Below are 72,089 nucleotides of genomic sequence, written 5' to 3'. Positions count from 1 at the left end.
GCATGCACACTCTCTCTGCTGCTGCTGCTGTTGGTTTGCAGCTGTGTGCTCTCCACTCCATGGCAGTGCAATACAGTGAGGAGGCATGGGAGGCAATAAGAGGCATACGTCTCATTGGCTAAGGCTGCGAGAGGAGGAGAAGGTGTGTGTGTGTGTGTGTGTGTGTGTGTGCGTGACAGGCTGTGTCACACCACCAGATAGTTAGATACCACCGCCGGGGATTTGACATTTAGTGTTTTTTGACAAACTTCTGACGACCGTCTCCCGCAGATCATTATCAAAGCATTTCTGTCTGTATAATCAAGATGAATGCTTCCGAACACAACGACGATCATTTTGTGGAGGAGCAACTCTCGAGGATCCAACAAGGGAGGGGTGCTGGGAGGGTGGCGGCGGCAGCGGTGGTGGTGGTGGCAGTGGCGGGCCCCTCCTGTATCACTTGGGCGTGCTTAACACATACATTTCCATTTTCCCAAAGACAGATTTGTTGGCAGCGGCGATATAAAGCGACACCCCGGTGCTGACAATGTTTCTGTCAACTTATTGAATCTTCGACAGAAAAAAGGGGGCAATCTCGGAGGCAGAGTGCAATCTAAAACATTGATAAATAAATACGGGGGATATGAATATGTTTGTTTGTTTGTTTGTTTGTTTGTGCTGGGTGTCGATTTAATCCCCGCTCGCCTAAGAAATCTCCCCAAAGACTGATTGGTGTCGCGCACCGCAATTAACTCCGCGAGCACCGTCTATAAATCAACTTCCTGAACTCGGCGTGGAGGAGATGATGTTTTTGAAATTAGCACCATCCGCTGCTTGTACTGCACTGGAGAGGAGAGGGAGAAAAAGGAGGAGGAGGGGGAGGAAGGGAGGGAGGGCAGATTTTCAAAATAACGGCCCGGCTAATATGTGATATTCAGAGAGCACGCAAAAACAAGTTTCAGGAAATCACGTTCATTCTTCAGCGCGCCGTGGGGGGAAGGCGTGCGCACAGGCACTCCCCCCACCCCACTCATTTTCCTGACGTTTGGAGTGGCGAGCGCACTTTTTTATTTTAACCGATCGCTTGTTTGGTTGCAATTGAAGCATCGGCGCCTCCCTCATATTCCCCTCCTGCGCTTTCATGCCATTATGAGCCATGAGTCGATGTCGCCGCGCTCAGAAAGGGGGACCATTTAGGTCAATTATCCTTCCATTCAGAAATCACCCCTCGACTACTTAGATTAAGAAAAACACTTATTTGCCCACACGGTCCGAGAGGGGTAATATTTCTCCGACTGAGGCCAGCGTATCAAGACGATGCTTTATCGCTTTACTTATTCATGTTTCATTTGCAATTCCTTGTGTGAGCGTGTGCATTTGCAAACATATACAGGATACGTGTGTGTTTGTGAGCGTGTCCCCTCGCAAGTGCGCCTGATAACGCTAATCCTGTTTACTTCTCTTTTCCCTGTCTCCTCAGTATTTCAAATACACCTAACGCCTTTCTCCACTTCAAGGCGTTTCCACGGAGGAGAGCACGGCCCCTGCCCCGGCGATCCAACACACACACACATGCCAGAACAAAGGGAGTCCCTCCATATTTGATTCCCTCTCTGAATATGTAAAAGCAGAAGCAGAAGTCAACGCTGGGAAATTACCAGAACTATCTGGGCCATTGACAGGCCTCCCCTGTGGTCAAATGGGCTGAGGCTGTGTTTGGTTGGTAAGCCCCCACTGCTCTGGTTTCTGTAGCTCTCCGTAGATAACCAGCAGGGAGGAGGAGGAGATGCACTCGGGCAAGCTATGGCAATCGGGTGTGGGGAATTCGGACGAGTGTGCACTCTGTCCTTAAAGGCTTCCTTTTAGAAAGTCTCCTCAGTTAAAGAGGCAGTGTGAGAGATCTTTTTATTGCCTCTGAGGGGCATCGTGAGCACCTGTTAAAGGTGCATGGAGAAGCTGGAACAAATGCTGTATACGTATTTATGTATTTCTTAGTTTTTTGTATATTTGTTACATTTACATCTTTTATAAAAAAATAATGATAAGACTTTTTGATAAATGGGGTAACCCGAGTAAATACAAAACACAGCTTTTAAAAAAATGATTTCATATATTAAGGGAAAAAAAGCTATCCAGATCTACCCGGGCCTGTGTGAAAAGGTAACTGTTAAATACTGTTAATCATGCATTTGTTGGGCTTAATCGCAGTTTTTCTTTGGTAAATAGAGGGTAGTTCAACACCCAGGCCTGTCAGACCTGCTGAATCAAGAAATCAGGCCACATCCACATGTACATGGGTATTGTTTGTGAAACTTGGGATTTTCCCACATTCATTTCGAAAACTGTCCATGTGAAAATTATCTCAAGAGCTATCAGCAGCATGTCAAATTAACAGGTGGCAATATAACTGCAACCGTGAAGAAACCCACAAACAGTAATACAACACTCAGTCTGATGTCAAAAAAGGAGATAAAGATGCAAACCTTCAATGTTGCGAGACAAAATCTCTCTTTCCCTTGTCCAGGTGTAAATACAGAAACTGAGTTTTCGATAACATTCACCCTAAAATACCCGAGTACGTCTGGATGTAGATTTGAGTAGAAGCTGTCTGACAAAGTGATGTAGCCTAAAAGATCTAAAAAATCAACACATCAATTCACAGATCTAAAGAACCAACTGAGAAACAAAGAAATTTACATCTATCAGTCTGTGTGGCCGACCTACAAAAAATGACTCCAAGAGCGCATTGAAGATTCATCCAAGTGGGCAAAAAACCCAGAACAACATCTAAAGAACTTCAGGCCTCGCTTGTCTCAGTTAAGGTTAGACCTTTGCTGCTTCAGGACCTTGATCTGGATTTATACTTTTTTATTCATAAATCTGTGTTGAAGGTATGAAACCTGACGAGGACTTCGTTGCAGCATGCACAGGTTTAAATGCTGGAGATGGCATTAGCCATACTGTAAGCATAATTGATGCAAAAATCAGTAACATTTCACAACTTCAAGTGACTACAGTTAAAATATATGCTGGTGATGTAAAGTGGGCAGGGCGTGAGTTAAACATTTTTTTAATGAGAGAGATTTGATAGAAAAGCAGGGAAAAACATACAGGAAATGATCTGAGGTCAACTTGAACTCAGGCCTTTGACCTAGCCTAGGTGACCAGAGCCTGGAAAAAACCGCTGGCAACCAATTATTAACTATAAAATGAAGCACAAAGAGCAAAGAAATAGGTGAAAATGAACAAAATTAACTTTAAAAAAATTCAATCTGATCCAAAATCTGTGACTGAACCTATTAGCTCACGCTTTTATTGACCTTTTTGTGAACACAGCTATTGCTCCATGGTGGTAAAAAGCATGCAAGCTGAATGCACTTCCATGCAGTTCTTATACGGTCTGTTTATAGTGTTAAATCAAATGTGGCAACTTAGCCACTGTATTTTAGTCAGTGCTTGGGCCATTTAACACTTAGACCATATCTTGCATTGCTGGTTATGATATAAAAGTAATAAAAGGTTAAACTCAAAGGAACTATGAATAGTTAACAAGTTTAACCAGGTAACATGGTTAAAGTATGGTATTAATACAGACTTATATAGCACTATAATTCTTCCAGTCACAGATAGGAAGGAATGACTATGTCTCAGAAACCAGCAACACTGGCCATTCAGGTAAGTCCTACTTTATTGTTTATTTTAGTTCTGATAGGGATGTAGTTTACAAAATAAACATTAACTTGTATTACTTAAGACTTGAAACTAGTGATTAAGACCATTACCTAATCAGGAAAGCATTTTCAGAGGCTGTAGATCAAGTGAGAAATAGGGTCATTTTACCATAGATTTCTATAGACCAAGACAACTGCAGGAGTTGCCCCCTGCTGGTCATGAGGTAGAATGCAGGTCTAAGGCTGTCAGGCCTGGTTTATCTCACCATATTGCAGAGTTGGGACCTTGATTGTAAGGTCAAATCACTTGAATGAGACCTTTTTATGGTAGAAAGCAATCAAAGCTGCCATGTGTAGGAACTGCAGCATTAATGGCAAACTTTTTTTTGGTTAATAAGATAACTTTTAACAACTAATACAAAACACTAATACAATTTTCTATTCATTTAGATTTTTAGAACTATTTTTTTTTTCAAAATCTGAAATGATTTGTCTAGTTAGAACAGACCAAGTGGGAAATGCCTTTAAATGATGGTGTATTTTATGAATAAAACAAATGTAATTGAGGTAACTTAAAAGTTAAATGAAGCTATTTTGTTAAATGTATGTCAGAGGGTCTCAATAATTCATCCCTTTTAGGTGATGATATTTTGAACCATTTGTGATTCCCCTGACCCACTGGCACTCATGCGGTCCTTCTTGGCCCGCCACCGGCGTCAGGGGAGATCCTGATTCACAGAAGCCATGGCTGCTCCTCAAACCCGCCGGCAGATGCTCCCTCTCTCCTGCCTCGCCAGCCGGCATCGTGCCTCCTCTGACATGCCTGTGTGTCTGTCTGCCCATCGCAGTCTGTCCATTCGTCCGTCCATCTGTCCGTCAAGCAGGAGAAGCCCAAAGCCTCAGTTATAAAAATGGACACTGGTTTTTAAAGGGGCAGTGAGGTATTTGTTCTCTTAAACAACATACAGGCTCTTAATATAGGACTAATATCTAAAATTAACGAGGAAAACGGTCCATGGAAAGCAATATGTTTCCATGAATCATTTATTGGGTGACGTGTTTTAGTGCCCACGTTGGCTGATGAATGATTGATGGCAACATGTTGCTGTTCTGAGCCTTTTTACAGTTTCTGGATATTTTAAGACCTGAATGTACGGGTCAATTAGAAACCCCGATTAATTTAAAGCTCACATTTTTTACATAAAGGGGTTAAAAGACATTTAAGAAACATTTAATGAGTTTCATGTACAGAAAAATGCAAAGGGTAGAGGTTTTCGTGCCTTCCAGCTGAGTGTTTTGGGTTTCTGGTCTATAACTTGACTGTTTTAGTTCAGAATCAGCATTTCATTAGTATTGGTTCCAGTGGCACTGAATTACTTAACAGACGGATTGCATGTAATTGCCAACTTGTTCAATCACAAGCTAATATTGCTATTTTATAGTCTTGCATGTACCATAGTTCCTTTGAAGATAGCAACTGACTACCAGTAGTTGCAGCCTCGGTCCTCGTCTTCGAAACAACCATTTCAGAAGCAATGAGATCACAAGTTTACACCACACAAGGAAGCACACTTCTGATGGAGGACAGCCAGAATAAGGTGAGTTGTTGCGGATTTCCAGAACTTTTCTACCAGTAAGCACTGCTGTTTTTGCTGCTGTTAGCCACTATTAGCTAGTGTTAGCCTCTGTCAGCTACTGTTAGCTTCTGTTAGCCTCCATTAGTGAAACTTTCTTTAAAGTGGATCTAAGATTGTTGGACACTTTGCGAATAAACTTTCATGCAATGTGAGAATGTAATCAAACTGTTTATCAGAGGGAAAGTGTGATTTTTAGGACACACCTACCAAACATTAGCTGCCGTAAAATTAGCTTATAACCAGCTGTTGTTGTTTAGCTGACTCATTGTCAGCTGTCTTGGAGGGTGATCTTTAAATTAAAACTTATAATTAACACTGTGCAGCAGTTTTTTTAAAAGCTATTTTTAGGTGTGTAGAATGTTTATATGTATATTATATATATATGACTTTGTAGTTTTTTCAGAATTATCAGGACTTTGTAACATTCTAATAGAATTCAATAGGGGTATAGCGGGTTAAATGTGCTCTATAAGTAAATTGGTCCACTTCTCTGCCAATCCCAATCCCCCGTTTCATAGTTTTTAAGAAGGTGATCTCGATCTGCGGCAAGTTTTAACAGGTTCTTCCTTTGCCCGTGCAGTACATCTCCACCAAGTTTTCTGAAATTCAGCTTGGCAAGTTTTTTGTTTTGCTGACAGATGGACGGACGAACCTTAAATTCTCTCTTTAAAAAAAAAAATGCTTTTATGTCTATATGTCAATTTATCTGAGCTATCTGTCAGTTTTTAAAATAAGGAAGACTGAATTCTTCACTAACAACATTTTGCTCAATCGTTTAAAGATTTAAAACAAAGCACTTTAACACAAGGGAGTGATACTGACCCATGACTGTTTCTGCTTTCAGCAACGTTTTTAAATACCGTCACAGATTTGACAAACTTTCTAGTCAACACACACTTGTTAATGAATAAATCATACCGTTAATGACTGCAAGTTTTGTTTTTCTTGTGTGTGTTTTTTCTTCCTGTGGCTGATGAACCTTGGAATGGGGCACTGGCCATCTGTGGTCTTATGTGTGTGTATGTGAGTGTGTAAGCGTATATGTGTGTGTGAGCTGTAGTCCAGCGTCCACTGGGGAGACTCGGCTGCTGCCCCACTTTCCTCGCTCTCATGTCGGACTGGGACCATCTGACGGGGCTAAAGACCAGTGTCACATGTCTATATTTGGCCGGCGTCACCGCCACTGCCAGAGCTCAGCGCTGCAGTTGTTTTCCAAAATGCACGGGGCAATCGATGATAATGAGGAAGGACATTTTAATTAGGGCTGTCGCAACCTGGGGACGGCATGCGGGCTCACACGGCGGGGGGCGAGTGGGAGGATGGGAGGGGGGCCTGGTCACCATCACACCTCCTGGGAGTTTGACTGGTGAAAGTCTCGCTGCATATTTAGGGGGGGAAATTAAATCTGCACAGAAGGCTCTAATACGGCGGATCACACACTGAACTTTTCTTAATAATTCCGTCTTTAAAATAGGAGCAGTGCAAAGTAAACGAATGTTAAGTCATCACAATGCTCATCGGGTGTTTGGGGAGCACTTGCTCCAGTCCAAATTAGTTGAACGTGCTGAGTGGAGGCTCTTCAGTTCAAAAGCTACACACTGACCTGACTGGAGCGATTTCAGTCAGCCGTTAGCGAGACGAGCCAACCAGGACAAAGTCCAGCTGTGATGCATTTCAGGCAGTTACCCTAGTTCCCGATTTCTGACATGTAAATACCACTCATGTCAATATCCAAACCATAAACATGACAGGATTTTTATGAAAACCGGCCCTATGATAATGTCTAAAATGGCATTCCAAGCAATACAGGTGCCTCAAGTCACACAGAGACTGCTGTTCAACATCAGTCTCATGGAACATTCAGGACTGTTCCCCAAATCATCTTTTGGGCTCCAGAGATTTAGTGGTAATCAACAGCTAGTGTCTGAAAGGATGAGAGAAAATCACATGGTGCTGCAACTACATGAAAGCAAATTACTGATAGTGCCTCATTGGTGGGAGTATATATTTTTTTCTATTTGAAATGTCTGTAACATGCATTATGTGGGCCACGAGCTGAACCGCGTCAGTCAGATTTAAACCTGTCATGAAGTTATGAAGGCATAAAAGTGCTGGAAAAAAAGTGGTTAAAACACCACATTTAAACGCATCTCTCTGTACTTGAAGGGACAGTAACTTGGAAAATAGTCATAGTATCAAGGTACAATTTTGCATGGTTTCATGAAAGTAATTATACATACAAAGGGTCAAGTGGGAGCCACAGATTATTTTATTTCCTGGAATGACCCCTGTGGTATCAAAAGGTGGAAAAACAGGCCTTTGCACACGAGTGTAGAGGAGATGGCTAACATCTCTGAATGACAAGCATGCACATTGCTGACACGCAGCATGTTCCAGACTTCAGAGTTTTCTGCCATGCCTGCAGGTTATTAGAAGTCATTTGCATATTGTGAAGTCAAGTGATTAAAAAACTATGAAAAGTGGGCAAAACTCATAAAATAACATGAGATCTGCCCTAAAATGCCAGAGAGGAAAGGACAAGAGTTTAGAAAATGGAACTCATAAGGTCCTTTTTTTCCCCCAACGTCTATACAAACCATGAATATCTATGAATTTCAAAAGCAGAGTTGTTTAAAATTAAACATTCATTATCTCATAAAAAACATCTAATGACATCGAGAGAAGCATAAACTCTGACTTTAAGATGACCAGGATCAACTGCAAGTAACAAAAACAAGCACTTCCCTTTGTCCTGAAAATGTTTATGTATACCGGAGACATGCATGAAAAATAAATCTTTCATGAATGTGAAATGCGCCTATATGTGTGTGCTAGATGAAAACAAAGCAATAAACCCACCGCCATTGTATTTAATATTCATCCTACGTCCCCGAGCAAGAACTGTGCAAGGTGTGAGAAGAAAGGCCCGCCACAGAATCACACCACAAGTGCAAAAGTTGGGAATAACTGCATAAATTATCATCTGCGCCGGTAATATAAGCGTGTGTGCACAAACAAAAGCAGAAACAAATCCACGACGGACCGATCTGAGCTCTTCTTCACTTTATGAAAAATGAAAAACGGGCTGAAAACCTGAAAAAAGCCAATGGCGAGTGGCGCGCGCGCAGCTCGCTAATCAACTAAAAGGCAACATCAGAAAGAATAGGTAATTTGAGACACAAAAAGAATAAGTAATTTGGGAGGCACATACCCAAGTGGCCAAATTATTTATGCCTAATGGAACTGGGGTGTGTGCGCTCATTTGCAATTAACCGATGTGCTTTATTACCTGTCACTGCTTGCTAATGCGGCTGAAAGCCCCGCTCTGCGACGTCTTTAATTACAGTGGGAGAGGTGTGGAGGCACTTCCTGCTGGAAGGAGAGGGGTTTCCTACCTTTCATCCGGTGTCTGTCTTCCTGATAAGTTCGGATCTGAACCAACTCTCGGCTGATTTTAAAGGTGAAAAGGGAAAACAGTTTATCTTGGCTCACACGAAGCTGCGTATTAGAACTAATTCTTACATAAATTACAAGTGAAACTCCACAGTTGAGCTCAGAGTGTCTGGATTTCTAGAGAACACATGGTAAATGTGTTTAATTTATATTAAAATGAATGCAATTTGGGGTGACTGTTCACCTCCATCATAACAGGAGGTGTTTATTTGGATCCCAGTAATCAAAAACGTTGCATTTTTAAAGTGTTAGTTCTAATTTATGACCTGTAGATCTGCATTTTGGACGATCTAGTTAAAAGTCCTTCCTCATGTCCTGTTTCGCTCCGAAATGTGTCACTATACTCGTGTTGATAAAGACAAAGATGGTCTAACTTTCTTTATGACTTTGAACACATCAAAGTGGGTCAGAACAGGATGTCTGGGTTTTTTGTCGCCAGGACTTTTGCGTTCCGGTCTCTCTGGTATTATATGTTGGTGCCAAACTGGGAACCCAGATCGTCTGATGACTTGGCCTCTGGGGGCGACAGCCAATATTTCAAGGCTTCCGGCATCACCAGCTGATATCCAGTTCAGTTAAATTTGACTTGCACAGCTCAAAATCACAACACTAGTCATGTCAAGGTGCTCTATATTATAAAGTAAAAGGCCTGAAACATTAATGATAGAAACCAGGCAATCCAGTGATCCAGTATGCGTGTATCTTGGTGACAGTAGGGAGGAAAAACTGCCTTTTAACAGGAAGAGACCTGCAGCCATCTTCCATGGCAGGTTGTGGCGAAACAACTGAGAGAAGAAGTGCACATTTGGTCACTTAAAATCTGAGATTTTAAATTCTGTCTGCTCCAAAATTCATGGGCACTTTGTCAGGTAAACCAGTTCAGCTGCTTCTTAACGCAAATATCTAATCAGCCAATCACATGGCAGCTACATGCATTTAGGCATGTATACATGACTGAAGCTCAAGCAAAACACCAGAATGGAGGTTTAAGCGACTCTGAAAGTGGCGTGGTTCCTGACTAGAACAGAAACGGCGGATCTACTGATTTTCCCACATAATCATCTCTAGGGTTTACAGAGAATGGTCTAAAAAATTTGAAAATATTCACTGAGCGGCAGTTCTCTGAGAGAAAATGCCAAGCTGCTCAGAGATTTGAGGAGAATTGCTAAATTTCTTCAAGCTGAAAAGAAGGCAACAGTAGCTCAAATAACTGTTACAACCACGGTATGCAGAAGAGCATCTCTGACCCTTTCAGGAGATCAGCAGCAGAAGACCACACAAAGTGCAGCTCCTGTCATCTAAGAATAAGAAACTATGCACCAAAGCTAAAGCATAGCACACAGTGTAGGCTCTGCTTATTATTCCCAAGAGTTTTAGATATTTCTTGTGTAAAACTCAAAATATAAAGAGCTGAAACACCACTGTGAACTTGTGTTTGGTGTAATATCCCAAATATGCAGCAGAAGTCAGGATAATCTCATTTGCAAGGCCTCAAATCAACTGAATTTATTGTGAATTTTTTAATTTTTTAATTTGGCCAGTAGCCAAGTCAAGCTCATTTGGCGAGTGGCAGCTTTTAAAGTACATTCAGAAGTACTGAATGCCATCCTTAAAGTAATGAACACCTCAAACCGATCATGTTTTTTTTTTTTTTTGGCATTTTAGCAATTCAAATAGCAATTTATCCTCCGCTGCCTTGAATGTTAACAGAAAGCTCTCTCTGCACATCTGCAGAAGTCGCTCTTCAAATATATGTAATGAGCCTGAGTGCTGGGGCGGCGTTGGCACAGTGTAGCAGTGCTGGGGTTGTGATTGGCTTTTTGCAGCCTGCATACCCAGAGGAGGCTCCCTTAAGAGCAGATCTCCTGTTAAGTATGAGATTCCTGAGAGGAGAAGTGTTGGAAGGACTCTGGTTTCTTTAAATATACCGGGCCATCTGGGGAATATAATGGCTTCCATATATAATTAAGAAGAATACAACGTTAGAGGCCTTATGTGTCTTTGTGCTGCACCTTAATGGCTGCGTTAGCGGTGGCGGCTTGGTGTACGACGCACGGGGAAAGAGGAGGCTTTCTTTAGAAGTGCTCAACATGGGCAACATTCACATTTTAGATTGTTTTCTCACAGGATGAGAACATGGAGTGCAACCGCAGAGGGAAGATCCAGTTCATAGACAGACAAGGTTAAAAGGCCTAGTGGTGAATACAGCAAAGGTCAAAGGTCATAGAGAACACAAGAAGGTTTAAGACAGAAGTAAAGAGAAAGGCAACAAATTAATAAGGTCAAGATTTTTTTTTGATGTGTGTATGTTTTTAAATTTTGCTAAAGTACGCCTGGTATGCTTTTCATTATTGTCTATCCAACTGTGGAACCTCTTTCTGACCGTGGCGATAAAACCTTGTTTGTGAAGAGGAGCTAATCAAAAGAAAGGTAACCTAAAGAGACAAGAGTGGCCAAAACAACACAAAAAGAGGACCCAAAGGCAGGAGCATGGAGATGAGCATCTATATGGAGAGGTCATCAGCAGGGATGAGACGAAAGGAAAAAGTCAGGAGACCCTCCAAAAAGTCCCAGATGAGGATTAGAGTAAGGAAAATACTGAAATAGGCCTGGTATGACTGATGAGTGGCAGGTAGAAAAAATCCAGCAAACTTTTCAATGATTAGCAGCCAACCATCAGCTGTCAGTATTTTCTCAATGTGTAGTCATGTTTGAAAAACAGATTCTAAATCAAAGACAGAAGCACTTGAGGGTCACCTTGACGTTCTTGTTTTCTAGCAAGAAAGAAAAGGCTACTTCACAAGGTTTACTAAACCTCTCAAACCACTGCAGGCTGTAAGGGTCATGATAGGCAAAACAGTGGTTGGAGGTTGCAGTACAACCAAAATTAGAATGACTGTGTGTAACTTCCAATCTTGTTGCATTTGAAATGGTTGCAACCACTTGGAGTCAGATGCCATCTTCAACCCAACTTTGGCACATCAAGACAGTGATAAAACAAGACAAAATCAGACTGTGTTTTAACCATCAAGTTAGAAATTATGTGCAATCTGTTTGTGCAAATCAATGCAAATTTGTTTCTATCTACCTAATTCACATAAAAAACATTCACATGAACTACTTAGATAATTCTGTCAGAAGCGCATACATTTGAAACCAAAATTCCTCTATCAATAGTAATTTAGTTGCTGCAGGACAGAAACCTGTAAAATGACACACCCCAAGTGCTCAGCACCTCACTTTTATATACAACCAGTTGGCAAATAGTTGAGTCAAATCCCTTATTGCAAAGAGACGTGTCACTGGCAAGTTGTTCTAACTAGTGCAGACTGACTCAGATTGACTGCATCACGTAGGTAATTTGTTTGCCTTTATGAGTTAAAGGGCAAATACTTGCAAACTTTCACCAATCTGTCTGAGAGTGGCTGCAGTCAGTCTTAGTTGCACTGCAATTATTTGGAGAAAGGTTCTCTGTTACCAGGCAACCTGTACAATCCCATTTGACCATATAAGTTGACCAAACACTGAATGTAAATAACTTAAAGTTGTTGTTTGTATTAATAATTATTATTATACAAGTCTGTGCTCGTGGATTGGACGTCCTCTGACTGTTAGTTCTCAACCACTTTGTAACTAAATAAGGTGTCATTCAAATTTCTGGACACCTTTTTCTGTTTTGTTTTAAAAAAAGACAGATGTATTTAATCCCTTCATTACAGTAATACAGTCGGTATTTGTCAAATGGTTTGACTAGAACTCTGTTCTGTGTGTAAATCACGGCATCATTTCTCTGTCTATGGCTCCATTTTTGCCGTCTGACTGGTTTTACTTTTTTGCATCTGGAACTGAAATAACAGCAGACTTTTTAAAAAGGTGCATTTCAGATCTGAAACACTGAAAGCAGAAAAGACAACATAATGACTGACAGATTCAATTGAATCACTTCTGATTAACTCTGATTTGATGTGGTCCAATTAGGCTCAGACTGCCTGTCTGGAAACACTCCAGCATTCAAGCCAAAGCCAGTAAATACACCAGCAAAACACATAAATACCACTTGACCCAAACGCACTGCCATTAAATTAAAATATTCTCCAAACTCTTCAAGATCACATATCTGTGGCTTGTAAAATCAGGGGCTCAACACTCCTCCCTGGCCCTGCACCTCGTCAAACTTTAGGAGAGCTCCAGGGGTCCATCGGCAGGAAACGAGCGCTAATTGTGCTAATGAGTTTGTTTGGATAAGCGCTTACTCCTCCCACCATTACCCCTCAGCGACACAAGCGGCCATCTGACTTCCAGAGACGCCGGGATGGACACGCTCGGGATGGGCCGGCTTTGACGGTGACAGGGCCCGGTCGAGTTTTGGTGTGCGGCGTGCCCGGCGCATCCATCACCAGCAATAAAGCTCTCTGACACAAGGGCCTGCTCTCATCCATCATCGCTCATTTAAGATACAAGTTTGGCTCCGGAGTGACAGCAGTGAGGGATTATTGCCATTAGAGGCAGATCTTTTGTTTTGATGGCCCCTCTTAATGGGGTTGCATTAGGGGGAAGTCCTAGGGGCCAGTTTTTGGGTGATTAAGCAAGCAACACATTTACAAGTCTCTAATTGAGAGAACAATGCCAGGAACCTAGAGAGTGCAGAGCTGTAATGAACTGAGGCTCCCTGAACTAGCTTCATGATTAGCTAACGTTGCGGCTCGTGAATACGCAACAAAACACTCTGGCTGCGGAGGAAGAGGGACTCCTCGAGATACAGATGTGCTTGTGTTGATTTACAGAGGATTATGGAAAGCAGACAGCAGCAGGCTGAAGTGGAGGGCTGAAGGAAAAACTGCTGTAGATTCCAGTTAAGTGGATTTATTCAAGCAGCTGAAACAGGATGTGTCATTTTCAGTCTAATTTGGCAGAATGTGCTTAATAATGTCACTCTGTATGTTAAAGAATTAACACATCAGATGCTACAGGATGCATGTTTAATTCTCTGATGTAAATAGTTTAGAGTGATGGTTTGCGAATCACATTTTTGTCAGCGTATAAATTTTTAAGCAAATCAATGTTAAAAATGAAATCTTAGAAGAATGTAGAGCATCTTTGTGAAAAAAAAAGTTTAGGGAGGGAAACAGACTGTATATAAATGATGGTCACAGTGCAATGATGATTACCTCAAACTTGTGATTGAGGCCATAAGCTAATCAGGAAAGCATTTACAGAGGTCGTAATTAGACAAGAAATAGACACATTATTCTGTAGATAACTGTGTTTCTAAATGTCTTCAGTTTGCAACTAGACAAGTCACCCCCTAATAAACGAAATGCATCTTTAAGACTCTTCCAGTCTTGGTATTATTAGATGTAAGAGCACAATGATAAAAATACTAGACAACTGGATAGATTTTTCCATGGCAAAATAAAAAAGAATTATAAGTGGCGTTCCACAAGGCTCATTTCTTGGGCCTCTTGCTTTTTAAGCTCGAGTAGTTTGAAAACAACAAACTGAGCAGGTGCAATGAGATGTTTAAAAAACCCCTCTAACTAAGCAAATATGAACTAGAAAGTTTATTTGGAGCCAAAGGATAATCAATGGTCTAATACTGAACACCTTTTTCTTAAGTCAGTGTCAGCATTGCAACTTTTAGACTGAAGCTAAAACAGGATGTTGAATTCAGTAACACTTTAAACCAGAACCTGAGATCACAAACTCATCAGTAACGTTTTAGGCATCTGTACAACAGAAAGTCTGTTTTGGAATACCCCTGCTGGCTGTTAGAAAGAACCAGAGTAAAAACTAGGATTGTGATTAGGAAAAACCAGTGGTTGCCTCGTGACTGGACTGAATTTTTTCACATTTGGAGATCAACTGCAAGTAGTTGTGGCCAACAGGAGTTCCATCTGGGAAAGACAAAGACTTTAGAGTCTCTTACTATCTGCACACTGAGAGAGCTGATTAGTCAGTATGGTGTGGTGATACATGTGTGGATATCTCATCTCAGAGCAGGTTGGATATGCAGCATAAAAAGTTGACCACCTTCATGACCTTACCTATTTAAGCCTCTACAGGCCACTGATCACTGGAGATGTTTACTTTACTCTACAAAGCATCTGCTGTTGTGAGAAGATTTGCGTATCGTTATCCCATCATGGTATTATATGATCTTAAGTTTAAATTTAGTTACATAAATGATGAAAGAGACAGTGATTCACAAGTACCTTCACTATCAGTTTAAGTTGAGTAAGTGTTATTGCAAAAATCAAAGGCTTCTTTTTCAAATAGCTCACACAAAAATGTAATAAAGTCACATTGAAGTGCTTCCAAGAAAGAAAAAAAGATCCTGAAAATGTGGTTTTTATTTGTGTCATTTGCTAGTGATGAATGAAACATGCTCTGTTCCTCCTGCGTGTCCTTGTCTTTGTTCACACTGAAGAGAAATCAGGTTAAGTGGATCATGTTCCTGCTCTGTGATGCCATATTTCTGTATCTCAGGTTGTTGTGTGCCGTCTCGTGTCCTAATTAGAGAAAAAAAAAGAAAGAGTGAGAGACAGCCAAATGAAGCAGTAGTCACCTGAGATGAAGGACACATCCTCTGTGCCAGGAGACGCTTCACATTTGATTTTTTATTTATATTTCTGCACCGCGCGATACTCGGGGAGAAAAAGAAGTGGGTCAGTGAACAGATTTGCAGAATCCAACTTTGAAACATCCGTGTTGTCTGCACGTCTCTAGTTAAACATAGTTTTGTATCCGATTCCCCAGTGCCAATTACTCATTAAAAATGTTTAACAACATTTTAATTGAAGAATTAATTACCTTCAGCTGGGCAAAATCCTCCTAAATTTCATCTGGGGAGTCATCAAATGTGCAGAGGAGCAGCCGTCGATGAAGTGTCAGCGAGTGGGTGGTGGTGGTTGGCGCAGGAAAATTACATCAGCAGCAAAATGTAGTCCACCGAGTGAGTCAACGGCGAGACGCACGTGATAATTCATGAGTAAACACGTCGGTGAGTAAACCGCTACGATGTTCCTCACAACGTGTGAATTCAACCCGCAGAACTGTGGCTCGCAAAGTCCCTGCCAAAACAAACACCATTCATAGCAGCCGCCACCATCGCATTATTCACAGCGTTTGACATGAAACACAAGGACAGGAGGGAAAAAGTCAAGATTTACTTTCTCCTCTTGAATAAATGCCGTAATCATCCTTTAATCTGTGCAAACAATCCCCAACATAAGACAGGAGTCCTTACAGCAGCACATTTAATACCTCCTTTTTCTGTCATGTTACCAGCTTAAAGGACAGACCTTTAAAGAGTTAGCTCACCTAACTCATTCATCTCACTATTTTCCTATTGGAATGTGTCTGCTTGTTTATCTTGTAAATAAAAATCTCTCCTTCTTCTAATGTAGCTGAACTGACACTTTAAGATCATCAAGATTAAAGGAGCAAAGGTCATTTTTTAAAGTACAATTTGCTAGTACTGCGTTGGACACCCTTTTGCCTTCAGAACTGCCTTAATTCTTCTTTGCACAGATTCAACAAGTTGCTAGAAACCTTTAGAGATTTTGATGTGACAGCATCACGCCAGCACAAGGCCAGTTGCAGACACACTGGTGGTCCTGTGCTGGCCCATGTGTGGACTACCTCTGGCAAACCATGTCTGGGCCACCAAAGGGCCGTCATTCTTTGCGGTATGTGGGCCATGTGTACGTTGTGTGCAGCCACGGGGCAGTTGTAGACACACTGCTGGCCCTGTGCTGGCCCAGAACAGTTTCAGCTCTGGCCCCAGATGTCAGCTTAATTTGTACCTTAATCAAGCCAAGTAATAACAACATGTGCCGGAACATGCAAAACAGTGCAAAATTAACATGACAAAACTTCAGACAGTGAATGGACTGATTCTCATATAACTATCCCAGATTACTGAAAGTGCTCTATACAACATGCCACATTCACACACTTTCTCTAAACTGAGTGCTTCCTAACTACATTAATACACATTCACACTCCTGACATGCAGACTGGAGGGATCGAACCACTAACCTTCCGATCAGTAGGTGACCTGCTCTACCTCCTGAGCTACAGCCACCCGGCGGAAAACATTAGTAAACCCTCACTAGATTTTGGATAAAGTATACACTCACAAACCTGTCAAACCTGCATTTGAAACACTGGCTACCATAGCAGTATAGTATTGCAACATGGCATTTGGGTCTTCTAACTAAAATAGGAAAATAGGAACATAAATAGTGTTCCTATGTTCCTAATAGAACATAAATATGCCAGACCTGCTTGCTATGTGGGAATAGAGAGGTAATCAAGCTTCTCCATGGCTTTAGTGCTTTCGGGAGTTTACTCAGTGCTGTTGTCCTTGTTCTCTTGTTTTCCAGTGATTTCTGTACAGCTGAAGAGCACACTCCCTGCTAGACCCACATACCTGTTTTTGTCGAGCTGGTCCATTTTATCTGGATGATACTCACCGCTCAGACTCACATGTCTGTTCGCCTTCCAACGGTGCCAACTTCACACAGAAACCTGACCAGTTTCCTCCCCCATCATCTCCATCTCAACTCCTTCTTAGTAACACTTCTCACCAGTACAATTAAGCATCTCAAAACTTGGCCCAGACTAATCCTCTCCTCTCTCCCAGAGTTGCCCGCTTGAGAGGCCTGACCAATTTCCCCAAGCCTCCGCTGTTCCAAGTTTCTCTTGTCACTCTTAAGTCCGTGCAAAAAAACCTTTGCAGAGTCTAAACCGTGAAGTCTTTGGTTCTGCTTTAGACTCTGCAAACCGGTGTCATGACACATAAACAGTTTCTTAGTGTAAAATATTGCAGGGCCTGGCCATTTAGATATAAAGTTTACATTTAAATACTGTCAGCTGTCTGTTTTAGTCTTTCTACACTGAAGTGATTTCCACAAACAGTTAAAGTTAATGTGTAAATGTGCTGTAGGTGTATAAAAACATGATTAATCATGCTGTGCATGGGGCTAGACCACAGGTGTCAAACATAAGGCCCTGGGTCCAGAATCAGCACAGACAAACAATTAAATAACAGAAAGTTCCAATTTTTTCACCATGTAATGTATAAATATATGATTTTTACAGTATTCAAGAAAAAGGCTTTTTGTCAGTTAATAAAAAATACATTTTATAATTACAATAACAGAAGTTTCTCTGTAATTTTTCATTTTTTTCTTACAATTAAGCCCAAAGCAGCACGCAGAAAAAACTGACATGTATTACTGAAATTGCACTTTTTTCTCCTCCTTATATTATATTTTTTCACGGATCAAGTATGTAGTTAAACCTCTTTACACGAACAGAAAGAGGAGTTTCGCTGGTCTGGCCCTCTCTTTTCCACAGTCTGCCTTTTATTCCCCCCAAACAACCAATCCTGGGACCATCTCTGTGGCTGGTTCTTCCTGTTAAAAGGGGTTTTTCCCTCACCACTGTTTTCTCTCTACCTTACATTATAGAACACCTTGAGTTGACTATTGTTGCGATTTTGTGCTATATTAATAAAACTAAACTGAATTGAGTCATCTCTTTGACATTTTTGTAATCAGTTGTCAAATGTAAAGAAATTTAACACAATCCTCGGGCAACTGTCAATTTTTCCTCGTTGCAAGGAAGCTGCTGTCTTATTTTCACTCAAATGTGATTAAAACAAATTGTAAAATGTGTTTTTCTTCCTTTTTTTCTGGAAATATTTTGTTATAATTTTGCAAAATATTCAAGTTTGTCCTCACACATTTGAGTTTTCTCTTCTTCAATTTATCATTTTAATCTTGACAATTTCTCTTATTCTCTGGATGTTACAGCCTCTCCCACCTGTTTTATTTTTGTATTTTCCTCAGTGAATGGCACTAATGACCCACTAGTTTCTGCTGCTTCTGTAAGGTACGCACACCTACTGAATGTGGAGGAGGATTCCTGCTCATTATCTGACTTTATGACTTAATAGTAGATGTTTACTCGACAGTTTGTGGATCTCTGTGTGGGAGAAGTTTGGGATTAATCAAGAAAGCTCCAAAGCTGACATAACACGGGACACTGCAGGGGTCTGACAGCTCATATTAAAAGTCTAGTTTTTAAAGTAAAACAGTCCATTGTTCACTCACACAGAGTTCATACTTTAAATGTTTAGATTGACATCAATTTCCCACTAATCAGCATCCTTTGTGCTCCTCGGTGCTCGAACAAAACCGGCAAGGCCAAACCTTCTGACTTACACCTCTCTCCCCCCCGACCTCCTCCCTTTGTCTGTCTCCTCTTTTCTCTCCTTGCCTCCTATTTAGCCCATGCATTTGATTAGTTAATCGCCCCCCTTTCTCCCCACCACCACCTCCCAGTCCTCAGGTGGAGGCAGAGCGCTCGGGCTTCTCATCCAGCCAAGCTGTTCTTTTGGAAGGGAAAGGAGGCAGCTGTGTTTACAGCCCGGGTCCTGGCGTACATTTAGCAGAATCTATTATTCATATCGCTCAGTATCAGAGCGAGATCTCCAGCCACCTGTCTCGCTGACAAGCTCGCCCCCTTTTGTGGCGCTTTCCGTTCGGAGCAAATTACACTCGTCTTGATGAATTGAGTTTTTATGAGCGTTGCTGTAGCGCCTGGGCATCCTCACACCGAGCCAGGGACCATCAGGGGCCCGGGGAGATTTTTCTAGTCAATGGGCAAATGTTTGGAAGAATGTCGATTCGGGGAGGCGGCGCGGGGGGAGGAGGGGAGGAAAATGGGTGGTTTTTACCTAGAGCTCATGTCTTCTGTCAGGCTGAATTTTTGCCCACGTCTTGCCAGCGTTCGGCGATGGTCTTCCCGTCCTGCAGCCTTGTTGTTGTTTACCTCTCTCAGCCCAGCGCTGGCCCTGATCTGAGATTTGAAAGGCGAGCAGCAAGAACAAAGACTTCCTTCAGAATTGGTTTTCTGGGAGATGCAGCTACCTGATGAGTCTGCCGGCAAACTATCTCCCTCCTCTGACTCTGTGTGAACATTTTTAATTAACGGGGAGGTGCGTTAACTCGATGATAAGCACCCCCGATAAGTTATAACATGATTCATAATTTATAAAGATTTTTGCTTTCATCTTCACTAGTTTGCATAAAACTAATTACTCCGTAAATGGTATTCATTACAAAATATAGGGTTTTTTTTTTCTCCTCTCTTTCCACACAGACACGTAAATCGCAGCGCCCAGCTACCAAGTGTTGCTCTGGGACTGGTTTGCATGCAGAGAAGAAAGGTAATGATGAGTTGTTGGAGGCGGTGTCAGTGCCAGACCTGGCTGTCTCTGTTTGTACTCGACGAGCACGTTACTCAGCTCAGATTTATTATTCTAACTGCTACAAGCTGCTGAGTGTGGGTTTACATTTCAACTCATCAGAATCAGATACAGCTACCTGACAAATGCGAGAAAAGGTCAACAGCGCAAAAACAAGAATTTGTGAATCTGGTACGAGAAACCATAATGACAGCTGCTACGACTGCATGCACAAACACACAAAACAAGGTACTTTAAACGCACAACAATCATCAGGATAGCATTTCTGTGAATCTCTGTGAGTGGTGCGTTTCCAAGTGAAAACCCGCCAAAATGCTGCCTGGAAATGCAAACCATCCAAAAGATGTCAGTGTAAATGGGATTTATCAAAGTGAGAGCGTGAAGTATTGCAATGTGGGTAATCCTCATCTCTTTGACAATACAAAACATACACTCTTGACACAATAACATAGGCTGTATATAAAAGATGGACATAACTACAGTAGTGTGATATCACTATAGAGTCTGCTGTCAGACTCTACAACAAAGACTCTGCACTTTTGTGCAGACAGACACACACACACATCTAATACACAAAGATAACCTTCACCTCGTCTCCCTGATGTGCAATATTATCAAGTGGAGTTTTTCTGGTACAACGTAGTATTTTAATCTATTTTGTATAGTACTTTATTCTATTGTACATAGTATTTTATTTTATTCTCTTTTGTATAGTATGTTGTTCTATTTTATCTTACTCTACTCTATTGTTTTTTTCTTAATTTTTGCTGCTCTTAACTTACTGTACTGTCCACTTTCTGCTGTGACCAAAACATTTCCCACGTGCGGGACTAATAAAGGTTTATCTTATATCTCTTATCACTCACGTAACAAAGTCAGATCTATTTAGCATTTTGGCTGCCCCCATGTTTTTTTTTTCAGAAGCAACTATATTTGGAAGAACTGGTGGAATGCTAAGTCTAGTTAGCATCCATTAGCTTCCACGAGCAGGCTACGCACTTAACTTTAATCATTAACAAAATTTATCACAGTACAACTGTGATAAATTTAGCTGGAAAGGCCAAAAACATTTACAATAGCGGTTTACAAACTTATTTATTTCTACTGTAAATGTGGACATTTTAAAATGGGAGTTGCATCACTTTTGGAAGCAGCCTCAAGTGACTGTTAGAGGAACTGCAGTTTCCAGAGTACCAAAGAAAAAGCACTCAGAAAAACTGGAACTCAGGCTTCTTGGACTTTCTATTAGCACAATTACCTCTACTCCAATTAATATTAATCAGTTATTAATAATAACATATTAAATGTCAAATGCTTACATTAAAATGTCCAAAAGGCACCAGCGCTACATGAAAAGCTAGAGAAGGCTTTATTTAGCTAATGTGAAGCATAGCAGAGAGGTAGCGGGTCCATTAAAGAAACTGCAACTTCAGGTATTTCTGCATTATTTCAACAATAACTTTTTTAAATTTACTGTATCCTGTTTTTTGGGGGGGGTTTCTGCTTGTTTCTGTGGGGTGGGTGTGGGGGCCATTTAGGGCCCTGAATTTAGGTGGTATGGCCCTGGAATTCAGTCATATTTAAATTGAATTAATGTTTTGTGAAAGCCATTTTAATATCTTTCAAAATGACTAAACGCCTCTGCATAAATAAAAAGCACTTACCTACAGCTGCTATTCATCCCCATGCAGGTACTAGTGACGGACTCGCTGAGTTTGTGCAGGTTAAAAGTACCTCTTCCCTGATAAAAAACCACAGAAAGGCTAGTTTAGTTTCGAAGACTTGTGCTGCAAAAAACAGAAAAGGGAAATGTATAAATAAACATGGCGAAACACACTGCTGCCTCGCGAGTCTGTTTTCAATTCCCATTCGATTAAAGTGTCCCTGCAGGAGCCGGTGAGGTTGGGTATGGGGTGAGGTGCAGAGACATAAATCAAAGCGGTCCAAGGAATAGTAATCCTCGCTGAACATTTTGGACTGATTGATATAAATAACATTGTCCTCGCCATCTGTCCAAAGAGGGACCTTTCCAGTTAGTGTTGAGCGGCAACGGCAGAATAATTAATGAATGGTGTCCTTTGTGCCGGTAATAAAGAGGAGACAAATTATGTTATAATCCAACTGCTGCTCGTTTGTCACAGCCAAATAAAATGTCAAATAAAAGTGAGGGGCCACAGTGTTTGTTTAATGGAGTGCAGGCTACCTGCTCCAGAGTCTGACAGCAGGGTGGGACGGCTGTAAAAAAAAAAAGAAAAAAAGAAAAAGCAAAGCCTGGATTTGAGGCTGCAGGAATCCACTCAGCCTGAATGTGTGCCGATTATGTGCTGCACATTTAACAAATGTTCACAAACACAAACAAAGAGTTTTCTTCCAGAATGATTCTGGATGACCTGGAAATTATCCTTCATTTCTAATCAAATACAGAATGTCCAATCTGTGTCTTGGATAGCTGTGCTGCTGGTTTCTGACATATAAAATTCTCTGCAGTTTCACGATGGATCCCTTTGAGTCTATAGCCTTCTGGGTTTTAGAGCAAGCCACTGAATTTTCCTCGTGCAATGGAGCCCAGGTGCTGTGGATTGACCTCTATGTGGGCCTCTGGGGCCTGGTAAATGCCAAAAACTGCAGCTCCTCCAGTGTCTGTCAGAGGCTGGCTCCAAAACTCCACATCCAAAAATGTCCCACATTACAGTAGAGTCTCTTTAGTTAATCTTCTCTTCTTACAGCACTACATGGAGTGGACTTTGTTCTTGGTGTGGCTTTGATTGATTTTGATTGTCACTTAACTGGACCTTTTGACCATGTTTGTGGTGTTGGTGCATTCTGGACAATTTAAATAGTAGTAATAGTAATATCTGTCAAATAATGGTAGCACTCACCTGGCTCATCCAGATTCTGGCTCCAATTGTGGCTTCGAAAAAGTTTTGTACTTTAAAGTGCGAAAAAGTCCAGCATTTTAATAGTGTGTGCTAATTGTTGTGTAGGAGTGTGTTGTCCTGGTAGAGTTAGCCATGGCAATAGAGATTGACAGACCTCGTGACTTTCGCGCATTGCATGCCGGGTACTCGTGGCAAAACAATCAAAGCAATGCATCAAACGCAAGCATTTGCAGCACCGCAAAACGTTCATTCTCCGGTTCCAATACCTTCTTGCTTTTTCTTTGCCCCCCAATAAAGGTATGTACAAAACGAAGGAGAACAATGCCGGTCCGTACAAAGACAGACTTGATGAAAAGTCAAAGAAAAGATACGAGGAAAAAATCAAAGGAGTGAAAGGGTTAGACCCTTACGAGCACACAGAGTGGACAAGACGTTAGCGTGCTGCCCAACTTTCACCACGCTCATATTTATAATTATATGGTTCTTGGAGTGAGTGCATACACTCAGGAAGTTTTTAGTAACTTCAGGTCACTGCAACAAGCCCAGGTACAGTTTACCGACAGATGGGTACCTTGAAACGCACCGTGTAGAACGAAAGACCATCGTATGTATCGTAAGTTTACCAGTCTCACAAATCGTCTTCATAAATACACATTCATTAACCGTTTATTAATAGGACCTTTGAGCTCAACGGTAATTAATTAGTAGTGGAAATAATTTCTGGTACGCATTACAGAAATGTAGCAGTGACAATAATATTGTATGCTGTAATCGTACTGGGCAATTAGTGATACAAAACAACTGTTTTATCCTGTGAATAAAAGTATATGTTTTTGTCAATGTACCATGGTAATAACAGAAGTGAAACGCAATATTGTGTCAGGACAATTCACTATTAATGCACAATAAACAAAGGAGCATAGCGCGACAATTTCTGTTCAGCACCAGACTTGCTTGTAACCTATATCACCAATTATGTTAAGAAAAATGACGTATTAACTACTACAAAACACTTACCTTTGTGGAAATGCTTGGAGCAGACTAACATGTGAGCTGGAGTGTTCTGGGACGTTATATTTGGTCTTTGAATGGCTGCAATCCAGGCCATCCGTCGGCTCTTTGTTACTTCGGAATCATGGCTTGAACAATTTCTCTTCAATGACGTAATCCGATAACAACCGATCTCTTTACCCGTCGGCTTCCCGTGGCTGTCATGCGACCGGCTATTGCAGTTAATAATACAACAGCTTCTTGCCATTTTTTGTGTTTCTTTTTATCGCTGTGTGACTGATTTCAATTGAAAGCCTGCGTGCGCTAGTACCTCTTGCCACGAATTCCCAGAATCCTTTGCGGTTTTACCCCTGAATGACGTCACATTTTCAATCTCTATAAGGTCAAAGGGGAGGACCCTGATGAAGAGCAATCCAACCAAGACCTCAGCAGGCGCACAGCGTGGAGGGAGAGGTTACTTTAGCAGATAAAGGCTTGGAACCCATGCCACATGGATGCCAACCCTGATCTGACGAGGGCCATGTGGTGGGTAACACTAGCTGAAAACTCAGTGCAGCACCTTCAAGTCCACATGTGGTCACTTTTGGATCCAGTAAACCAACTTAGACGTACCCAGTATGCTAACTTTGAAGCTTTGGAGCAGGTGTTCAACCAATCAGTGACTCGACTCATAGTCTGTCCATCTTTTATTTACAGTCTATGCTGCAGATTAGTATTGCCTCAGTTGTCAAGGTAGGTCTTAGTTTGTAAACACTAACACATCAGACTGTCATTGGTGTTGCTTTTTCCTCTATTACGCTTTTTTCTGTACATTTTTTATTTATTTTTGAAAGTCGTGTGGCATCTTTAATTATTTGTCTTTCTGTAAAAAAAAAGAAAACAAAACAAAAAAACAATATAAACACCCAATGAAGGTGTCTGTGGAGGTTCTAGTGGAGTTTTTAGGCTAATTATGTTTAAAAATTCAAATAATTCTGACCTCAAATTGTGTAAATCACCGTGTGTTTGTGTTTACATGCTTGTCAGAGTCCTCTAAGGCTTTCAATCATACCAGTCGTGAAAATGGTGCCTAAAATGATGTGAGTAAAGTAAACATCTGTCAGATTATATTGGTATTCCTATCAGTTCATGTTTTTTAGACTTGTTTCTAACTCTCGGGCCTACTTGTAACTCTTTTTTACTTATAAACAAGGACTTAAGAAAGTAGAATCATTTTCTGTTGTTTTGTTGGAATAATTAACCTTGATATGTGTGCAAATGATCAAGTGATTGATCAGTATCGGTTGACAGCAACCTGCAGGTCACAGATATATATCTATATATACATATATATATACTCTCAGTGTCCCCTCTTGTGCTTTTTTTGCCAGTGTAAGGGTCAAAGGCCAAGCTGTGCCTTTAACTTTACATAACAAAATACTTTAATTCGATGCTTCACAACTAAATCTCCAAACCAGGAGTTGGATTTCTTTGACTTGTTGTGCACGTCATCTGTATGCGTCACATGCAACATCTGTTCAGGTATTCATAACCTGAGATCAAGGTTGGATTGCTGTCATTGATCGGCAGCAACACCTAAATTGAATTTGTATCCCTCGTCTCACCCCTCTGCAAACCCTGCACCATCATAACTAGAGCCCCAAACTTGAATCTTAAGCCCCTGAGCGGGAGGCGACGTCCAGGAAGAAGAAGGCGCATCAATATTCAGTCCCAAAAAAAATCTAACTTTCTTGTCACAAGAAACGGCTAAACTGTGTGAACTTAGAGCAAACTGCAGGCGTAGAAGAAACTCCCTGAGACCCAAAGTCATTCATTACAATTACTGACTTTAATGGACAAGCAAGAACTGACTTAGAGATCAAAATCTCCACAGATGAGCAGGACTGTATGATGTAATGATGACGACTCCTAATTAATGATGCAGAGAGGTTTGCAAGACTTATCATCAAACTGGTTTCATACTCATAGTACTGTTCAGGCAGGGATACTCTAGCCAAAATATCTGGGTGGTTGGCTCTGTCCTGTTTAGAGGTCAAAGAGCAGAAAGAAACCAGCACAGAACAAAGCAGACATCAAGAGCAAAAAGCATGACAAAGATTGAGTTTAATGCATGAAAAGCAGGAACTGGGTTGGAAGTGGGTTGCAAAGCAGCTTGCAGTCTTGCATCTTGCATCATGGAAATTTGTGCGACTGACCTCTAATCTACTGATCGGCGTGACTTGACACAAAATTAATACTTTCCAGTGAAAACGTCCTAATCTGGGTTTTTGAGGGGTTGACAGGGAAACGTATTGTGTTGCTTATACTACAGACTGAGTTTGAGTCTTCCACACAACAGAAACATTATAAACACCTTTTAAACTACTTCTTTAAGTTTAGCAAAGGCATCATGGTTTAGGTTAAAACAAAGTGACTGCCACTTTTTCGACTCAGTTTCCAACTCAGTTTTCTCGGTTACCATGGTGACACGTGCCAGCTTCAGAATCTGGACAACAGACGGGATAAAGATGCAAAATATACTTCCTATAGAAATATTTCAGTCAGTCGTAAAAAAACATCTCGGTTTGTGTTCACAAACATGAACATGAAATTTATGCTGACCCTGGGCTAAATGTAGGCAAGAACGAGAAGTCTAAACATGTATCTTCTTCTTTGAGCTGTTCCCTTTAGAGTCCGGCATAGCGGATCATCATGCATCCATCTCACCCTATCCCTAGCATCCTCCAACCCTCGATATGTCCCCTTCACTACATCCATGAACCTTCTCAGAGGTTTTCCTCTTTTCCTCCTGCCTGGCATCCCCATCTTAATCACCCTTTGTCCAGTATACATACATATAACCATCTCAGTCTTGCTTTGTCTACAAACTGCTGAACCTGAGCTGTCCCTCTGAGGCACTCATTTCTAACCCTGTCCACTCAGAGAAGTCAGTCAGAATGAGCTATATCACCTCTAGATTGTAGCTACCTAGTTAGCCTACTTCTAAACTTGTAAATCCTCGTTTCCATGAATATTTTCATTGAAACACCTGAGAGAACAGCCACACTGTTCATTTTACTGGAGCTGAAATTATTTGGATTTTTAACCTCTTTGCTTTTCTGATATTCTGAATTTGGATGACATCACCTACAATCAGATTAACTTGGCCATCACTGGTGGTTTGGCACCGAGTTCAGCGGATCTGTTGACTCTGTGGCCTTTTCAGTGCTCGATTTCTGTTGTCCGTAGCTAAGATTTCAAACATTCAGAATGTCAGCACGACAACAGGAAATGACAGCTCCTCAAGCCATCACTTGAAATTCTAGAGGATGGCCAGCATCTCTCGACCTCCTGTAGATTAGTTTTGTTCTTTTAATTCTCTCTAAAACACGCTGCCTGCTCCTGAATTCAGACAACGGCACGCCTAGTCTTTGAGCTCAAACGACGCAAGCTTTCAGGAGTACAACTTCACCCTTTGTGGCGATGTTCACATCACAAGACAAGAACAAAGTGCAAAGTGAACTTGAACTCTCTGAAACTCTGGAAGCATCCTGGGAGCGAAGGACAAGGGGAAGGCTGCCAAGCAGCGCCGGCTCAGTAAAAGGGCGAGGAGGCAACCTCAGACGAGAGTTGATCGCTCTGCAACATTGCCTCCAGGTCCATCAATCACCCTGCAAATTAAAGGCGAGGTGAGGCTCAGGCTTCACCGGCCCGATTTGACATCAGTCTCACATCACGCTGCGATGAGGACATCACCCATATTGAGAGGATGGGCTAGGTACGCTCATTCCGCCCACGTCGGCGTCTCGAAGGGGCCCGCATTATCTGCGCCAACAAAAGGAGGAGCCGCTTTGTGCAATCAGCACCATTCTGTACATATTAAACAGCGCAACATTCTCAACCCAGGTTCATTTTAATTAGAGGGGAATTTGATCACCGCCGTCTCCCACAGGCGCTTTTGATGTTAATAAAACAAGCTGTACCTTCGCTCTCCTTCCAAAGCAGGGAAGCAAAATGAGTGAAGGCCGGGAGGGGGAGAGGAAGAGGAAGACGAGGGAAGGGAAGGCAGAGAAGGAAAAAAAGAAAGTTCCTCCTTCAAGTCAAAACTACAGGGAGGCGTCTGAGGAGAGGCTGTGATCCTCCGCCGTGTTGGGAAATGGCGTGTAAGAGCGAGCAAGAGGCGCTCAGAGGGATTATCAGTGTCGACAAAACGCATCGCCACCTTAACACGTGCAGGAGCGTCTCGTAATGAAAGGCTGAGGTGTTCTTTTTATTGCTCTGACACTTTGGTGCTTTCATTCAATAGATGATAATAACAAAAGAATAAGGAGACGAGATGAACCTCGCCGCAGTGGAAGATGCTTGTGTGGGTGAAGGTGAACACCAGACCCGAACAAAAGCTTTATTCCAGCGTGCCTGAATTATATTATGTTCTCCCTACAAACCATAAATACTTTCAAATAAAGGAGCTGCCTCTATACGCTTTAAATGGTCGCTATCAGTTGATATGAGGCCTCTTCCAGTTACTATCAGCTAGTTCATCACGTGATTCTACCCAAGCTGATCTATCCTTCTTACAGGAAGCCACACATGGTGTTTTTCCAGGATAAAAAGGGCAACAAAAGTCCACATTAGGGGGCTGCAGTTGTGGCAGAGGTGTAATGCAATCAACACTAGTGTTTTTTTGGACTTTCCTACCTTTTCACATGCTGTGGGGTTACATTTAAGCATCAAGCTTGTCAGAAAAACCTCACCAGACAAACCACAGAGATGCGTGAACTAGGATATAATGATGTTTACCAATGGAGATTTGTATGCACTTATTCAAAGAACATCAGATATCTACAGTATCTCTGCTACTCACATAGAGAGTATACTACGTCCTCTTTAGGAACAAAATAACAATAAGGCCCAAAACGAGTGACTGAGCCGATAAACTAATCGGGAAGGTGTTCAAAGAGGTGAGTTTAAATACCTGGGGTCAACCGTCCAATGTATTGAGAGTGCAGAAGACAGTGCGGCAGGTTGCAGTGGGTAGAGACGAGTGTGATGGATGTGAAGTTGATGATGTTAAGATTTTGGTTTGGAGTGACCAGGCTGGACATGATCAGACATGAGTGCATCAGAGAACATAGGGCATAGGTAAGGCCCTGAAAGGGTGGTTACAAGAAATAATTACAAAAGCTTTTTAATTTGATTTTGTAAGGAGACCCTGAGGTAGTCCCTGGGAGCACCTCAGTGTCCCCACAGAAGAGCTGGAAGAGGTGGCGACTGAGAAGGAGGCCTGGACGTCTCTCCTGGGACCACTGGCCTCTTCAACCCGGATCTGGGTATGAAAATGGAAGCAATCAGGTCACCAGATTTAAATTACGTGTTGTTCTTTGTTAACCTGACACTAGGCTTTCATCAGGGACATGTCATTAGAGGGGAAGTAGTTAAAATTGCATTGCGGTTAGTCTGGGTCAAGTGTGAGAGTGTGCGAATTGATAGGCTAATAGGTAGAGGAAGGCTCCTAATGGCAAGATGTATGGCATGGATAATAGCTGATACGTGGACATTAAATGGAGCTGATAACATCCAGATTTGAATAGTGTGCTGTACTCAGACTGATACTGAGTTACAGTTCATGAAATAACACGTAAAAACGCAAAATCTTAAAGTGTTTTTAAAGAAACTGAGAGAAAGAGGACACTTCTTTAGTGTTTTTAATGTACTGAGTTGAAAAATATTCATTTAAAGTCACCAAAACTGACTAAAGAGGTGTCCCTCCTCTCTGATTTCTGGTTATTTCATATTAAATATCCCGTCGCAGCAGCGGTTTGGACTGTAATTCGGGGGGTTTTCATTAATACGACCGAGGGTCATAATTTGGGACGGGGCTCTTCACCTCTTTAGCACACACCATAAAGGCCCATAGTGTTCTAGCATTTGTTTTTATTTTCCCCAATAAATGAAGCGAATGGTCATCTGTCCCCGAAGTAAACGCTCCATCGTCTCCCGCCCCTCCGGGCGGGTCGTTAAATGGCCAAACAAGCGATGGAATGAGTAAATAATTCAACAAATAGATGAATAAATAAAAGGGGTCGGACTGTGTGGTGGTTAAGCAGCAGGAGGGGGAGGGGGTGGCGTTCAGCTGGGGTGGGGGTGGGGAGGGGGGCACCTATGGCAGAGGGAGGGCAGCTTTCTCTCGCTGAACATGTACCGTCTGTACAATCCCGAACCTTGGCACCGGTACAGGCATCTGCTGCCGGCCTCCCTCTGCCAGTCCACCGTATATACACAAACATCTGCTTCCCTGCACACACACAGAGGAAAAAAAGGAGGGTGAGGAGGGGTGGGGGGGTGGGGGGGGGGCACACACGCAGCACTTGACAGGTCTGCATTTTCGCCATCCCGCCTGGCCCCGCTCGCCCGGTTCTTTACACAAAAACCTTAATGCATCCTGTCAAGCCATTAGGCGGTGATACGATCAGCTCACAGGCCCCCATTAAGCCATCAGTGTCCACCTGTGATAAAGACAACCATTTGTTTTCTTAAAGCCCTACTTAATGTCCGTTTAACTCAATTTGTCAGGAAATGTACAACAATTTCCTCCTGCCTCCTCAACCACCCCCCCCCAAAAAACCAACCCCGTGCTCCTGAAATCTGGTTGGGGTTCAAAACTCTAAAGAGGAGGGAGGAGGAAGAAGAGAGGTTTGTATTTTTATTTTTTTTAGGATGCATATTCAAATGAGGAGGTGGGGGGGGGTTAAATTGCTTCTCGTATTGATGTATCGTGTTGCGCGAGCGCCGAGAGGTGGCCTGTTTTTCCCTCTAAAAGCCGATTTTTGGACAGCAGGGGCAGGAGCTGGAGGTTGTTTTGCCTCCATTAGCCTCGGTCCGCGGCCCCTGCTCCCTCTCTCCCGATGTGACAGCACTCTAAAATCCGGCCCCGCCGTCATTACCGGTGCACACGCCACGAAAACCATAATAACACCTTTTAAAGCGGCATTGTCCCCACACATGTCGACTGATCACCCCCTCCTCCGCCTCCTCCTTCTCCTCCTGCTTGTCCACATCCCCGGTGAGGACACCTAACAGCCACTGAAACATCTGTTTATGTTTTGTCTACAGATACATCATTTGGATTTTGGAGGGGTGGCGGCGGCGAGACGGGGATGTGGGGGGTGAAGCATAATGATCCTTTGCTGTGTTGTAATCCCAGGCGCGTGAATAGCAAATCAGCTATTAACTCCAAAAGGGAGATTTGAAAACTATCTGCTAAAACACAACAAAAAGCGACACACAGCATCTCCCTCGCATTAAGAGCTGGCAGCAGTGCACTTTCTTTTTTTTCCCCTCCTGTCTACGATTGTCCCGGCTGCCCCGTCTTCCCAATGGCGGTGGGACGGTGGCGCGGCCAAGCAGACAGGAAGTGGAGGGGCCCCTGGTAGCGGCGGCGGTGGCAGGACTGCCGACATCTGTCGTGGTTGGAGAACTCAGTGCACAGGAAATGGGGTGTCACGGCGCGTGCTTGTTGGCCATTATCCTGGCATCCTAATGAAGTGTGGGCAGTTCGCAAAAGGGGGTCTCTGGATGGCATGTCGAATGCACGGATGGGCAGAAGCAGCGCATACACTCGCCCCCTTCGAATCCTCCCCCTCTTTCTCTGTTCCCGGCGCCTGTATCCCATCTGCCCCGAGCCGCCGAACTGCACCCGATGGGACGCAGGCTGCGTCGGTGGCGCATGCGCCGTTAGGCCGAGCGCAAGGCCATTAGGCGTCTCGGCACGGCCTGCGAGTGATTGGAAACACACAGCGAACAAGTGTCCTCTCGGCATGGATGCTGCCTCACGCTAGGAGAGCTGCGCCGCGGCGGTGCGGTGCCATCAATATACCTGGCCCTAATGGTCTTCGCACCACAGATCAAGTGGTGTTAGTCAGATTCCTGAAGGGCCTTAGGTGCCCGTTTATTGACACAACAAACAGAAAAGACTCCCCTGACTGAGCGCGCTTCCACAACATTTCAGCGCGAGACGCCCCTGAGCGCACATAACCATGCATCAAAATGGCAATTTATAGAAATCTGCGCAAAGATGATGGTGTTTAATATTTGAAAAGGTCAAAACAGTCTATGTATCTATCTGGAGGAAGAGGAGCGCCGCAGGAAAAAATTACCTGTTATCAGTGAGAAGACGCTGCTCACAAGATGAAACTGAGGTCGTGTAGAGGTCACTTTTTTAACTCGTGTTTGTTCTGAAAGAGGAAATTAGAGATATTAAAAAAACTCAACCTTTTTTAAGGATACAGGATACAGTGAGGTACAACTTCTCTATGAAAAAAATATGAAGATAAAAGTTTGTATGGGTCCACTCAGATTCATTTATTTTACTAAAACCATAGCCTGTATATCAAAGATGGACAGCATTAGGGTCTAGACAGTAGTAACTTTTACAGCTCTTTTCCAATCTTCTTGAGCACTCAGATACAACAGGTCTTATATATCTAAGTGCGTTCTATCTAACATTCACACTGCAGTGCACACATAATAATACTCGGGCATGCAGACTGGACCAGCCAAGGATCAAACCACCATCCATCTGATCTTGAACTGCTCTCTCTCTTGAGCCACAGCCAGGAAAGAATGAAGGAAAGAGTGAAGGTGGTGCTGTGGTGCCTTAAACCTTCATTCTAGCAGAAAGCCAGAAGCAAAAGAGAAAGGCAGCTGGATACAAGTCAACTTCTACCACCTTTAATACCCCAGCAAAGGCTTTCTTAACAGGTTTATGGTCTCAGTTGCTAGTTTCACAAATTATTTAATAACTCTGTCACAGTAAACCGCAACCTCTTTGCAACTAGAAAAAAAATTGATGGTTGCCAAGTGATTGCATTAATTATCTATTTATTTTTATTGCATTCAGCAACAAATTGCAAGACTGCAAGTAGTTGGGGCAACCAGTTGAATGCCCAGAGCCTGAATGTGCAACACCCTCAATCTACTGGCAAATAGTTTCGATCACAAGGCGATTGCACAGTTGGGACGCAACCTGTCTCCAGACAATCACAGTCCAACTCCGACTACCCATAACCACTCTCAGACTGACCGGTGAAGGTTTGCAAATAATTGCTATCTAGTTTTTAACCGCAGACAGACTGCCAGCATGTTGCAATCAATCGATGATGAACTCAACCGTGAAGCACCTCTGCAACAGGAGGCTCGACTCAACTGGATACCAACTGGTTCTATTCTGGTTAGATAAAACCAAGGTTATCAAGAATCTATGTCATTTCGGAATTAAATTGCCATCACGCAGCAATTGTGTTGCTATTGATGCAGGAAATTGTGTTGTAGTTATTAGTTAGTAGTTATTGTAAAATTTTGCTTAATGTGAATGTCTGGAAACAGGTTTCCAATTTCACTGATTTGTTACAAGTAATTCCATATTATCACTTACATGTTTGTGGTGTTTAACGTATAGCTTATATACTTTTCCAAGATGATCTTCAATGTGATAGGCCACATGTAGGAACTGCAAATAAATACTGCGAATTATACAGAGTAAAAGTCTTTACAGTCTTTACAGTATTATTAGGCACAAAGAGAAGCGTTGCCATGCTACTAAGCACCCAAATCTCTTTTAGCCTGCTTTTAAGCAACCTTAAACAATCATTTATTTTATCTAAGTATATATGTTTGGCTATCCATCACCACATCAATATAAATATTTGAGCCTGTGTTTTCACGTGCTACTTAACAGCTTCTCTCCACACAAATGATCCCTCTTCAGGTAAAGAGTCTCTACTTACTTGCCTGCCCATAACTGTAATGGGCTAATGTGCCGAGTAAATGTAGTACTACAGCCCTGAGTGCTTCATCAATACGTGCGACTGATGCAGGACAGAAGGGGGATTATCACGAGCGCCAGATGCTAAGCCAGTGAAACTGCACACAATCAATTTAAAGTCCTTTGTGCATACTGTAGCATCACACTGCAGATATGTTTATCTGGGAAAAATATCACTGAGATCACTGATAGCTTCAGACCTAATGATGATTTGTGATTACTAACCAAACACTGGTGAAGGCAAAGTGACAGAACAGAAACAATCAGTGAAAAAAATTTATGTTTTTAAAAGCAGGTCTCTCCAATTAGCCCAAAAAGCCAAAGTGACTAAATAGTACATTAGTTTAGCCTCAAATGACCTCTTCCGTTTGCTCTTGACACCATAAGTTGCACAGACCTGTTCTGTACAGATGAGCTGACATGCCGAATAAGCAAATATACTCCCAGTTAGAGGACAGCCTACAGACCTGGGTGACAATATGTCGTTTTTGTCCTTCCAGCTGCAATAATTTGCTAATCTGAGTCACTATGAGTGAAAAACTGCTCTCAAAGAGAAAGAAGAAAGAAGGAAAAAAGGTCAACATTTATGACAAAAAACGTGAATTTATGAGGAAAAGAATAGAACATTTATGTGAAAAAACCTGCAAATTTCTATGAAAATAGTTGGTAAATTTTCAAAAAACTGAAATATATGAGAGAAAATAAAACATTTACGTAGATAATGCTAAACGAATGAATGAGAAACAAGCTAGCAAATGTATGGAAACAACTGGTAAACTTACTAAAAACTTCTTAATTTAAAAAGTAAAAATGTTAATTTAAAAAAAATGCAATTTAAAAAAATTCCAAGCACATCACAAGGAACAATCTTGCGAATTTATGAGAAATAAAATAGCTAACTCTGAAAATACTGGGTAAATTTACAAGAAAACAATGACAAAATGTTACAAGAAAAAACTCAGAAAATTAGTTTTTGAACTACTGGCTTCAATAACTCTGTAAAAATGTTGTTAGAACACCAACAGCACCTGTTTCCAGTTGTATTATTAAGATACATGACATGGCAGACTAAAAATTTGTTTCATTTGTTTCGTTTCTCACATGAGTAATGTCAGATGTAGTGTTTCTGTTTGTTTTGTGATTAGCTACTACAGATAATAGCTATAATTTGTTTTTCTATTGCAAGTTTTATCCAAATTAACACAAGTAGGAGGAGATAGGGAACAGACATACGTACATATCTTACGTAACATTGTAAATTAATTTGTTGTCGAGCAGACCTCTTTTTTTGTCTTTATTTCAATTTGATCAAACTGAAAATTTTACATGCGCAAACATAAAGTCACAAATCATTTCTAGGACAGGTTTTTCATTCTGTGTGTGCTCTCACAAAGACCTGACAGACCATTTAACACGTTAGATGACAGCAGCAGCTCAACACACTCAGAGGGAGGATAAAACATCTAAACTGGCAAAGCACCCAATGATGGAAGAGGCTCATTTTTCACCTGCGACTCCTGCAGATCACTTTATTACGACCCGATGTCTTTGTCATACACGGCAGCAAGAAGGATCGTCTACCTGGAGACAAACAGGCCCCACAGTCCCCTGCAGGTCCTGACAGGGGAAGGAGGTAGTTAACCGTATTACCTAACATGTCGTGATGGATGCTGCTGCTCTCTGCGGGGGTTAGGGGTCAGGTAGACCCCCTTGCTGAGAAGAAGACAGATGAGGCCGGGCGCCGTGGCCAGACACCTCGCTCGCACAGCCTTGTTTTCTTTGCTCCCAAAGCAATCTGATACATGATTGGCTCTCAGAGGAGCCACGGGTTTGATGATGCACATGATTAACGCCGGTACGCCGCAACACAACCCGACAACGTTAGTGTGATTACTGGTCCGGCTCAGGAGGTAATTCCTCTCAGAAATGGGTATTAAGTTAATAATCCGGGATGTTTTTCACAAATTATTCTCATATCTATAACAAAGTGCTGTAACAAAGCGGCACCATTTTCCCATTGGCGGTTATTTCCTGTCACACAGAAAGTGATATGTCTCAGATTTTGATTTAGTTTTGCAAACTTGGAAAAAGATTTAAGAAGAAAAAAAAAATAAATCTTGATGTTTGTTAAAATCTTACATTTAAGGACTCTTTCTGAAATCTAACCAAGGAGAAGGTCTGAAAATTAGGCTCTGATACTTGCATCTAACCTGAATAACTATATCTTCAGTCCCTGTTAAATACATTTAAAAAATTATGCAGAAATACTGATTAAGCAGTGATGGTGATAAGATTTATTTAAGTAAAATACATCTGAAATAAACCAGCAAAAAATCCTAGAGATTAAAATTAAAACAGGATTTTACTGTTAGTTATTACACATGTACACAAAACCCAGGATAAAATCATTATTACAAGTTCAATGAAAAGACCTGCTTGGTACTAATTTGCAGATACCTGCTTGCCAATTAGTACTAGGGCTACGTCCACACGTACCCGGGTATTTTTGAAAACGCAGATTTTTCTGTGCGTTTGCACCTTTCGTCCACACGTAAACGGCGTTTTCGGTCACTGAAAACGGAGATTTTTAAAAACGCCTGCCAGGGTGGATATTTTCGAAAACTCCGTTTTTGCGTTTACGTGTGGACGAGGAAAACGGAGAAAACGCAGCGTCAAAGGTGTGCGCCTTTTTTGACGTCACACTGTGCGCCACGTTTTGTTTCGGTGAAATGAATTTCTACTATGGTGGACTTAGAAAAAATACCGTTACTGTTAATTTTACTCTCTGCAGTGTTTAAATGCTTACATATACACACACAGTTACTGTCCCTCCACACATACGACTCGGTTCTGCTTCTATGCCCCATCTTTGTTTACTCTTTCCCACCCAGGCTTCTAGACTTCTGATTGGCCAACATTTCTACACGGTTAGGAATATATCGCCACCTGCTGCTTTGGCATGTTCCTAGCAGCGTTTTCCTTCGTTTTTGGCTTTTACGTGTGGACGGGATTTTTTTTAAAAATGAAAACGGAAAATCTCCGTTTTCAAAAATACCCGTGTACGTGTGGATGATGGTGCTCAGTCGTGGAAACACATGCCATGAAACTCACAGCACACAGTTTTTGCGCTGATGTTAATCTCAAAGGAGGTTTGGACCTGTGCAGTCAATGACTCAAGTAGAACGTTGGCGACTGTCACGGAGTATGCGCCTCGTCACCCGGTGACCTCACTCTAAAACTGTACGTGGTCGTGAGATGTAATCTATCCTGGGGGCCTACTTCTCAATTGTTCCTTTCGAGATGTAGGAGGGTTCACTCTGAGCTTCTCCCGAATGACCGAGCTCCTCAATCTATCTGGCTTAGTCCAGCCACCCTTTGGAAGAGGTTCATTTCTGCCTCTTGAATGCGCGGTTTTATTCTGTTTGTCACTACTCAGAGTTCGTGACCATAGTTGGTGGCGGGAAATAGATCAACTGCAGACATTGTTTCAATCCATCTGTCAATCTCCCATTCCCCTCACCCAAGAAACAAGACCCCCAAATACTTCATCTCCTCAATTTAGGACAATAACACTTGTCTCATGACTTGCATTGGATACTTCACTGCTTTCCAAGTTAGTGTTAGCTGAAACTGGCTTTACGTAGAACAAACTATTCTTTGATAAATGTAAAGGCAGACTGCATGGTTGGGTGCTTGATTTTATACACCTGTGGCAAAGGGACTAAAAACACAAATCATAATTTGTCAGATAATTACATTAAAAATATTCCAATATGATATGGTCCAGAGGTCCAGTTTAGTCCCTCTTGTCAATCAAAACTTGTAAGCTCATGTTAAGACAACTTTAAGGCTTAGCAAAATCCAAATGGATGAGTTACAAAAACATTTGCCAAGAATACTGTTGTTATGAGAGTTGAGACTATCCAAAGAGACCAAAATCATTTTTTCTATCAGGCCGTAAAGATGTTCATTTCTGCTGTAAAGTTGGACGTTCTAACATGTTGGAGGCAGCATCAAGTGGATATTAGAGGAACTGCAGGCTTTGGCTTTATTTTTTCTACCTACGTAGGATGTCCTTTGTGTGGACATCATTTTTGTTTTGCTTTTTTGGGTTTGTTAGAACTTTTTGGCAGCTGTTATGATCTGGCTTTTCAAATCTCACTGCATAACAAAATGTTTTATTCACTTTTCTAATTCTTGTTATTTTGTTAAATGGCAGATAAGCGGTACCAACTTTAAGTAGGAGCAAGTACAAGATGAGAAATAGTCACAGAAGGAAAGAGAGCATCCATAAGCAACGTAGTATTATATTGGTCTTCAGTAGAAACCCTGGGTACAGTTGGATCATCATCTTCTGATTCAGCTCATGTTTCCCTCCTGAGAGAAAAATCCACAAATGTGAAGGAGGTTAAAATAGAAAAAAAGGCTATCTGGAGCCTGGGAGTGCTGAATCAGCCTTAAATGTGTTACAGATGACTGTAACGGCGGCTTGTGGATGCACTACGCCCCTCATCCAACCCTCAACACTGGATATGCTTTTTTAACCTTTCAAGGCACCTTTCAGCCTTGCTGCTCCATCCATCACTGCACCAACTGCACAGGCCCATCACGTTACAGGCATTTTCTGTTGCAATACTGTGGGGTTTCATTCTTTCAGATTAGATTTGGTTGAGTTCTCAGTTTTCTTTTGGTTTTTTTTTATTATTATTATCATTATTACTTATTTTGGCGGATTCTATTCTTCTTTTTGGTGCAATCAGCACTTTAAAAAGCTGTAGTGCTCCACTACAATATACACCTATGGGCCACTTTAGCAGTTACACCTGTTAACTGTTTGTTAACAAAACTATTTAATCAGCCAATCACATGGTGCCACGCAGTGCATTTAGACATGAAGATGTGATTTTAGTGACTTTCATTGTGGCATGGTTGTTGGTGCCAGAGGTCAGAAGAGACTGGACAGACTGCTTAATGCTGATAAGAAGGAAACAGCAACTCAAACAACCACTCGTCCCGAGGAATGCAGAAAAGCATCTCAACAGCAGCAGAAGACCACAGCAGGTGCCATACCTGTCAACTAAGAACAGAAATCTGAGGCTTCACACTGGCTCACCAGACTTTAGAGACAGAGTCTCAATTTCTGCTGCAGTATCCAGATGGTAGTGCCAGAATCTGGCATAAACAGCATGAAAGCATCCTGCCTTGTATCAATGGTTTAGACTCGTGGTAGTGTAATGGTATGGGACATATTTTTTTGCACACTTTGGGCCCATTACTACCAACTGAGCATCATTTAAACACGACAACCTACCTGAGTGTTGTTGTAAGTAGGAACACCTGGGGTGTACAACGACTGGTTCATGGTAAAGCGCTGCAATCTAAAAATAAACTAAAAAAGAAACGCTTGAGGCATCTTTTAGACTGCAAAAGGTGACTTCCCTGTTACTTTCAGCTTCACCTGGTTCTTTCTGTAATTAAAACTGGCCGGACACTTTTTACAGTGCAAGCCAATCTCCGGCACTGTCAAACCTCACAGTCTCACCTCTCGATGCTTTCCGACAGTGAATAATCGTCCGGCGCTTATGCAGCTTATCTGGGTATATCGAACAACGGCAGCGGGAAAGAGAGCCCTTAATCTGGGCGTAATCAAACCTGACAGTCACCTACAGCAAGGTGTGGCGCCACGCTGGGAACCAGTCAACCGAGAGCTCTGATCAGCAGAGAGAAAACTGCCAAGCCATTAATATTAATCGGCCTAATCGTGCTGGAGAGCAGCGGAGTGATCAGAATGCACAAGAAGGTAAAGCTCGTCACCACGGGCGCCGGCTTGCTGCAGAACATCAAGGTAAAGCTGTGCAGGAACCCGCGGCGGTCTATTTGAAGTAGGTGAGGGAAGCAAGGTTTTTGTTATTGTTAATTACCTTCTTTGTAGTGAGTCTAGAGGAACAGGCCTCCCCTCCTGTCTCACTTTTCCTGCGTATTTACTCCTCCGACTTACCTTTTTCCTCTATTCCTTCTTCTTCTTCTTCTTCTTCTTCAGTTTTTTAATTTCCTTACTCCAACAAGCTCTTTCTCCCCACCTCGCCCCCCTTTTTTGTCATTTTTCTCTCTGCTTCCTGCAAACTCAATCCCACTTTTACATGTTTCTCCCTCTTCTTCTCTTGTTACAGCTCAACTCTTTCTTCCTTATTGTTACATTCTCTTCTTCTTCCAATTAGTTTCCCTCCCTCCTCTCTCTCCACGCAACACGCACCATCCATCTTTTTTCCTACTTTCTCCTCTTTTCAGCTCTAATTTGGCCCCCTCTGCTTTCAGTTTTCCTCTTTCACCCCCTTCATTTTGCTTTTCTCTTCTTCTGTCTTCATTTGTTCTTCATTTGTCTTTCCACACTTGTTCTTTTTAATCTGTTTTCCTCTGTGTTGCCGCCTCGTCTTCCCATTTTTCCTCCTCCATCTTTCTCAAGTAAAGTCACGGCTATTCATATAGCACATTTACAAACAACAGCAGTTAGTCCAGTGTGCTTTAAAGTCAAAGCAAATCCGAATATATGAAAAATACACATCTAAAGAGATAAACAGCAAGATAAAAAAAAACATAATTTAAATGAAACACGCACAAAGCAACGACAAATAAAGAAAGAAAGAAAGAAAAATCACAGTAAAAACAACACATTAAAAATATAATAGGAAGACTTTAAATTGAAATAAATATCATTATTGGTCGCAAAAATAATATAATCCAAATCATCAAAAACAAAAGAATAAAAATTAAACATTAGAGCTCCCAAATAATCAGTCAATCAATAATTGAGATGTGTAGTGTTGCCTAGTTCCCATAATCATATAACAAGCTCCTTCTAGTTTTGTGAGTTGTTTAAAGACCTCAGTCATGCAGACCCAGAGAACAAGTGGCTTGTGGCAACCACCAGTCGCTATGGAAACATGTTTACTTAACCAGTTGCGAGTGGAGGCTGGGTATCACCAAGTGAAATTGGTTGCAAAAAGATATATCGTGCTGCACCAAAAAACTTCCTTGCGATTGCTTTTCTCACTGGGAGGTTGTTGTGGTCACCTGTACTTGGCATGGAAGACACTGGCACGTCTACAAACACTCGCCAAGTGTGAAAAGACCAACACAAACTTTCTCTATTTCCTGAGAATCTGGCCTACTGTTCACTGAAACCTCATCAGAAATGGTCGCAAGCCATTCTTAAGGAAGGGAAACAGGGAGAAAAGGCTGAGGTATGTCAAATTAAAGCAGATCAGTCATAATAAATCTAGTAGGGGAATGAAGTCAAAATTGAAATGTTTTCCTCAAATCATCATCGTCAGTATGTACAGAGAAGGTAAGGAGAGAGGTACAACAGTGAGTGTCTACAGCCATCTGTAAAGACGGTGGAGGCTTTGTCATGGCTGCATTTCATCTTGTCAAAACTGATGGAAGTGTGAACACAGAAAAGTACCATCACATTTTGATTTTCGACCATGTAGTACTACCTGGAAAGAGTCTGATTGGCAGCAGCTTAATTTTTCATGAAGACAATGATCGCAAACACACCGCCAATTCAGTAAAATCATACCTGTATAGAAAAACACAGAGTGGAACACTCTGGATCGGCCTCCCAGAGCCCGGACCTCAACATTATTGAAGCAGTGTTGGGTCATCTTGAACAGAACAAAAGGCAGAAACATCCAAAGAAGAACTTTGAATGTCCTTTAGAAGCCTGGAGAACTATTCCTGAAGACTACTTAAAGAAACAACAAGAAAGCTGCCTAAGAGAGTTCAGACTGTGCTGAAGAATAAAGGTGGTCACACTTTGACTTTCAAGCAGGAAAGAATTGAACAAACACTTGTTTTTTTGCCCTATATACTATATTTACATGAATGTTTGCTAATGTTTCCTATTTTCCTTGCAACATATAAAGAAAAGAGTGTTGTTTTCAGAGTTTTGCACACTACTGTAATACAGTATTCACTTATAGTACTGAGTTACAGATGAATGTAATGTGATTATTACTTTGGTTTCCATTAGACTTGACTATTAGTATATAAACCACCACTGGCCCTTCATTTTGCCCTGTATTTTTACAGCTATAAGTAATATTAAGTCCTACAGTTTGGTAATGAGTCATAAGTCTCAGCAGTAACAACCAACCCACTCTCACAGCATAATCAATTCTTAACAACTTGCAACACAAGTCTTCCTGGTGTAAAATACACTGAAAAGTCCTAAGATAACACTTTGCCAAGCAATTCTCTTAATCCTGTTCTTACTCTTCTACCACTTCGTTCTTCTTCTTCCTCTCTGGTCCATCTCTCTTTCCCCGTCTCTGTGACCCTGGCTCTGACAGAAGATCAGTGTACTACCCAGAGACTCCAGCTCCTCCCAGTGAGCAATGATCACCTCACTTTACCCCGACTCGGACTCTGCTTCACTGAGGCTGTGAGCGAGTGTGCAGGCCTTATCTCGCCGCCGCCACACAGAGGATTACTTTAGCAGAGGAGATGTAGCCGGTGGATAAAGTTGTGCTGCTTCACCTCTCATTCTCTCGAAGCTGACAGACAGTCCAGGAAGCGTGTTAACAGCCATCAGATAGCGCCTGACAAATACGGCCTCTCTTTGTCTTATTATTTTCCTGTCGCCTGTGTATTTTTTCCTTTCCTGGCTATTAGGATAAACATTTAAAAAGTCTCAAATAATCAGGAATGAGCAAAGATCTGCAGAAAGTAGCAGTAGCAGCAAGCAACCTGCAGGAAGCTTTTTCACGGCGGCAGAGAAACGAGAAGAAAACGGGTAAATAGTGAGTGGAGAGAGAGGTGGGGGCAGAAAAGTCCTACGCTCAGCAGCTTTGAGAGTCCGAGATGTGAAAAGTGACTGGTTGATTTATCACGGGGGAAACGGAGCCACAAAGTACAATTTTCTACCTTGGCCGCAAACAATAATTCATAATGATGTCGCCTCCTGATAGCAAGCAGACCTTTGTGCCGTGTCGGTCCTCGAAAATGATCGTAATAAATGTCAGGACTTCGCAGGTAACTACTTTAAAAGCCATTAGAAGTAGTCATGATGGAGGATACCGGCCGACGCTTCATATATTGTGATAACAACTCGGTTTTGCAGATAAAAGAGTAGAAAAATGAGCGGGCTGTTTTATTGTGAGGTTACAGGAGCTCAAGGACTATTACAGATAAACAGGTTATGTCAATTAAAGATGGCTAACCCAAACCCTCCTTCCTCAGCGGCACGACGAAGGCCACTCGTGCTCCTTTTATTCATCAGACGTCTCCACCTTTGCTCAAAATGACAGATATTAACTACAGGGAGAATCAGAAAACGTACAGCACACCATTTCGCAGCGCTGTCATGTCTACCCGTTGACCTTTCAACTGGAAAAACTTAGACGGAGTACTCCCAGCGACGGTAATGCATCACAGTTTAATGGCGTGTCAGAAAAAGGCTCTGCGCTTTTTGTTGGCTCACGTTTTTTATCGCCACATCGGCACATTATGAGAGAGCTAATGAACTCTGCGGATCTGAGTAGTAGAGGAAAAAAATAATAATAATAATCACCCCTGTGCTTTTGTTCCAACTTTTGCTGCTTCTAAAAAGTGGGGACTTTAACTTCAAAACGAGCCCATATTGAGCGCGGGAATCTAATACAAAAACTAATACTTGTAAGAGCAAATAAGCAGACGCGGATGAGCATTGGTCTTTATGTACACTCATCTCTGAGAATATTGGATCTTAGCGCGTTCAATGTCATCCGTTTTTGTTCTGAGAAGGGCTCATAAAAGCAGCGGTTGATGTGACTTTAAAGTTCCCCGGGGATGTGAGTGAAACTGCTTTAAAGACTCTTTAAAAGCACCGTCAGTTGCGCACTTGCAGAGACTCGGGGATTAATAGCAATGAGTTTACCTACTCTTTCATCGCCTTGATATGCAGAAAATCTAATTTTTTATACAACCTTTTTTCTTTCTTTTTACAAGAATGAAAACGCTTCACTTGCAGGTATAAAACACAGGATTGTTGAGGAGATGCAGGTTTTACTCAGCTCTGCAGATGTTTATCAGAAATTATAGTGTGTCCCTTGGCATTTTTTGAGAACTTCCCCGACTCTGTTAGGCGTGTTACTTTTCAAAGAAACACAGAAGCTCTCTTTCGTAAATAGAAAAATGTGTTCATGACCCACATAATGTTGCTACTGAGGGGTTTTGATGCTTTGGCCTCAGGTGACGACTATACTTGGTCAATAAAGCTGATTGTGCTTTTAATTCTGATATTTGCAGTACTAATCTAGTATAAATGTAAACAATGTGTGCAGTAGCTGACCTCAAATTTCACAGCATTACCTCCATGTTATGTGTACGTGAATGACGACGTCACGTTTATGTAACATCTGCATTGTTGACATTATATATACAATAATAAGTATTTTAGAAATGTTTCTGGAATATTTTTCCTCTCAAATTTGAGCCAACGTGCTGAAATTCTCTGAGAAGACAAAAGTTAATCAGACATAAACATTCAACCACTAAAACTAAACCAGAAAAACTGTTTTTGTTCAGTTATTAAAAATTACAAAAACATAAGAAATTATTTTGGTAATTGACAGTACTGTTAATTTAGGGTAGTTGTAGCATTTATGTGTTTTTCTTTTGTTTACATTGACTGTTTTATAAATAAACAATATTTATTTATTGTTCTTTAATGCTAAATCCACCAGTATGTGCAAGTTCTTTCATCAAAACACCTTTAATGCCAATAATTAATGATTTTCAAATTTATTGTGTTACAAAAGAAGTTGAAAAAATAGTAAAGCATATTATTATTTTGGTATTATGATGCAAAATGATATATTTTATACTTTTAAATCATATATGTTTTAGCTTGTGATATTTCTTTGTCTTTCATTCTATTGTAATTGACATATAATAGAGCAATAAAAGCTTATTAACTTTATGACTCTATAACTACATATTAGAGCTCCATCCTTTAACTTTATGGCTGCAATGCTGAGACATGCACACACAGTTAATTAGCTCCAAGTAAGATATGAAAAAAAAAAATGTATACAAAAAAGTAAACCAATTTTTTCATTCTAAATTGAAGCCCAAACCTTTTGGATGAGCTGCGACACACAGCAGGGCATCTCATTTGTCAGTACTTCCATTAAAATGCCCCCAAAAGCACAAACAGCACAGACATGATCTACAGATCGAGATCAGTGACCCCAGTTAGCTGCAATAAAGCCTGGCAGAAAGCAACTGTAGCTGCCTGTACCTCAGAGTGGCTACACCTCTAGCTAAAGTCTAAATAAAATGTAAAACCCTGCATTATGGTTATGAAGGGGGAAAAAAATCATTAATGCCCCGAGCTGTGTTTTCTTTTATGTCTACTGTAAAGTTAGATGTTTTAACATGGGAGTCTAAGGGGATTGATTCAGTTTTGGACACAGCCTCAAGTGGCCACTAGAGGAACACTTTTTGGCACTTTAGTTTAATTTTTCAGTTCTGGATGCTGCTCCTTGCATGACAATAAAAACTCCAATCAAACGTTGTATACGTTTGATTTTGCCATTAGAACCACATTAGAGTAGAGCCAGCGCTATATGAATCTGCAGAAACTGTAGGACATGGAGGTCATTTTTGGACGTAGAAGCTTCCTGGTTTCCATTTGTAGTCCGCTTGGAGTTTTTGATCTATCGAACAATCATGTTTGAGAAAGCTTTTGTTCCATGCAGATAAATAGAGAACCCAAAATCATATGCTAGCTGTATTTGTCTGCATTTGTAAACACTGATTGGAGCACGTAGCAGGAAGTCTTGAACTGTGACCCAAATTTCCGTAGTGTAACACAGGGGAAGCTGGGTTTGACGTTTCACAAAGAGCACTTTCATTGTGGCCTTTTCTCCTTAGAGCGAGTGAAAATGAAAATGCTGCTTATGGGACCAGAAATTTTGTGGAGAAGTCTTAGCTTTTTAGAGCTGCCACCATTCTTCATTTTTTTTGGTGGAGAGGCAAATTCCAGTTAGGACGTTCATACCACGTCGGTGGGAAAAGGCAGATTCTCCAAAAGTCTTTCCCTCTGTGCATCCTTTTTTACTCAAACTGCATCTTTCTTCTTCCCTGGTTTACCCCAGCTTGCAAGTTCCACCTTTAGATGACATCTAATATTCATCAAACAATAAAGTAGATGGCTTTATACCATCTCCATCCTTTTCATGTGTCTCTGAGTGTTATGTTCGTGCCCCACTTTTGATGCTACATCAGTGAACATGGCTTTAAGCAAGGCAGACACGGACAGAGAGGTGTATGGGTAATGCAGCATGAGGCTGTCTGTCGTATAACATGTGCAGAGCGTAGCCTGCAGGGAAAGGAGAAGAAGAAGAGGTGGAGAAGGGGGGTATAAAGGGGAGTATAGCTCTGAGGAATCGCAGTCCCTGTCGCCTCACTTCTCCCAGGGGGGACACTGTGTGCTTTCCCCATACGCCCGAGGTATGTGCTGAGTGGGGAGTGTATATGTGTGTGTATGTGTGTGTGGTGGTAGAGCCTTGTAAGAGCTGAAGGGCCCTGCAGGGATCTCGACTTCTGTTGTCCCCAAACCCAAAGCCATGTGCTATGTGCTTGGCGGCCCCATTCCCTCTGTGCTTGGCCTCAGGTCGCTCCGTGAGGGAGGGAAGGTGGGGTGAGATGGGAAAGGAGGACACGGTGGGGAAAGATTTAGAAGGTGACTTATGTTGGTTCATGAGTGAAATACTTTGTCAGATGAACGAAGGTCTGCAGCATGACTATAAACCTATTAGTAAAAAGCAACAAACCGAAACAGTTACAAAACACACAGTTCACAATTTCGAGTCCATTAGTTAAGTGCATGGATAATTTATTATATGTATTTATCAGTGTTTGGTTGCTCAAGTTTGGTCTTTTTAAAGTGTAAAGGTTTCATACTAAATCTAATACAATAACTTACATTTAGAGTGCATGAAGCAAAAAAAGGAAGAAACTACATGTAAACTGTTTATGTTTTTTAAATGCAATTCTATGCCGATGATGCAACACTGTTCTTCTTTAGTCTGTATATCTTTATTTTTTGAGAATGTCTTTGAGAATTTCATCTTAAAAGCTCACTCATAAACAATTCTGAGGAGATTTTGGAAATAAAGCGAGACAATCATTAAACAAAATGAGCTGTAAAAACCTGATTAGGTTTAATGCAAACGTCTTGCTTAAATATCCTTAGTCTACACCAGGGGTCTTGAACCTGTGGTTCAGGAGCCACAAGTGGCTCTTACGCCCATCTCCACAGTGGCTGATGAACACGAACATGGAAAAGAAAAACATGAACGGTTATTTTTTTCAACATTTTAACCTTTATTTATCATTGCCGTGAGGGATTCTTTACATTATGTAAAATCTGCACATATCTGAAATACCTTGCCAAGGAGGGATCCAGGACACATGCTAGTAGATGCTTGAACCACCTCAGCTGGTTCCTTTTAATGTGGGGAAGAAGCCGCTCTTCATCATTTTCTTAATCACAACCATGGCTTTGACTCATTTCGACAAAAACCTGCAGGACTCATAGTGGCCTGCAGAGCTTTACAGCTGCTTTGTTTCTAAGCAGGCCTATACATGCTAATAGATAGTTTCTTCTTTGACTTCACAAATGATCTAATTTGTGGCTAATAAAGTAAAAAAAGTAAATGGTCATATATATGTATAATTTCATAAACGCAGACATTAAATTCTGCATGAAATTGCAAAGTTTCAGTACCAGATAATCATAAATGCCCCTTGCAGAGTAGTCTGATGATTAAAGAATTCAGTTATTTACATTATTAATGTTGATAGACTACTTTATACTTAATATGCTGACTTTACCTTCATTATAAGATGCAAGTCTGTTTTGCAATTACACACAAACTTTAAGGGCATCAAAGATTGCTCAAAAATGTATCTTTTGAAAGCAAACCCTGATATTTTTGTCAGTCTAACAGCCTGGCTGATCTTCTCCAGCTACAACAGGATTCAGAGTGACTTTATGAGCATACAGTAGATCCAGTAGATCATGTGAACTTTAATTAAAGAGCATCAGATATGTTGGCTCATGCAGAGATGACATGGGAGAAGGATGGACAGACTCAAGCAGCTTCATTTAGATCTAATTTGTTTGAATGGCAGGTCATTTTCAGAGTGGAACTTGAAGGGTTTCATTACAAAGTGTCATATATCTATTCTGGGTGAAGGAGAAGAGCTTAACTTTTCAAACGCATAAGTGATTATGTCCTCAAAAGCTGAGCTATTTTAATAGTGGAGGTTCTTCAGCTACCTAATAACGTCTGTCATAATCTGAAGTGAGTTTCACTTTAACCAAAGAAGGTTAAAGTGAACCGCTGATACCTGCTGATATTTTGGAATTAATCTTTAATTGTAGATCAAATGTACACATTTTTGTAGAAGGAATTTTGTGAAGAAGGGCGATTTCTCAATTCGGTATCAAAATACCAAACACAGAGAAGATATAAGTGTGCGAGAGGTGTCGTACAACTCTGTGGCCTCATTTTACCTGACACCAAGGACACATCATTATACAGCACAGGGGAGATCCCTCTGCGCGTCTCATTATTATCAACAGGAAACCTGCTTTTAGTCACTCAGAATGGCTTCAGAACATCTGACGGTTTGACATGAGGACACAAACTTTTGCTAATTAAGAGTGGAAGAAGATGTAAGGTGGACGGAATAAAGATGGCGAAGCTTAGGTGTGAGGTGTAAGGAAAGACATCACCACTAATGAGTACGCCTGACAAACGACCTTCAACAAGTTAGCATGACTGCCATCAAAATCTACATGAGTCTACATAACTTCAATCATTTTACAAAACATCTCCCAGCACCATGATTCTTGCAAGACACCATAAAAGTGAACCAGTGTCCAAAAAAATGATAGCAACTCTCTTATAACTATGACAAAAAGAAGAGTTTTCCCCTCTACAGTCAAAGTTTGATCATTTCTGCCAACTAACAGCCACGTTTACTAGACAATGATTAGGCCTAGTCCTTTGTTGGAGTCACAATGGCACCAACAGCACCTTTTCACTAAAACCTCTTTTAGATTCCACAATTCAGCCTATCTTGTAAAAAAGAAAAGGCAGCATCCCATCACAAAGCAGTGATACCGGCAATGACATCACCATTTTTATTTTCTCAGAAGAGCCATTTTCACAGGGTGTTAAAATTCTCCCAATCAATTGGCTTTTGTGTAAAAATGACCAGATTCTCCCCTTTAAGCGTGATCATCGGTGCAGAAAACAAAAGCAGTCATTACATTAGGGACACTGAGGATGTACACAGTATTTTTTAAAGGCTAGGTTGGAAGTTGTTTACAAGGACTCTGAACTTGTGTGACTTTAGTTTCTCCTCTGCAAAGCTGAACTCTTCTTTGTGCAAACCTTTAGACTTGCTTACAAAACATTCTTTCAGACTAGTAGGAAGATAATGTCTATTCTACATCTTTAGGTGTTATCTTGCGTTGTCTGGTGGATATTTAAATGCAAACTTGTGCATCTTTCCATAACCCACCAAATCTCGTTCTGTCTCTCTGTCTGCAAACTCCTCCTAGACAATACAGAGTTGACTCATGTGCTCATCACACGTGAAGGCTAGATGTGGCTCAGGAGGTAGCCACAACCAATGGAGTCTGGTCATCTACCAATTGGAAGGCAGACAGTCTTCTGAAGCTCGTTCGATCTCCGGCTCTTCTAGACTGTTTGTCAACATATCCTTGGGCAAAATCCTGAACCCTAAGTTGACCCTGATGCATCCATCCGAGTACTACCTCATCTAACAGCTGAGTGATGATACAACTTTGAAAAGTGTGAGACAAGTGGGAAATGGAGAAGTTTTGCCTTCCAGTTTGTGTCAGTTTCACTGCAGCAATGGAGAGCAGCTGGACAGTGTGTGTAGTCCATCACTTCCATTCAAACTACAAAAACAGCAATATGCTAGTAACCAAAGCAATCCCAAGGAGGTTTTTGCCAACCAGTTGGGTAATACAAGGTTTTCCCTAGTAGCAGGTGGTTGTTAGAGGGTCACTGACTGGTCAGCAGGCCTGTGTAACTGGGGTTTGGTCATTATTTACCCAGCAATTGTCATTAATCTGGTTGCAGACAGATCTCTAGGCCTGTGTAACTGGGGCCTTATTTACTTGACCCTATACAGTCACCATGATTATCACACCACCAAAATAGCGGACAAGTTAAAATCACGTGGTCATGTGTCTGCAAAACATCAACAACCACTTATTAACAAGTGCAGATAACCCTTCTGTAGCGTTTATGTGCCCACAGCACCTTATAAAAGCATTCTATCATTTTGATTTCTCCACAGTAACATCTAACTTATATTCACAAAACTTGAATTATGCCTGTCATATTGTGACGCCATCATGTTACCCAGCAGCCACCTATCAATCGGCCATGCATGTGTAGCAACTGTAGCATGATTTGTTCTTCTTTAACAAACCTTTAGGTTTTTCTGTTATTCTTTCTTTTAGACATTGATAGCAGCTCGTCCACGTCTTAGCTAAACTGTCTCCCTTTTCCCCTTGTTTCATGTTTTATCGTCACCTCTTCACTAATCCTGAACTTCCTGGGGCAACGTTAAATCAAGTCAAATGTATTTATGAGCACATTTCAAGATACAAGATCACCAGAATACAGGAAATGACGTGTTTGATAATGAGAACGTCCTGGAAGATATGTGTAATGCTGAAACGAATACCTCATCCATGTCCTCTCATCATCAACCCTCTTCCCGATGTACCAAAGCATACGAAGGATGTGAAGGTTGCAGTTTGAAGCTCTCAATCATCTCATCAGTGAGGTGTTTAATGGACTGACTGTCCTTTAAAATGTACCATAATCTGTTTTAAATGTGGGCTATCAATCATTTGGGAAGAGGAGGTGTCACATCACATGAGGCAAGTCAACTCTTCAGATGGAGCATGGAGGTAACGTCCTTTTCCTTGGACAGGCTTTTACTTCCCAATCCAAGATAATATGAGATCAGAGCCAAGAGTACATTTTACTACCAGCATGGTAGCATGTATGTGCTTTCCACTGCTGCCAGAAACAAAGAGAGTAGCAAACGAGATAGTAGAGAGGCAGCGAGAGAGAGAGAGAAGGAGGGGGTGGTCATAAACGCAGAGAGGGAAGACAATCCCATTGGCTCTGCTTTCATCAGATAGGTGGCACCGTGAGCTAATCCCCAGGCTTAGCTGTGTGCCGCCCAGCACGGCACCCAGCCGGGTGTCGCCGGGGCCACCCTGGCAGATCTGGCGGGCCATGTGGCTATCCCAGCATCCCTAGGGAGCTTCACAATCCCGACATGTTGCATTTACCTTCTGTGCAGGTGGCCTCGTTGGCCTCTCACTGGCTACCAAAAGAGTTATAGCGTAAACTTTTTACACACTCTGGCACCAAAAAACTGAAGACTGTTTGTACTTTCAAACCCGCCGACAAACCGGAACTGTGTTAGTAAACTGTACATCACATGCGTTTTCCGACATACTTTGAGGCTCTTGGCATACTTTCGCAGAGCAGAACCCCCCCCAGAATGTGATTCTTATCTTAAAGTACAGACAGACAGGCGGCGAAAAGCTCCGGCTTTCGGAGCGCCAGAGTTCAGGCTTTTCTCGAGGTTACAGCTGCAGTTTCTGCGTGTTGGCAGCTCCACTTAACAATCTATCAACCGCTGCTTTCTGTGTGTGGGTTCAGCTGTAGAAGTTGCAGCCTAATTTTAAATATCCATCCAGTCAAATGGTCCTATTTTGAAGCTGCATGTTGACTGACAGGAAAAAGAGAGAGCAGCTTCACCTTTATGCACTAGAGTACAAAAAAGTGCATGGAGAATATACAAGCTTTTAAACAAATATAGACTCAACGTGCTGCTTTTATTTCACTGTCTTTGCTTTTCTGTTGGGCTAAATTCACTATAATCATCACTGTTAATAAATAGAAAAGTTATCCATTAACCTTTTGCTCAGGCACTTGATTTCATACATCTGTGGCAAAGGGACTGAAAACACCAGAATTCAAAGATTCAAAGAGCCCGGTTACCTAAAGTTCAGGCAGTTGCCCAATTTTGTCAACCTGGTGATGTGTCACTATGGCAAACAAGAAAATGAAGATCTCAAACATCAACACATCAGGCCACAATCTGAAGAAACAGCTGAGAAACAAAGTCAGTGAAATCTGTCAGTCTGGACATGGTTGCAAAGCCATTTCTAAGGCTTTGGGACTCCAGTGAACCACAGTGAGAGCCATTATATATGAATGGAGAAAACTTTGAACTGTGCTGAACCTTCCCAGGAGTGATCGGCCGACCAAAATTACTCCAAGAGCTTTGACGGCTCATCCAGGAGGTCAGAAAAGACCCCAGTATAACATTTAAAGAACTGCAGGCCTCACATGTCTCAGTTAAGGTCAGAGTTCATGATTCAACAATAAGAATTCAATAATCATCCATGGGAGAGCTCCAAGGAGAAAACCACTAAGACCTTTGAGAAAATATCCCGTGGACTGATGAGACATGACTATTTCATGAACTGCCACGAGGCTGCATTCCTGTCCACATGTTCACGAGTACATGTTTAAGAGTGAAAGATGTGGACAAAGAAGACAAAGATTTTGCCATCAAACCTCAAAGGTTTGCATCTTTATCATCTTTTCTAACCTTAGACCGTGTTATTGTTTTTAGCTTCTGATTAGCCAACATTTCTAGATTTTTATGGTCAAATTGTCACCTGTTGCTTTGGCGTGCTTGATGTGTTTACAAGTGAACTGAGATATTTTTCAAATTGGGATTTCCAGACTAAAAAATACATGATGTCATTGGATACTACAGAGATACAACAATATCCTAACGCATTATATAATTTCATATAATTAGTAAACTAAAGACATAAATGAACATAAAGTATCAGATAACTAATTATTTGTACACACCATTAGTTAAACATTGTTTGCTAAGAGTAAAGTAAGTATTGAGTCAAATGTAATAACCTATCAATTTACAATTGATTTATGATATTCTAAAATCTTAAAAAGTGTTACCTTATATTGTGTTTATTTAAAGATTATCCATTAAATTATATATTTTGGTCTCACATCTAGGATTGTTTTGTTATTTGCTTGTGTTTTTTTACCTTCTCACCTTCTTACGAGCTGACGGCATGTTTCTTAAAGCTCTCGCGTGTCTTACATAATCATTTGCTTAGTTATCTCATTATTTAGATTGCTTACTTACCTACACAGTGCATTATTTTTTAAAGCTCCTCCATTATGCATTACTGTTTCATTGTTTATTTTATTTATCCAATTTTATTATCCATTATTTATTCACATCTGTTTAATTGCTCACTGCCTGACTTCATTTTTATTTCTGTGTGTACGCTCACTCCTTTGTGTGTGTGTGTGTGCATCTACAGCCGTCCTCCTGTTGGCTGATTTTAATACTGCTGATAGAAATTAAGTCTCATTCTACTGTTGCTCCTCATTGTGAGCTGTTCCGCCACGAAATGCAAATGTAAACATTACACCTACACAATACCCGTAATATTTCAGTGTGGTAATCCTCAATCAACAGGCCCCACTGGGGGGAAAACAGGCCTCTTGTGCGCACTGGCAGCGGGCCAGTTCCTTCCTCTGTACCAAACACTGAGCTGAGTCGGTTGCTTAGTGAAAACAGACAAGCCAAATCGGCGCAGAGTGACCTATTTTGTTGCCGTGTGCCGCTGGGAGTGTGTTTTTCCCTAAACTAACCCCTGCCTGCTCGCTCGCTGAAGCTGCTGCTCGCGCTCTCGTTTCCCTCTCACCTCCGAACATTCGGCAGGGGGGGGGGCACTGAAAATTGCCTGCCTGGTGGATGAGCGGCCTCAGCACCACCACACCTACTGATGTGGTCCGAGCTCTTCCCCTCTTTGCTCTCCACCCCTCTTCAGAGGCACCTAATTATGAAAACCCTGACTCATTTACATGGCTATGTTTGATCTAAATTACACTCCAAACCACACCAAATTAGGATCATCTGTGAATGTAAAACACTTTTTTTCCTCTTTCTAGCCCCCCCCCCCCCCCCCCCCCACACACACACACCCTCCTGCCCTGGTCTGTGTTCTCGCGCTGAGCTCTGCAGGGCACATGTTCAAATGATGAAGGGGTGGGGTGGGGGGATTTGCAGTTTTTTAACGTCCTCTGGAGACCTGAGCTCTGTCCCACCCCGCCGACTGAGAGGGACCGGAGTCACCCACAATTATCCCAGGATCTGATCTGCACCCCCACCCGTCCCACGCCCAAATTAGACTGAGCCTCCTCTGACTGATGCGACGTACAGGCAGCGCATTAATTACAATATGCCAATGGCTGGCCCGGGCTAATTGCAGGCGCTTATTATGCATTCATGTTCTCATAATGTACATCATCTTTTCTCCGCTCTTCTGTCTCATTCCAGCCTCGGCTGTTTGTTTTACTCCATTATCAACCCATATAGCGTTTTCTCAAATATCTCAGAGCAGCAACAGTGATGGTTTGGTGTTTTCTTTTTAAAAACCTTCTAAACTCAACAAACAGAAATAGATTTTCATTACAGTGCATTCAAGGTCCTGTTTTCCTACAGGTTCTTCTATTAAATTCAACCTTTAGTTCAGTTTGAAATGGACCAAGTAACATTAATAGTTTTCTGATTAGCATTTAAAAGCTAATTTTTATATTCAGTTTTAATTTTGGGCAGTTGACATCAATTCACAAACCAGTTTTCCATTAGATTTATAATTCTGGTTATTTATTTATGCATTTGCAAACATCGTTTAATCCGACTCACTTAGAAATTACTGCAAATTTTATAGAGCAATTTACAGTTTTTTGCAAATAAAACTAACAGAACTATATCAACAGCGAGATGGAGTACATTTTTATTGTATAATAAAGCATGCGCAGACTCTTCTTTAGGTTGAAATCCTTCATTTGAAAGTGTTGTAACTGTTATTCCATTTATTATGTCAGGTTCAGGTTTTCAGTTTAAGCTAAGTAACATGACTCAGACTCTTTTGAGGGTTAACAGGGTAAAAAACTAATGTATGACATCACTGATAATGACATCACAAGCAACTTAAACTGACTGTTGTTGTGATTTGGTGCTATATAAATGAAATTTAAATTAATTATGTATTTCAACATATTTGGGAGAGATTTTTTTTCATTAGAAAGTCTATTGAGTCCAAACTTGTTGCAGCATCTTCCTCTGTGTAATATTGTTATCTCCAAGACACGGCCCTGATACTTCACTGAGACTTTTACCTGTCCACACCACCTGTGCCAGGTTATAAAAGTTGCATGGTGCAATGGTAAGTAAAATGGGCCTACAGACTCCTCTAGCGATTAATGAGCATTCATCTTCAGGGTGGCTGGTAAAATGTTGAGAGCCAGAGTATTCCCCTAACCGTGGGGCGCAAGAAGGAAAGGAAATGTGACAAAGCTTTTATCTTTCATAGTTTAAAAAAAAGGACAAGAAACTGAATGAATTACAGCGAAGTGTAGTTCTACATTTACAGTAAGAAACTGTAAAATGACACTGTAATAACATCAGTCACATTGAACACTACAGTCCAGTTAAATGTGAAATAATTACTTTTATTGCTTTTCGATATTATTGCTAATGTGATATTCAATATCATGTGCAGTAATTAGTTTTCAAGTGATTTTTTAAAATTATTTTTCTTTTACTTAAAAATTAATTTTTAGGATATTGTATTATATATTTTTACCTCAGATTTTTTTAATTCTGTCATTAAAATTTTTATTTTGCACATTTTTAGCAACCTTTGATAAAAGTTTGCTTCAGAATAAATACAGTTTAACTTTTTCTTATTTTTTCTGATTTTATGATAAATTGATAGCATTTGTTATACTGAGTCATGAAAACCAACAATATATTTTTACACTATGAGTTCCTTATTGGACTAAACTTTTAGAGTGCAATGCAAAATGTATGCAAATTTATTAATTTTAACCAATTCATGATCACGTATGCAGAGATTACTTTGATTATTCAATACCTAAAATTTACATTTGCATTTTAAAGCATTCAGTTATGTTTCAGGTAGTTACACTACTGTATTTTTAAACTTTGCATTTAAGCTTTGTAATTAAATAGGCTTTAACGTTGCCGTCCCTGCTGTAGACAACAGTAGGAAGTCTGTTGAATTAGTGTAATGTGCTAGCAAATCAAGCTGACAGTACATTACTGTAAAATAGACACAAACATGTAAAACAGAAGTAGCAGTTGTGCTTTAGCCTCTTCTATAGTTGTCATTAAAGTGAGTATTAAAGCTAAGTTAGCAAAACCAGCTGCACTCAGTGACAGAACATTTTACACCCTGCGTCCTTTTTTAAACCAGAACATACTCAAACGTTTTAACTTTAAACTTTTCCTGATAATTCATGTTGGTTAAAGTTGCTTTGATGATGTTAGATTTTGGTACAGCTTTCCCCAAAAGACATGGCAAAGTTATATTTTAGGAAGTTTTTAAAATCCACTTACATAAGTTCCACTTTTCTCACTGTCTTAAAAGTCGTTTTCTTTTATATTTGTTGTTACAGCGGAGATTCGATCCATTAATAAGTTAAGCTGAATATACATCATTTATCATTACTGCATTAATGCAGTTGATGAATATTGAATGAGTCCTTCCATGCTGAGATGCTGCAGACTTTAAAGTCTGAAAAAAACTATCCTGACATCTCAGACTGCAGGTAAAAGGCAAAGCAAATGTTCGGTATTTAGAGGCACTAATAGAAAACTGATGAGCGCCTCGCTGCTTCTTCTCATTAAGCAGGCAGGACTGAAGATCTGTCAGCGGTCTGTCGAAGTGACTGACAGGTGCCGAGGCCTGAAGAGGACACGAGTGCACGGCTAAAATATACCTGCCTGCGGCGTGGACGTGAAAAAAAAAAGAGGCTGCACACTGCACCTTTAAAGTTCAGGCAGTTGCCTCTCGCTGCCATTTGGAGCCACCAGAGTGCTAAATCTTCTGCTGCAGCTTTTGACAAAAATGGCTGATTACTGAACTAAGATCAAACATCTCCCCACAAATCTTTGAACAGGCAGCCAAACTACGGAGAGCACTGCTATTCTGAGAAGTTTGTTTTCATGCCTTCTGTTGTGGTTTGACTGGGCGGGCGAGCCGTGCCTCGTTCCCCAAATCCGCAGAGCCTGGATCCAATAAGCCACAGTATCTGACTGCGGCGGTGTGGTTGGCAGAGGCAAGACGCTTCAGTCTACCTACTGTACCCCATTCACTCTTGAGGCTGCAGCCCATAGGTGCTTTTTCTCTTTCAACTCTCTTCCCCTGAAGACTTAATTCGCAACAAATGTTTCTAGCCTTTGTTCCTTTCCTCTTGATCCCAGAAAGCAAAAACATTCCTTAAAGACAGTGAACCTAAAAATGTAAACCCTACAGGTAAACAGCAGCTCAGCCTCAAAGTTTCCCTCGAGTGGAGGACGGTGCTTTTGTTGACACAAGTCTTCTTGATTTCAACCGTCATATCAATTCCTTTCGTTTGCAGACCTGGAAACATGCACAGCGAATTGCCCCAGATAAAGTTCAAACAGGTCTTGACAGGGTTGTTGAGGTTAAAAAATGAATGTAATACCGCTGGATTCTGGCTAAGCCGTGCGTCTGTTTGGTCCAAACCGGAGCCATAATTTGATCAAACACATCAGTTCTGCTCTTCTGTCTTTTGTCATCTCTCTCCTTTTTCAACCTCCAAGGAGGTTTGCTGTAGCTTTGAGTTTATTTGCCCATACACCGCTGGAAAAAAAAAGAAGAAGAAGAAGAAAGGAGGGAAAAAAGAGGGATACAAACAGAGTGCGGTTGAGGCAATGAAACCCCGAGGGGTTTATAAAAACATCTTAGCCTAAAAGAAGAAGAAGAAAAAAAAGAGGATTAGATTGCTGCTGTCATGGAAAATGCCTGTAACTGCAATTTGGGTGTTTTTCTTTGCGTACCTGAACTCAAACTTTCCATGGTCATTTCATGTGCTGCAATATGTTAAGAACTGTGTAACCATGGGCGAGTTTTTAAGCCTGTAACTTTACTTTCGGTAACTTTAAATACACATGCATGACTGAAAACAGGAAAGCATGTTTTAGCAACACTTAAGTGGATTTTTTTTGTGGTGTTTCTGATTCTGAAAATGTGGTATACCGAAAAGTGTCTGCAAGTCATCAAGTGCAAGCAATATTATATACACAAAATAGATAGATAGATAGATAGATAAGCAAAGACAAAGACATTTAAGAAATTACTTTTGTTTGCTCAACATCGCAGCTTATCACATTTATGTGAGGCATTAGTTTTCCTGTATGGAGGTCCAAAATGTGAGATTTACATAAAAGTGTAAAAAAACACTTTATACATGACAGAAAACGATCGCCGAGTGACAGCATTAAACTGTTAATCATCATCTTTTGGGTTCGGGATGTTTTGGGAGGGTACTTTTCCTTCCCCTTGACCCCTGCATTAGCATCAGTGGTTCTCTGTTACTGGTGAACTGGGCCGAACCAACTACATCTCTCCCCGGACTTCATCTTCCCATCCTGCCAACATCTGCTGCACCATCATTGGCACTGTGTGTCCTCTAATGAGCGTAAATAGGCAACTTAGTCCACAGCAAATCTAATGTGCATTACTGCAGCTCAATCAGGGCCACTGTAGTCAAAATAAGTCTGTTTTTTTCCAGCTGTACTAATTTACTCTTGACGATATGTATCTTTTCTGGGACATTCCTACATGACCGCATGCATATGTGAAAAGCGAGAGGAGTGGAGAGGAGGGACGCTCCTTGTGACTAGTACACCACACTGAACGTGTTCAGATTTAAGCACAATAGACGACAGTAAACACTGGCCTTACAAATGTTATGTGTGTATTTAAGAGCAGTACCAAAAAGGGTCGCTGAGGTAATCATAATGTTTATTTTAGTAGGAATCTGGCAACAAAAGTTGGAAATATGTAGATCCACTCTAAGTTTTCATCAAGGTCTCGACCTGCTCGATTTTAGGGAACGATGTGTATTCCCAGAGTAGTTGGCAAGCGGTTGTTGGAGTTTGCTGCGTGTTGCTGGGTGAAATTGGATCCAAAGACGGTGCTTTATCAATGATGTCCTTGCGATCTCTTTGTTCACTAGCAAATTGCCGGAGTCTCCCATAGTCAACGATTTGTCTGTAATCACTTTCCATTTACTCTCTGACTGGAAGCGAACCTTGAAAAGTGAGACCTCTCGCCTTCAAAGTAAAAGTTGTTCCTTACTGGCTGCAACTAACACATTCCAAAAGGTGCATTTTTCTAGTTTGTACCGTACGTTTCACACTTTCAGAGTCGTTTGCAGACAAGTCGGTGTTGTCTATGCAAGCTACTGGTGGCCAATCATGAGGAGGTCACAGCTCTTTGTGACCAATTTCCCCTACTAGCAGCCAGCAAACACCAACCAGTGGGGGAATACTGACTTTTCCCTAGCGACCAGTTTTTGCCACATGGTTGCTAACCGGTTTCTAGGCCGAATTTAGTAAGTTAGAAGCAAGATGTCACTTTAAAAGAAGGATTATAGTAATGCAGAAGACTTCATATTCATTAACTAGCTGTAGAATACGTGTGTGCAGAACAAGAAACAATATGGTGCTAATATACTTGTTAGCAAGCAGCTAACTGGTGACTTTATGTGCTTTGATCTAAACAGACTCTTTCACAATTAAAGGTTCCCAAATAATTACCTCACAGGTTTGTTTAATAATAAAAGCGTCTGCCATTAACATTATCACACGTTTGCACAGCAAAGCATAAGACTCCATCTTTTTGAACTCCACCTGGTTTGACCTGGCCTATTTTTTTTCTTCTTCTCCTACTGAGGTCTGTACTGATCAAACGCCAGCCTCTCTAGTGTTCGGTGCGGACGTCCTCGCTCCAAGCAAAGCCTTCATTCCAGCCGTGTAGAAGGTCTCAACACAATTTCACTGCACATCCATACAAAGCAGCAAAATAAAAAAGGCAGTTTCAAACTTTTTTGTCTTTTTTTTCTGGTCACACTTAAAAAAAAAAGACCATCAAAGTTGTAGCAAAACAAAGTATTTCTGTGTTCTTGCTTTCTGCTTCATGTGTCATTTCAATGACTAACTGTAAAGGAACCAAGATCAATCTGCTGCCAATTTTTTGCCAGAATGCATAAAAAACAACTTGCAAAAAAGGCAAATCTGTAATCCTTTGTTACTTCCCTGAGGAGCACAAAGTGAAATATTTTCTCACTTTTATTATTTTAGCAAATAAACAAAAGCTGAGACCAACCAAACCCCCTTAAGGTAAACTGAGAAAGAGCATGTTAAAAATCATAAATTTAGCAAAGAGGGGAAGGATGGAAGGGGTTCCTTACTATAAGATTTCAAAACTCCAACACTTCGCCTGCTGTGTTCGACCTCTTTGCATCTCAATTAGAGACACAGGCCAAGTGTCAAAATGCCAGTCAGTGAAATGTTCTGCAGCTAATACCTCCAATGAGACGCATTTTAGAGGCCCCGATAGTCACCTTTTGATCTCCTCAGCTGCACTGAAGCTGGGATGGTTTGTCATAGCCAGGGGCGCTGAGAGCCGCCGAGATGGGGACGCCCCATGAAAATGTGACTGTCAACGCGCCCTCCTCGATTTATTAGGCGGCCCTCAGAGCACCGAGGCGGGATTCTGACCCTGATAATACAAAGCCTAGAGGGGAAATGGCATCGAGAAGCAAGATCCACATCCTGTTGTGCTGCGGTCAAAATGAGATGCTAATTAATTACCATTGGCATCTTTAGCAATGCGTGTCAGCTCCTATTTGGTGTATCAATCTGTTACGGGATCAAACTGAGGCGTGCGAGGAACCAGTGACGGTTCCTGGATGCGCAAGCCTCGCCCCGAGGTCACAGCAAATGCTGACTGCCCCCCCACACACACCCTGCCACACCACCCACACGCCTAATAAGGACGAGTTTAACTACCCCACAGCGCGAAATAACCAGAATGAATCCGATCACATTACGGATCAATAAGGATGAATCCAGCCACTGCTGAGATCTGTCACTTTGAACACACTGTGACCTGGAAAGGCCTTCTGCTGATCTAAGGATGCATAACCAGAAGTTTCTACGCGTCTGTATGGGTCTTCTGAAAGAAATGCATTCTGGGTAAGGCTTAAATTAACACATTAAAGGATCAAAGAATCACCATACTTCATCTAACTTCTAAGAATCCATTCATTTCCATTCATTTTAATGCACCATTTTACAGACGCATTTAATCTTGCTTTACTACTACACCAAAAAACATTCCTCTAATGTCCACCTCAAAAATCCTCATAGATTCCCATGTTAAAATGTCCAACTTTGCAGCATTAAAAAGGATATTTACTTTTTTGACCTTTATGGCTCATTTCTATCATCTCTTTTTTAAATGTTATGACTCTTCCACCTGGAAACTGGAGTTAGGGTCCGCTTTAGTTGACAGGTGTCCCATCATAGGCAGCCATAGCCAATCAGAATCTCCTTGGAGGTGGTCCTCTTCCTGTTGTGCCATGCGTCTGTGGAGTTGTTAACTACTCCACAGACACTCTTTTGAGTATGCTGACCTTCACGTTTTGGACCAAGAAGGCAGATGGTTTGTGGGAGGACTAATGGAGGCATCTACGTCCACTGCAAATAACCATTGTTGAACAGAGGTGATGGTCTGCAGCACAAGCCATCAGTCACCAGCATCTAGCCCTGTACGAACGAGGCATATTCAAAATGCCTTTTCCAAAAGCACCAGGTTTCTATTAAGTTGGCTGGTTTACACATTCGCTTAGCAAAAAGGTTGCTGGTTCAGTTCCAGTCGGACATAGAGACCTTTTTTATGGGGTTGCATCACTAAGGCCGTAAAGCTTGAGGCGCTCCAAACTGTGACACCGTATTTTTTACACTGTTAAGTTAAAACAATGTTTGGTTTTCCTGTATGTGCATTGATTGCTGTGCCTAGATACAACTTCTGTTCCTCGCGACATATTCTACTTTCTACTCTTCTGCATTTATGTTACTGTCGTTTAAAACTCAGATAAAACAGATTTACAATTTAAATGACAGAGTGATAAAAATTAATAAATACGGCTTAACCATTTTAACATTACTGGCACCAAAATTATTAGCAGCTGAACTAACTTTTTTAATGTTTTAGATATACATCGGAGGCCTGTTGTTGGGTATAACCTCTCTCTGTGTTCTTACAGGTTTAAACCTTTAATGAAGTCAGAGTGGTGAACAGCGGTTTGGCCAGAGCCGTGTGCAACCAAAGTATAACGTGTACATAGATTTATACATAACAGACCAATCGCATGTGTGAAAAGACGGCTGCATTTAAAATGCTGTGCTATATTTGCTTTTACAAATTCTTAATCTCATTCATTAAATTGTGCAGTTTTGACCGTCTCAGTGTTGTGGTTTATTAATTTTACACTGGTCAATTAATAATTCTTTAATATGTTAAATAAAAAGCTCAAACTTTTACAAGAATTCTATTTAATTTTACTTAATTATGGATATTTTCTTAGCACGAATGATGACGGTAATCATTTTGAAAACAGATTTTCACTTTCCTATGTTCTTTTCCTTGGAAAATCTAAATATCAGTAACATAACTTCCTTGAAATTACTGGCATTGTGTGGTTATAAGAGGCTTTGTATAATAATAAACTCTTTTTTTCTCTCTCTTTAAGCAACTACATGATATTTCTGTTTACTTAAACCCTGCAACCTTTCTTCTTAAGAGACAACAATGCCAAGATAAGTGTTTATTCTTGGCTGTGGTGTCATTTTCTTGAAGATAATTAGCCAGTCCACTCATTTATGGCAAAATATATATGTAAATGTGTCCTCGTGACACTGAAAGAGACAAAGAAATGTCATGTCATTGAAGGAAAATAGGTCTGTGAGCCCTTCATAAACAAATCAGGTTAACACTCCTGAGGATAGGATTTCTCCCGCTGTATAAAAGGCGCTCCTGCAAATAGAAGAAAATGTGCAAAATAAAAGAAATGAATCCAACAGGTTGAGCAGGTTCCATCAAGAGGCCAACGGCAGCAGCAACAGTCATTAACTGGAGATAATAAGCACAAGGTCAGGAGATTTCTGAATTATCTCCCCTTCTCCCCACTGTTCTGTCAGACTCCTATGAAGTTGTGTTCGAGAGCGGGCTCACGTTAATCAGCGGTTTAATTGCCACTTGCCTCCGAGTGTGTGGGGAATAAGGCCAATTTCCCCGAGTCTCTCCTTCAGGAGGATGCAGACAGGTTCTTGGAAAGAGAGAGGTCTGTCAATGAGGATTACTGTCAAAGGCAGGAGTCTTTTTTTATGCTTTTAGACACAGCTGCACTCTCACTGTATCTCAGATGTATCTATGTAAGTAAGCTTATGTTAAATACATGCCATCTGTGTTAACTGCAGTAACAGTACATATTCTTTTATTTATGTTGTAGCAATAAAACGATGGCAGGAGTACTAGAAGTGGCAGCATAGGAAAAACAGCTCTGGCCGCATTAGTCATCCAGCATTATTACCAAGTATTAGTAGCGATGGTTTTTGTAACTATATTGACAAAACTGTCTGCACTCCATAATGACTGTTTATGGCTGGAAAGTTTCTCCTGTTTGTTAGCCAGTTTTAATGTATTTGAAGACTATCAACAAATAAAAAATCTGAGATTAAAAAAACCCCAGATGTTTCTACGCTCCAAGTTAACTCAAGCACTCCAGCTGTCATCCATTAAGTATAGGCTGTCAGTCCAATGCTCACCTCAGCTGTCAAATGGATGGCCGGATGCATTTTTAGTCCCTGTTTTTTACCCACTGTCTCAATGTCTTCAGACAGTGACCCATATTTTGACTGACCCTGCACATCTCTAAAGTCTGCCTTTTACCTATTGCATGTGAAGGGAAGACTTTCAGTTATAGTGAAGTGAAGATTAGCCTGTCTAATGCTCTGCCCATCAATGGAAGTGACCAAAAAGTCACAAGCTTTGCAGACTTTGCTGAATATCACAGAAACTAAAACAAAGATTTTTCAGTTTGACACAGGAAGAAATATAGTGCGAAGTTGCACAGTGTGTTGTAATTTGCCCAAAATCACTTAAATTGGCTTAAATATGGCTTAAAAAATGCAATGTATATCTATGGAAGCACACCTACTGAAACCCAAAGCCTGTTACCAGGCAGAGCAACAGAGAATATGGGAATGTACATCACGACATCAAAGACAGTCACATGAGGCGATAAGAACAAACTTATTTATTCTTCCATTTATTCTGGGCTGCGTTTCATAAACTAAGTCCAAATAAAAATGTTTGATGTCAGGAGTAACATGACTACATGGTAACCCAAATAAAATGCCAAATATGACATTTTATTGGCATTTTGAGCTCAGTTTGGGGTTAAGACCCATTAGGGGGGGTCATTGTGGACATACAGAGAGATGTCTTGCTTGTTGGTCCTGAGCTATAAACTGGTTTTTAGGGAACATCTTGTATACTTCAGGAAGAAGAAGCCAAAAAACCCGTTCTGCATGAATTTGAATTTGAGCGCTAAACAGGGGGGTAAACACACCATCGTCCCAACATTTTTTTATTAATGTGCGGCTGGAATCAAACCGAAAGCTTCACATTTGGTTTGTTGCCTTTGTAACTTCAGCAGAATCGGTATGTTTTGCTGGTAGTACTTATGTATATATACTGCACACACACACACACACACACACACACACACACACTATCATTATGCTGCTAATGTCTCCACTGTGGTAAATATTCCTGTAAATATTTAATTCCAGGTCCTGGTGAAGTCTCTTCATATTTATCTGAATTAAACAGTGTTTAGGTCTCTTGTCTGTGCAGAACAATGCTATTGGTTTAGCGACTCGTCTTAATATTATTACATTATCCAGCAAGTGCAAACTGTGCATCCCTTTAATAACTCCATGTCAATGTGATTAATGGACATTGCTTAATAAATTTCCTGTAATTAAGTGTCCACCTGCAGCTTGCCTGGAATCAATTACCTTTTTGTTTATGCAATTTCCTCGAGGTATTTAGTTATGTGCTTCCATTATGGAGTTGTAAGATAATATCTGCTTATTCTGCTAATTCTCGTGTTGCCTTATGTGACATAGCGGGCTAAAGGCCTGAAGCAAAGAGCAGTGCAAGGCAGATGGATGACAATGAAAACAGCTCTTGTGCGCTCGATGCTTCACGGCCTTGACGAGTGATGTTTGCTGTTTGGTAAACATTCATAATAGCAGTGCGTGTTATTTTTACTGTGTATGCTTTCATACCGCTCATAGACACCAGCATATTAATACAACGAGAGCAGTTATCAACAATGAGCGCCCATTAAGAGAACAAAGACTACAGTGTACCATCACAAAGATAAGAGATGACATGGATTGCAGATAAATTACTCTATGACCTCGGGGTTCAGCATCTCAGTGTAAATGCCAGCTAGAAAACTATGCATCAGTTTCCTGCTGAGACTCTGTTTAACTGTGTAAATTAAAACCGCTTCCTTAAGGTATTTTAAAGGGGCGGTACACCAGTTTTACACATTAGTGTGAGTTTAGTTTAGTTCTTCTGCTATTTTTTATCATTTACGAGGCATGGTCCAGTGTTTGTTGAGCTTACCTCAAGCTCATTTAAGCATCTACGCTACCGCTCTATGGAAGTGCTGTGATTCACCAAATGATGGGCGCCAAACAAAATATTCAGGTTTTTGCACACCTATAGATCTATGACACATCAGTGAGCTTTTGCTGTAGTTTGTTAATGAGACATCCAGCCATCTATTCCTCAGTTTCCTTTTACCCCACCTTAAGAATTCAGGTGGAGCCTATCCCATCTCTCATAGGCTCTGTAGACCAAGATACTAGGCTACCTACAGATTACATCTACACGAGCTGCTCGGCCTTGGAAACCCATCTGTGAAGCTCCCAGCACACAGATTTTCTGCTGATGATAATGCCAGATGAGGTTTGGAACTGCTACACACACTCTGGTTTTAACATCTACAAACTCCACTCTGTACCTTTGCACACCACATTCGTAAATACTGCCTTTTTGCAAGGATTTTCAGTACAATTCATTATTATTTATATAGTCAGGGGTGCACATAAGTGGTCCGCAGGTGCGCATTCACTGTCAAAATAAAAGACGCGAATCAGATAAGAAGTTGCAACGCGCGTTTGCGTACATATAAAAGGCACTGTTTTTGTCTGCTACAGTGGGATTTTCACAGCATATTCTTTACCACATCTCTGTGCGTTCATCATTTGTTTGAAGCCAGCTCACCTCCTTCAACCACTTTTCCGAGAATACGCGCTTCTTTTGCGGTTCGGACTCCTTCTGACATTTCTTTGGAGGTGGAGGAACACCAAAGTAGTTGCTTAAAGGAGCTTGCTTCTTCAAGATCTTTAAGAGTTCTAAACAAATGTCTGTCCTCCTCCAGAAAATCTTATGTACGCAAACGCGCGTTGCAACTTCTTATCTGGTGCACGTCTTTTACTTTGACAGCGAATGCGCACCTGCGGACCACTTATGCGCACCCCTGTATATAGTGCCAAACACAACAAAAGTTGCCTTAAGGTGCTTAATATTGTAAGGCAAAAACCTACAATAATACAAAGAAAACAAAGAAAACCCCAACAATCTATCAGCAAGTGCTTTGGCAACAGTGGGAAAGAAAAACTCCCTTTGAAGAGGAAGAAACCTCCAGCAGGGCTGACTCAGGGAGGGGTGGCCATTTGCTGCCATCAGTTGGGGGTAAGGGGAGGACAAGGCACAAAATTCAAATCCAGAACCTTCTCATTGTGAGGTTAGAGTGCTAACACTGCATCACGATTCTGCCATGCTGACGATCATCAAACTATGGATACAATTCCTACAACTTATCCAGGTCCAGATCATGGAGAAAGCAATCACACAACGTTGCTTTGAACCTCTACCTCCTCTTCCCTTTGGAAGAGATGCCAAGTCGATCAAAGCTAGTTTAGAGACATAATCTCTTTAGAATATTCAAATTTTCCATGAAATTTGACATGCCCAAAGTTTCTAACATCTACAAGGCATTCCAGATAAATCAGCAGATGTTTGAATGACCTTCGCTGGTTCCTTTAGACCCAGAGGAGCAGAGGCTCTACATTAAACCCTTCCTGTTTGATTAAACTCCTCACCCTAGTCTTCAGAGGAAGCTCACTCTGCTAATCATATCTGGGATCTTTTTTTAAGGTATCTCGTCACAGCTCTCAGCCATAGGTGAGGGTAGGAACACAGCGCGACAAGTGAATCATCAGCTTTGCCTTTAGGCTTAGCTCTCTGTTTACCATGCAGGCCCGTCAATCGCCCGCTCCATGCTTACAGACTCCACACGCCCACAACATTTACCATCATTTCTCTCGATAATGTTTGCAATACACCATTTTCACCTGTCTTTGGAAGAAAAACATGGATTTCTTGTTGCTAAAATGCTGTCATGTTTACGGTATTTGAATAAAGGTACAACATTTACCTTAAAGATGCTAAGCTAATGCAAAAATCAGTACCCACACTGCTACCTTTGTTCACCTCTCTGACAGTATCCTCGACTCGAACTCGTGTGGTAGCATCAAACAGTCGCGCGGTCATGAAATCAGATGACTCATTAGTGCAACAAGGGTGACCTTTTCATAAGGGCGGTGACATGTGAGGAAGGTCGCTGTGGTTAAATGGCACACCCCTAAGTGACTGTCAATCAAGTGACTGCCACCGTGTCGCCTCCCTGTCATCGTGCAGCAAATATTATGCAAGGACGCTCGGGTAAATTAACCTTCCCCAGCTTGTGCAAGCCTCTGCCTGAACAGCTTCCAGATTTTTCAGACAAAAAAGAAACTTTAAAAAAAAAAAATGTATGAATTTTAATGGTTGGTAGTGAATTTACACTTGACAAACTGGTTGTTTAGAAAAAGATTTATTTTCAAACCACCTGTAAAGACAGCAGTTTGGGGCGAAATGATTCAGACAGCCAACAGCTCAATTTTCTGCCACTTTGTGAGGTATCCAGGTCTGGCATTAATTCAGCCCTGCTTCAGGGCTCATCAAAAGTAAGTGAAGGTGTAAGATTAGAAATTGTGTTTTGTGTTTTTTTTTACTTCTCTTGTCTCTTCTACCGTAGTTTTTAGCATGCCCTGACAAGAAGTGACTGCAGGCACTTGAGGTGAGACTGTGCGGGAAATCAGTTTAGAAATTACTGTTGGTGGGAAGCGTGGCACACATGAATGAGAAATACATGTCAGTGTGCATTTCATCCGCCAATCACTTGAGTAGGGCTCTCCAGGAACACAAGTGAGAAGTGGGCAAATAATTGGACTCCCCGTGTCCTGTTAAAATATGTGTATCTGTAAAAGGAGCCAGGGAAGGTGTACTTCACCCGGCAGAGCACCCAAGATTTGATAAATATAAGAAGGGAGGCACTTGAGGCTTTCAGCTAAAGCAGAAAACAAGGCCCTGCAATAATGGCTGAAACCATCAGTGAGCAAAGCATTTACTGCACGACAGCGTGCATCTCCATCAGTTCTGTGTGTTTGTGGGACCAAGTGAATGACTGATGCCGGCCAAGTTCTTGCTGAACTCTGACGAAATCTGATAAACCATCCGTGCATATGGTACACAAATTAGAGAAGAAAAGATAAAAAAATATGAGAAATTTTAAAGATTGAAAGATTATATCATTTTGCTAACCGAAAAACCAAAGAAACCCAAGCGAGAGCTGAAACATGAAATACCATATGTGTAACATTTCATCGTTTTGTTTTTTCCATTTTCCCCAAATAAAAAAAACAACAAAAATCTTAAAAGATTAAAGTAGTTTTCAATGAGAATGTTTTTTATCCAAGCACTCAATACATTAGCTTACATTAACTAAAGTGTTGCACACATCACGGGCCAGGAAATATAAGAATCATGTGCAAAAAAGTTCAGCAAGGACATAAAATAAAGGATAAGATTTAAAAACGGTTGTAAACTTAACACTAAATATTAAGTATTTTGATTGTGAGCAGGGCTATTCCAAAGCTTTATCCACTCGTGCTCATAGCAGAACAATCAGAAGCAGTAATAAACATTACATACAGTGTGTTTTAGAGGACACAAGTTATGAACTTGCTGTGATATGCTTTACATCTCCTTTGTCTTTGGTTCAATTCCGACCCGATGCTTTTCAGCCTGCAGGACCCTGAGTCCTTATTCACTTTGAATCTGGTGACACTGGATGTTGGAGAACTGTATTAGGGATCCGTTGCTTTGTTTTCTTCATGCTGCTTCCACTGAAAGTTAAGAGAAATTCAACTTCTGACATTTTGGCACAGGCGCTGGCCAATTAAATCACTTTGTACAAACATTCTGAGAGAGTGAGGTGGCTGCCCACATAGCTGGCAATGAAAATTTGGGAGATGTCGATCATTTATAATCAAAATGGTCTACTGAGGTTTTGCAGACCACTAACTATGTGACGTTAACCTGAGTCAGGTTTTGGATGTGTGACAGTGATGATGATAATATAGGATCAAATAAAAAAGACTGGTCTAAGATCATCTGGCAACTGCAGGACACAGTCCCAGTCATGTGTGTCTACAGACCTGCTTTAGCAATTCCCTGGCAATCACCTGTTACTAGGGGAAAAACAGTCTCAATCTAGGTACTACAAACCTCGTCATAATAGCTTCAGTCACTGTGGAAGTGACAGACTTGTCTATAAATAGTCTCCAACAACTCTCTCAGCTGTAGTGAAACTGTAAAAAGTGTGACACATACCAGAAAAGGAGCCTACCTTTAAACCATAAATTGTGACTTTTAACATGTTTTTTTATTTTCATAGAAAAGCAGGCAACAAAAACAATCAGTAGGAGGTTTTACAACCGATTTCACCTAGCAAGAGCTAGCAACCTCCGCCAACCAATTGGGGAGTACATGTTTCCACAGAAACCAGTCGTTTCTGTGGATACACCACCAAAAACTGAAGCAACAGTTCAATCCTTCCTTACCGCTATGGTTAGCCAAAGCATGAGCCAAAAACTGTAGTTCCTCCAGTGTCCACCTGAGACTCCAAAGCTGTCCCCATAGACTTCCAGGTCAAAATGTCCAACTTTACAGCAGAAATAAACAGATTTCTGCATAAACGTTTATGCAGTAAAACTTTTGGTCTCTATAGAAAAATTCAGCCTCAGTAAAATTGTGCTTGTGTGCAAATTTTTTTTAATTTTTAGCACATCTATTTCAAGTTTATTAAGGCCAAAGTTATGCATGAATAGCAGTGTGGCCACTTAGAGTGAAATTTGGCAAACACGCTGGTCTGTACAACAGGCACACATTATTCTTCCTAAATGATGATATAAACACAGACAATGATGAACTGGGCCAAGGATTATGTTTGTTTAAGACAGCGCTATACAATAAAGAGCAAATATGCTTACTCCTTTCTGTGGTTGGAAACACTGGCTTGTACCGAGAAGTTGTACTTGGAAGATGGGCAAAGAAGGAAAGCTGAGACGAAGCAGAATGAGATGTATTTTAAAAAGGAACAGGCTTTTGATTCATGTAAAGATCTGCTATCACTTTATCCTTTAAGTCAGCTTGTCATGTACAAGAGCTTTTCTGTAAGGGCTGCAAACCATATCTGATATTTCAATAACTGCTAAAATAGATGTTGCACATTTCAGACAACCCCCTCGCCAAATAAGTTTTTTTATTTCATTTTAAAGGGAACAACAGCCTACATATGTCACTTTCTCTCTACAGTATGTTCAGTAATTACATTTTTCGCATTTCACAGTGAAGTTGAAGAAAACCAGACACCCTTCAAGCTGATATGCAGCTTTTAATTGGTTCAAATATCAGTGCCAGAAATAGAGTCAGTCAGCAGCACGCATTACATAACTGTAATTTAGTTTGTTCTGGGTCAACGGGCCTCAGCTTTCTGACGGTGCTACGTTAAAAAAATGTGACAATTCTCGTTAAACTGTGTGAACGATGCAGATCAGAGGGCAGAACTCAGCCTGGAGGTTGCAGATGTTTTTTATTCGGGACTGAACTGATAAAACTTTCTAATACTTTTTTTGTGCCAATGATAATTTTTAACAGAAGTTTAACCAATTTTAAAATCCAATGAATATGTCTATAACCTTCTGATTTGTTTTGATGAGAACATTTTTGCTTAAAAAGCAGATTAAAGCCCTTTCCTTTAAAATACATATGGTTATACATAGGATAAAAATACCATATATTGGGAATCTAAATACATTACAAATTAAAAAGAAAAAGGGACCATACTTACAGCACCCTTTTTACATATGAGCTAGACCACACGCATCTTTGTTTACATAGGTATAGTGTAAATGATGTATACTATCTTTGAGAATATAAAATAAATAATTATGTTTTTACACCCTGGATAAACATCCAGGGTATATTTATCTTTTGTAATGCAACCCCTCTCAACCCCCCTATAGTGAATATAAATAAATGACAGGTTAGAAAGAATGTGGGATATTGGAGTAAAGTGGGAGAATAAAGGTAGGGGCATTACAGGCTTGTTTCCTCAATTCTTAATGGGTTTACACTGGCTACAGACCCCTTATACCCTAGATCTCATATAAAATATATATATGAAAGCATTTAAAGTTAAAGACAAAATGACATTTGTAAGTAAAGTGGGAGAGCCAGCGCACTTTGCTCAGTATTTATGGGTCGGACCATGCCCGTCTTTAAAAACTATATATTCTTATACTCCAGCTAAAAATAATGACGTAACCTCAGACAAGAAACATATGTCTCAGAGCACACTCATCTTGTGTTAAAGCACTACAAATTAAAAAAGACTGTCCAACACTGCTTCAATAATGTTGAGGTCTGGGCTCTGGGGATTCCATTTCATGACTGATAGTGGTCCACTGTGCGTTTTTCTGTTTAAGTATATTTTAACTGCTTTGGCAGTGTATTTGGGATGTTATGCTGACAATCAGCTCATAATTTCCAGCTCATAATTAATCAATTTTGACAAAGATTTTCAACAAAACTGGCTGAAATGCAGCCCCAAACCATGACAGAGCCTCCACCGTGTTTGATGGCTGTAGACACTTACTGTTGTACCTCTCTCCTAACCTCCTTCATACATATTGATGATGATTTGAAACAAATATTTCAAATTTGGATTTATCACTCCATGAGACCTCTTGCCACTGACCCAATTTCAGTTT

The 72,089-nt window shown here is 41.0% G+C and overlaps 1 long non-coding RNA gene across 1 annotated transcript; it reads right to left on the bottom strand.

Annotated features, from left to right (window-relative positions):
• Positions 1-18,809: 18,809 nt before the first annotated feature.
• On the bottom strand, positions 18,810-35,761 carry LOC102079490 (uncharacterized). The gene is made up of 3 exons (XR_266227.4): positions 35,361-35,761; positions 21,683-21,759; positions 18,810-19,609 (listed from the first exon to the last, which is right to left on the bottom strand). It is a non-coding gene; the product is annotated as an uncharacterized LOC102079490 (long non-coding RNA).
• Positions 35,762-72,089: the final 36,328 nt, after the last annotated feature.

The sequence above is a fragment of the Oreochromis niloticus genome, linkage group LG23, assembly GCF_001858045.2.
Source record: "Oreochromis niloticus isolate F11D_XX linkage group LG23, O_niloticus_UMD_NMBU, whole genome shotgun sequence".
Taxonomy (NCBI): Eukaryota; Metazoa; Chordata; class Actinopteri; order Cichliformes; family Cichlidae; genus Oreochromis; species Oreochromis niloticus.
This window is presented reverse-complemented; position numbering and strand designations above follow the sequence as displayed.